General features: G+C 46.5%; 1 protein-coding gene and 1 non-coding gene across 2 annotated transcripts; one reads left to right on the top strand and one right to left on the bottom strand.

Annotated features, from left to right (window-relative positions):
- The first annotated feature begins 3,732 nt into the window (after positions 1-3,732).
- Positions 3,733-14,880, top strand: TWF2 (twinfilin actin binding protein 2). Its single transcript, XM_049776701.1, has 9 exons — positions 3,733-3,832; positions 7,281-7,358; positions 11,639-11,817; positions 12,114-12,209; positions 12,376-12,480; positions 12,575-12,700; positions 13,309-13,459; positions 13,570-13,691; positions 14,360-14,880. The coding sequence occupies exons 1-9, from the start codon at positions 3,808-3,810 to the stop codon at positions 14,525-14,527; spliced, it is 1,050 nt and encodes a 349-aa protein (XP_049632658.1). The 5' UTR covers positions 3,733-3,807; the 3' UTR covers positions 14,528-14,880.
- An 18,353-nt stretch (positions 14,881-33,233) lies between these two features.
- Positions 33,234-33,363, bottom strand: LOC126014652 (small nucleolar RNA SNORA22). The gene has a single exon (XR_007497659.1). It is a non-coding gene; the product is annotated as a small nucleolar RNA SNORA22 (small nucleolar RNA).
- Between the last annotated feature and the right edge of the window lie 30,474 nt (positions 33,364-63,837).

Genomic DNA, 63,837 nt, shown 5'->3' with positions numbered 1-63,837 from the left:
TTGCAGGGGGGCCATATTTGGCAATGTTAAGGATATGACACTGACATAGGATACTCCTAGTGACTGAACCCTGTGGAATGTCAGAAATCAAACCTGGCTTGGTTACATGCAAGGCAAACACCCTACCCACTATTCTATCACTTCGATCCTCATTATTGTTTGTAACTACATTTATTTTATTTGTTTTCTTGAGAGATATTACAGTATGTAGGGAGCTTGTCTTGCACATGGTTGATCCAAGTTCTATCCTCAGCATCCTATAGATTCTTCCTAGCACCACCAGGAGTGATCTCTGAACACAGAGTCAGGAGTAAACATCCCCCCCAAAATAAAAAGGTAACAAAAATCACTATCTTTGGGGCCGGAGAGATAGCATGGAGGTAAGGCATTTGCCTTGCATGCAGAAGGTCGGTGGTTCGAATCCCAGCATCCCATATGGTCCCCCGAGCCTGCCAGGAGTGACTTCTGAGCATAGAGCCAGGAGTAACCCCTGAGCACTGCCGGGCATGACCCAAAAACCAAAAACAAGGGGCCGGGCGGTGGCGCTGGAGGTAAGGTGCCTGCCTTGCCTGCGCTAGCCTAGGACGGACCACGGTTCGATCCCCGGCGTCCCATAAGGTCCCCCAAGAAGCCAGGAGCAACTTCTGAGCGCATAGCCAGGAGTAACCCCTGAGCGTCACAGGGTGTGGCCCAAAAACCGAAAAAAAAAAAAAAAACAACCAAAAACAACAAAAAAAGAGAGAGAGAGATAAATTTTTATTTATTTATTTATTTCTCTCTCTCTCTCTCTCTCTCTCTCTCTCTCTCTCTCTCTCTCTCTCTTTGGTTTTTGGGTCATACCTAGCAGTGCTAAGGGTTTACTCTGCATTCAGAAATTGCTCCTGAGGGGCCGGGCGGTGGCGCTAAAGGTAAGGTGCCTGCCTTGCCTGCGCTAGCCTTGGACGGACCTCGGTTCGATCCCCCGGTGTCCCATATGGTCCCCCAAGCCAGGAGCAACTTCTTTTTTTTTTTTTTTTTTTTTTTTTTTTTGTGGTTTTTGGGTCACACCCGGCAGTGCTCAGGGGTTATTCCTGGCTCCAGGCTCAGAAATTGCTCCTGGCAGGCACGGGAGGACCATATATGGGACGCCGGGATTCGAACCGATGACCTCCTGCATGAGAGGCAAACGCCTTACCTCCATGCTATCTCTCCGGCCCCTGGAGCAACTTCTGAGCGCATAGCCAGGAGTAACCCCTGAGCGTTACTGGGTGTGGCCCAAAAACCAAAAAAAAAAAAAAAAAAAAAAAAGAAATTGCTCCTGGCAATTTGGGGACCATATGGAATGCTGGGGATTGAACCCTGGTCTGTCCTGGGCTGGTCGTGTGTAAGACAAACACTTTACTGCTGTGCTATCTCTCTAGCCCCCTAAAAGAGATCAATCTTATATTCATACAGAGAAGTGGAGTGCAGGTGAGGGAAAATGAATTAAGGTGGTCAAAAGCTTCAAGTCTGCAGGTATAAGAGAAATAAGTCATGGATGTAAATAGAAATGACCCTATTCAAAATAGTTCTGAGCATTTGCCTGTTTTTGTTTGGGGGGTGCACTGGAATTATTCCTGACTCTGCACTCAGGAATCACTCCTGTTGGTCCTCCCGGGGCACCATATGAGATGCCAAGAATCTTACCCAGGCCAGCTGCATGCAAGGCAAGTAAGTACCTAGCTGTTGTACAAGGGCTCTAGCTCCCAATGCTTGACTTTGCAGAGATAACGAAGAAGGAGCAGCCAATCTGCTTCTGGCCTCCACACTCACCCCTGGACTCCTTTGCAGGGCTCTGCATGGCTTTCTCATCTTTCTTCCTGAAACTGGATCTTGGCAGGAGAAGGAGATTGTTTGGGTGCTCTTGCTACCCCTTGGGCTTCTTGCCCATATCCACCTCTAAGTTGATCTAGATGAGGCTCAAAATGGTCTCTCGGGAAGTTTCCTTCTCTAGCTATGCCCCTACACTGAGGTGTTCGATACCAGATGGATGTTTGACCCTCTCGAGCAGAGTAAGCAAAGATTCTTGGGGCCAGAAAGATAGAATGGAGGTAGGATGTTTGCCTTGTATGCAGAAGGATGGTGGTTCGAATCCTGACATTTCATATGGTCCCCCGAGCCTGCCAGGAGCGATTTCTGAGCACACAGCCAGGAGTAACCCCTGAGCGCGTCCGGGTGTGACCCCCAAAACAAAACAAAACAAAACAAAACAAAAAAAAGATTCTTGGAGATGCTCACTGCCACTTGACCTTGGCAAATCACTTGATGGCTCTGAACTTCAGCCTCTGCATCAATGAACTAGAGACAGCACACTTATCTGTAACGGTGCTCATGAGAACGGATTAGATATGTGTAATATGTAATAATTGTGCTAGAAAGACTGTGAGTTTGGGGCTGGAGCTATTATATATATGTCAGGTAAGGTGCTTGCCTCTCATACAGACAAACCGACTTTGATCCTTGGCACCCCATATGGTTCCCTGAGCTAACAGGAGTGATTCCTGAGTACTGCCAAGTGTGGCACCAAAACAACAACAAAATATAGGTTTTATCCAGTGGTGGCACATTTATAGGGATCATGGCAGAGGAGAAACACAGACTCTGAAGCCAACAGAGGATGGGTCAATGCTGCTCAGTCAGGGTAAATGGTGGTAGGGAATGTAAGCTGGCAGCAAACAACAGGCAGACCAGCTACTCCATTATCATCTTTCAGAACCCCTAAACCCTCAATGCATCTTCCCCTTTAATCTTCCCAGCCCATCCCAGGACTGGGTTTGACTCACCCCCAACTCAATCCCAAAGGCCAGAAGTCTTTTTTAGGTTGAAAGCAAGACTGCTGGATAATGGAGACAAAAAACAATTGGGACTCTCCTCACACACACTAATCTCTAGGTCTCCTATCTCCCTCCCTCCCTCCCTCTCTCTCTCTCTCTCTCTCTCTCTCTCTCTCTCTCTCTCTCTCTCTCTATATATATATATATATATATATATATATATATATTTTTTTTTTTTTTTTGCTCTCACTTTTGGCAAAACTTTCCCCCCTCTGCTTTGTTAGGTTTCCACTCAGAATTCCCCCTCATTTGCTTGCTGCCCTGTACATCTGTGTGGAGCCCCAACAGGAGGGCAGAATCTGTGGACCAGGCCCACCTCAAGAAGCCCAGTGCCTCGGAGCTGCTCAGGAAGTCTCTCCTTGGATGCAGAACCAGTCAATCAAATGCAATCTTCCTTCCCATTTAACAAAAGGGAGGACAAAGTGAGTCCCGGTAGGACACCAGAGAGACAGTACAGAGAGCACAGAGACCTCTCCTCGCATGATCCATCCTTGGCATCCCATATAGTCCCTTGAGCACCGCCAGGAATGAATGATTCCTGAGTGCAGAGCCAGCCAGGACTAACCCTTGTGTGGCCCCCAACCCAAACTTTGACTTTGGGATAAGCGCGCACAGACAGATACACATAAGCACGCAAGCCCGGCCGCGCGCGGTCTGGACCACCAAGCTTGGCGCAGGCGCAGTCGCAGGGACGCCTGGACCAGGCGCCCAAAGATGGTCCAAAGATGCTACAAAGATGCTGCGGGATGGAGGCGCGCCGAGTGCGCACGCGCAATCCATCCCGGACGCTCCGGGCCACGCCCACAAGGGGGCGGGACGAGCCGGGGGCGGGTCCTGCGGCACCGCCCGGGAAGCTGCGCGAGGCCGGCAGCCGCCGCCACATCCTCCTCCTCCTCCGGCTGCCAGCGAGCCGCCTTGGGCCTGGGCCGAGCCGAGGTTCCGAGGGCACGGAGCCATGGCGCACCAGACCGGCATCCACGGTGAGGACGGATGGAGAAGAGGGCCTGGGGGGGTGCTGAGGGTCTCCACTTGGGGTGGCACCTCCTCCTCCTCCTTGGGGTCCCAGCCCCTCAATTTCTTTCCTCCTGGCTCTCAACCTGGGAAGCTTCTTTCCTGTTTCCTTAGGGGTGGTGGGTGCATCTGGGATGCCCAAGTGTGCAGAGGTGGGAGTGGGTGTCAGTGCACACCCCCAGTTGGAGTGCAAGGCTCTGTCTGTGTAACCCCAGTGTGTCCCCATCTATGTGTATATCTTGGATGTGGGTGCACCTGGATTGCACAGCTGGGGGGGGTGTGCACGCCCCCATGCGCTTTGGGGTATGGTCCTGCGTGTGCACATCTGGATTTCTGGATTGTGCGTGCCCCCGGGGTCAGTCGTGCATATGCATGCCCTAGGCCAGTGGGTCGGACCCCCTCACATTGCAACCATCTTTAGACTAGTCGTGTTTCATGACCACGTACACACACACACACACACACACACACACACACACACGTCTGTGGGTGTCCGTGCGCACACTCGGGGCGCATGGCAGTGTGCATTTTGTTGCCATGGATGCAGGGACCGGATGTGTCTGTGTTCGACTTATAAGGGTTTGTGGCTGAGTGAGAAATGGGACCTTTGCCTCTGGTTCCTTTCCTCGCTGGGGCCCTCAGCCCAGCTCGGAAGTGGAGAACCCGCAGGATGGGGGTCCACAAAGTGGGGTGAGGGTTGCCCACCTGACCTTGACTTCCCATCCATCCCTGTTGTCCATTCCCACTCTCATCTCCTGAATCAGCTCCAGACAGGGTTCGGAAGTTCCAGCTCTTGGAGAGTGTGCTGAGAAGAGGATCCAGATAGAAAGTGGGGGTCCGGGGTGTTGGTCCTCCAAAACCAGATGGATGCATCTTCCACTCCACCCCAATCCCCAGGCTGGGAGAGAAGCAGTGGCCAGGTACCCCATATCTTGGCCATACCCGGCCTGGAAGGGCTGCTGGCCAGGAGACAGCCCAGAAAGCAAGGCGGTTTGGCCTTCAGCCACTCCTCACACCACACCCGGATCCCCGCCCAGGGCCAGCTCCATCGACCCTGCTGACCGCCTGGAACTCAGCTTGTGGTTGTGGGTGGCATTGTGGCTTGCGAGCTGGATCGCTCTGAGAGGCGCCCTGGGATGTGCACCTGCCCCCCAGGCCATAGAAACCTGGGTGTCTTCTGGGTCTGAATTCACTTGGTCCTAGGAGGATCTGGAGGGGCAGCTTCATGACTCAGCTTGGCCTGCCCCTTCCTTCCCCTTTGTCCAGTCATTGCAGCTGCTTCTAACCAGGGCCTGACAGAAATGGGGCTTCCTCCCCTATTCTGTGCAGACCTTGCCATACTTCCTGTATGGTATGGTGAGGCAGGCCTGCCTTGCACCAAGGAGCCCTGTTTGCATCTCTTCCTGCCTATGAGCAGCCCCTCTTCCCATTTCTGGTCCTGAGGAGGAGGCAGGAGAGCTCACTGGACATCTGGGGGCCACCTTACCCTGACCAGAGAATGAGTTTGTTGATGACCTCGAGCTGGGCAAAGGAGGGACCGGTAATCTGAAGCTCGTGAGGTGGGAGGCATGAATTTTTGATGCTGAAGGCTCAGGTGTCCCAGGCTTGGCCTCTGGATTATTGATGGGGGCTGAGGGAGCTATGGCAGTGGGGGCTTAGGGAGGGCAGCTCTCTCCTGCCAGCGTGTCTCTTTGCCCTGGTAATCCTAGAAGGGGCGTGCCAGCCACTGGGAGATGGTGTCTTCGTCTTTCCCTCCGAAGGGTCTGAGCGGGCCAAAGGGACAGCTCGGTGCAGCTGCCTGTGTCAGCTCAGAGACAGAACCTGAGGTTGAGGCAAGCCAAGAGCACCTTCCTCTTGCCTAGCAATTTCCTCCCACCCTATTTACTCACCCACTTCTGCAGTTGCCCATATAGGTTCCACCTTGTGGAAGAGCTCCCAGTGCAATGAGGTCAAGGGTCACAAGAGGAGAGCCCCAGAGTCTCTAGACTATTTCTTGAGGAACTACTAGGGTCTGTTCACTGACAGGTGCTGTGAGCTCCTGGAGCCGCTGCTTAGAAGTCTTAGGGTTAGTGGGCAGTGTGAAGACTCAGGGTCACCCGGAACAGGGTCCCCTGAGGACATGCTCTCTGCCCCCCCATGGGTTTGACTCACCTCCCTCCCCCCCATCTGTCTGAACCCTATAATTAGTCTCTGACCTCAGCCCTCCAGCTGTGTTCCCACTGGATCCCCCTGATCCCTGGGCTGCTGCAAGGTCATGCTGCCCTAGGCCTTGGGGCACCCAGAGACCCAAGGAGGGCCTTTCTGCACCCAGGTGTGGGTTTCCACCCCCGAATCACCACGGGGTCAGTGACTTCCTGTAGCTGCCCAGCTTTGATCATGAACACTCTCTCTGTATCTGGGTTCTAGGTCATTGGTGTTGCTTTCTAGCTTCTTGACCCAGGAACCTAGACAGGTCTGCTTGGGAAGGGGGGCTTAGTTCCACTTAGACCCACTCCTCCTTCAAGAAGACCTCCAGATTGGGAGACTGGAGATTTGCACCTCCCAGGCACCTCCCAGTTTGTAGACTGGGGCCAGAAGAGCATGCAGATGTGCCAGCAAGGCCAGTGTGGTTCTGCAGAAACCTGTACAACCTCTTGTCTATACACCCTTTACCCCAGCTCTACATTTGCCTATGTGTTTGCTATTCCCCGGGGATTGTGTGTGTGTGTGTGTGTGTGTATGTGTATGTGTATAAACATGTGTGTCCATTTGTCTTTGACCAGCAGCATCATTGTTTTTATTTATTTTGGTTTGTGAAACACATTCAGTGATGCTCAGGCATCAGTGCTGCCTGTACTTGGGGACCAAGTGACATCAGGAAGTCAACCTGGGGTGCCAACAGGCAAAGCCTACACTCCAGCCGACTGCAGCCACAGCTTCTCCTCCAACTTCTGAGTGTCTGTGTTTGCATTTCTGCTTCCTTCACAGTCCCTCATAGATTGGAACTAAGTTGGGACCTGTTGGCCCATCTGCCACGTGGCTTGTGTGTGGTACTTGTTTATGTTTGTGCATGTACCACACAGGAGAGTTTTAGTTCATGTGTTCCTTCGTCTGTGGAAATGATTGTGCTGGGAGTGCTCAGGCCAGCCCAGTCCTGGGTCAGGGGACAATGGTGGAGGGGTTGGGAGCTTTCACTCTGATTGGCCAGTGCAGAGTGCGTTCTCTTTGTGGGGGCTCCCTGTCCCCAGCCACCCGCCTGCCTGCCACTTTTGCTGGCTAAATTTGGGACATGTGTTCATCGGCGTCTCAGGTTCCTGGTCACATGGGAGACTGTATTTAACTTGCCTCCCAGCGTGGCCCCCAGTCCTTGCAGGACGCAGCAGGCCCAAGTGCCTCCTACCATCTGCTCGCTCACCACCATGTTTCTTGTTCTCGTAGCCACTGAGGAGCTGAAGGAGTTCTTTGCCAAGGCCCGGGCTGGCTCCATCCGACTCATCAAAGTCGTCATAGAGGACGGTGAGTGCCTATTGGAAAGGTGGGCTTATTGGTGACCAGCTCCCCAGCTTTTCCCTCTCAGAATTGGGGTGCCTTGTAGAGAGTGTTGGGGTTGGCCTAGTCTTTGCCCTGTTATACAAAACCAGAAAGTAACTTGGTAAAGGTGCCCCACCCCAGGGTCTGCCCCACCTCCCTCTTGGGCTGTTAGATGGGTGTGGAGGGGACAGCACTGCTTAGTGCTAGTGCTTTTCTGTCCCTGTGCTCCGCTTCTGACCTTGCTGCTGACTAAAGGGAGCTTAAGAAATTGGTGTTGGGCCGGGAAGGTGGCGCTAGAGGTAAGGTGTCTGCCTTACAAGCGCTAGCCAAGGAACGGACTGCAGTTCGATCCCCCGGCGTCCCATATGGTCCCCCCAAGCCAGGGGCGATTTCTGAGCACATAGCCAGGAGTAACCCCTGAGCGTCAAACGGGTGTGGCCCAAAAACCAAAAAAAAAAGAAAAAAAAAAAGAAATTGGTGTCAAAATAAATAAATAAATAAATAAAAATTAAAAAAAAAAAGAAATTGGTGTCAGGGACCAGCGAGGTGGCGCTAGAGGTAAGGCGTCTGCCTTGCAAACGCTAGCCAAGGAAAGATCATGACCGCAATTCATCCCTGGAGTCCCATATGGTCCCCCCACGCCAGGGGAAATTTCTGAGCTCTTAGCCAGGAGTAACCCCTGAGCATCAAACGGGTGTGGCCTGAAAAACAGAAAAACAAAACAAAACAAAACAAAACAAAACAAAAAAGAAATTGGTGTCAGGGGCTGGAGAGATAACACGGAGGTAGGGCATTTGCCTTTTATGGTCCCCTGAGCCTGCCAAGAGTGATTTCTTTTTTTTTTTTTTTTTTTTTTTTTTGTGGTTTTTGGGTCACACCTGGCAGTGCTCAGGGGTTACTCCTGGCTCCATGCTCAGAAATTGCTCCTGGCAGGCACGGGGGACCATATGGGACACCGGGATTCGAACTGATGACCTTCTGCATGAAAGGCAAACGCCTTACCTCCATGCTATCTCTCCGGCCCCCAAGAGTGATTTCTGAGCGTAGAGCCAGGATTAACTCCTGAGTGCTGCTGAGTGTGACCCAAAAACCAAAAAAAAAAAAAAAAAAAGAAAGAAAAGAAAATTGGTGTCCCAAAGTGATAGCACACCAGCACAGCATAGGGTGTTTGTCTTGCACGTGGCTGATCCAGAATGGACCTGTATTTGATCCCCGGCATCCCATATGGTCCCCAAGCCTGCCAGGAGCAATTTCTGAGCACAGAGCCAGGAGTTACCCCTGAGCATTGCTGGATGTGGCCCAAAACAACAACAACAACAAAAATTGGTATCATGCCCTGAGGGGTGCCCAAATTGGGAAGGGACTCCTGTCAGCCTTGTTTGAGAGCAGATTGGGAGGAATTCTAGGTGTGAATGGTTTTTGACCTTGTCCTGGGATTAGGTTTCCATGGAGAGAAGTTCTAGAGTGCAAGGCGTGGGATCTGGGTGACCATGAGCAGTGTTGAGGTCTGGGTAGAGGAGAGGAACTGTTCATGGATGCAAAGGGGAGGAGGCTGCCAGACTGGAGATAGGATTGAACCCTCTTAGTCGCCAGGCAGTAGTGGGCCCTTTGGAGGGCTCAAAGCAGAAGTGTGCCTAGACCCAGAATTTCTCCTGAGTCTCAGGACCAACCAGAGCTGCACTGGGCTCTGCCTAGAGTCCCCAAGTTCATATGATTTTGGTGGTTGGGTCAGGGTCACTGTGGGAGGTCATGACTAAGGCTTCTTGGGGTGCAGCCCTCTTCCTCCTGCCCTTAAAAAGACAGACTCATTAGTCTGGTCTCCAGCAGTCCTTGTCGCCTCCCTGACACCTGTCCCTGCAGGTATTGAGCAGGGACCCTCCTGATGGCTTTTCTCCCCTTAGGCATTATGGTTATGCCACGGAGTGCCAAAAGTTCTAACCAACTGTGGCTTGAGCTCTGTATTTTTTTTCTTTTTTAAGCAGTTTATTGATTGATGGATTGGTTTTTGGGCCACACCCGGCAATGCTCAGGGGTTACTTCTAGCTCTGTGCTCAGAAATAGCTCCTGGCAAGCTCGGGGGACCATATGGAATGCCAGGAATTGAACCGGGCCCATCCCGTGTCAGCCGCATGCAAGGCAAGCGCCCTACTGCTGTGCTATATCTCTGGCCCCCTAGTTCTGGATTTTTCATAAATTCTACTCACAGTGTTCAGAGCTTTCTTCTGCCTTTGAACTCAGGAAACACTCCTGGAAGAGTTTTGGAAACCATAGGGGGGTTGGAGGATGGAACCCAGTAAGCCCTCCTAAGACAAGCATCCTACTCTCTATACTATCTCTTCAGCAACCTGAATTCTACTTTTTAAAATCTATTTGATTCAGGGGCCGGAGTGGTAGCACAGTGGTAGGGCATTTGCTTTGCATGTGGCTGACCCAGGACAGATGTGAGTTTGATCCCCAGCATCCCATATGGTCCTCTGGGCCCAGAGCAGTTTCTGAGCTCAGAGCTAGGAGTAACCACTGAGCACAGCTGGGTGTGGCCCAAAACAAACAAACAAAAACCCTAATAAAATCTATTTGATTCATTCATTTATTTTGGGTTTTGGAGTCACACTCAGTGGTACTCAGGGGCTATTCCTAACTCTGCTCTGAGATCATTCCTGATAGTGCCTGGAAGACCATCTGCAGTGCTGGGGACTGAGTTTTCTCTCTTTGGCCTGAAAATTCTGTTTTCTTAGTGATCCCGCCCCCACCCCAGTGGTGCTGGGAGAGGCCCTGGCAGTACTTGGAGTTCACTGTGCTCAGTCCTGGAGGGCTATATCTGGTGGTGCTGGAGGATTTTGCATGTGCTTGGCATATGTCCTCACCCTTGAGCTCTTTTCCTGGCTCCTGAATCCACTCTGTGTAAGAACTCAACCAGCTTGAAAATGTTGGCAGCAAATTCAATAGTGTTGGCAGGATTAGTGGAGTGTTCTCAGATCCGGTCTGCTGATCCCATTGGGCTCTGAACTCGTCAGAATTGAGGCAAGATGGGCCCGAGTCCTGCAGAGAGGTGCTGGGCTTGGGGCTTCCTTGGGCCCCAGACAGCTGAACTTGTTTACTCCAGAAAGCCTAGTAATGCAGGGTGAGGACCCCTTGGCCAGGCAGAGACTTGCCTTTCTTCAGATCTTCCCCAGGTCAAGGCTTCTGCATTTAGAGTGTAGGGGGGTGGTACGTGGTCCAGGTCAATGTTTCTGGGCAGGGGCAAGGGGGCAGTGTGTCTGCCTGAATGCCATGAGCATTGCATATTTGCATAGCCAGGCTGTGGCCTGTGGGCCTCTGCTCCTGCAGGGGGCTACTTTGGTTTTTTGTTTTGTTTTGTTTTGGGGGGTCACTCTCAACAGTGTTCAGGGGTACTTCCTGGCTCTGCGCTCAGAAATCACTCCTGGCAGGCTCTGGGGACCATATGGGATGCTAGAAATCAAACCCAGGTTCGTCCGGGGTCGGCTGTGCAAGGCAAATGCCCTACCACTATGCTATCTCTCAGGCTCCAAGGGGGTCTACTTTGAATTTGTCCCCTTTAGGAGGAACTGCCTGTCAGCACCTACCTCTGTGAGGTCAGGTAGGTGGTGGCTTTCTCCTTTCCCACCTGCTTTTGCTCCTGCAAGAGTAGGTGGCCTGAACCCGGCACTTTCTCCCTCCTGTATGCCCCGAGAAGGCTCTGCTGGGAGTTATGCCAGAGCCTGGCTGAAGAAGGAAGGGAGCAAAAGTCCACATGCTCTGGAATGGGGTGGGTCCGAGTGAGGATCCAGAAATTCGGTGGCCTTGAGAGGGACATGGGAGCTCCTCCAGTGGACAGTCTCAAAGCCCTTTCTATGCGTGTATGTGTGCATTTGTCTGTGATTATGTAGTGTGGGGGGGGTCACCTCTTTTTTTGTTTGTTTTTGGGTCACACCCGACAGTGCTTAGGGGTTACTCCTGACTCTATGCTCAGAAATTGTTCTGGCAGTCTGGGGGGGACCATATGGGATGCCAGGATTCAAACCATCGTCCTTCAGCGTCTAAGGCAAATGCCCTAGTGCTGCTGCGCTATCTCTCTGACCCCAAGGGAACCTCTTAACTGGTGGCTCTATCTCGTTTCTTCACTCATTTGTTGCTTTGCTCATGATACCTCAAACTGGAGAGGAAGGAATTGGGGAGGGGGGCCTGTGGCTGGGATTCAGTAGTCCTGAGTCAGGGGTAGCAATGGGGGACGCCTACAACTCCGCTCACCCGGCCTCTGCCCCCAGAGCAGCTCGTGCTGGGGGCGTCGCGGGAGCCAGTGGGCAGCTGGGACAGAGACTATGACCGCACCGTGCTGCCGCTGCTGGATCCTCAGCAGCCCTGCTACCTTCTCTTCCGCCTGGACTCCAGGAATGCCCAGGGCTTTGAGTGGCTCTTCCTCGCGTGGTCACCTGATAATTCCCCTGTGAGTTCTGAGGACCCTGTCCGTCCCCCCAGCCAAGCTCAGGGAGCAGGGAGGCTGAAGCTGAGCAAAATAACAGGCCCTGCCCCAGACCTGAGTCCCTGAGTGTCCAACAGCTTGTCCAGCTGGCTCAGCCCTGGGCTCTGGGATTTGGGCTGTGGAAGGGTTCCCCCTGCTGTCCTCACTGCCACACTGCATCCACCGCTCAGCGCCGTGCTCCATTCAGATTTGGGGCTCGCCAGGAAGGGGTGACAAGGCTGGAGGGCCCACTGTGCCTCTGGCTCCACCCCACCCCACAGGTGCGACTGAAGATGCTCTACGCGGCCACACGGGCCACAGTGAAGAAGGAGTTTGGGGGTGGCCACATCAAGGATGAGCTCTTTGGGACTGTGAAGGTAGCCCCACCTTACTGACCAACCCCAGGTTGGGCCCCACAGGGTGGGGGTCCCAGAGCCACTGGGTGCCCAGTTGGGGTGAGGGGTGGGTCATCCTGGCCTGGGGAAATCCAGGGGCTCCAAGCTGGGGGGCACCTGCCCATTCACAGCTCTGCCCGCCTGCCAGGACGACCTCTCCTTCGCCGGCTACCAGAAGCACCTGTCATCCTGTGCGGCACCCGCCCCGCTCACCTCCGCTGAGCAAGAGCTGCAGCAGATTCGCATCAATGAGGTGCGCCTGGCAGGGATGGGGGGGGGCAGGCTTTAGGGCAGGCTGGCCATTGGGGGCAGATGAGGGGGTCTTGCTCACTGTCACCCACCCTCAGGTGAAGACGGAGATCAGCGTGGAGAGCAAACACCAGACCCTGCAAGGCCTTGCCTTCCCCCTGCAGCCTGCGGCCCAGCACGCTCTGCAGCAGCTACAGCAGAGGGCTGTCAACTACATCCAGCTGGTGGGCCTGACAGCACACACACAGTCTGTCCTCTGAGTCACCACGTGTGGTCACCGCGGGGGGCTCTGTGCACCCCACGGCCCCCTTCCCGGCCCTGCCTGTGTCTTGTTGGGTGGCCCTGACATGTACTTGCTATGACATGCATAAGCACATGACACAGTGCTCGCCTCTTACCCTGCCCCGCTCGACCCATCGCCAGGCTGTTGGGGCCACGTCCCATCCACGGAATAGGGGTGTTCACTTCGACCCCTGACCCCAAGTCCTGGACTTCCTCTAAGAGGGTCTCTGTGCTGTGGTCTAGGCAAACCCTTTGTAGTAGAGTGATGTCCCCTTTCAAAGCACCTCTCCCTAGAGGCCTCCCCTCTGAAGATGGGCCAGTCCAATGGATGTCCCTCTCTGGGGGTGGGGAGTCACTGCCTTTGCTGTGTAATTCCTCATACAGAACTTCTGGGGGACAGAGTTTATGGCAGGAGGGTCCTGAGAGAGTGGTCCAAGATGGGGGCTTCTTAGTAGGCTCAGCCCTGGCTCCTGTCGCCTCTGCAGGTTTCTACATTGTTTGGCCCCCTGACTTTCCCCTCACTTCTTTCCCTACCCCTATCCCTTTGCAGAAACTGGATCTGGAAAGGGAGACAATTGAGCTAGTGCACACGGAGCCCACAGACGTGGCCCAGTTGCCCTCACGGGTCCCCAAAGATGCCGCCCGCTACCACTTCTTCCTTTACAAGCACACCCATGAGGGGGACCCTCTGGAATCTGTGGGTGAGTGGTCACAGAGGGGCCTCTGATGAGGTCTGCCACATGGAGAACTAGGGCCAGTGGCTCCCCCAGGTTGACTTAGAGGGGGACTCACCCTTCCACATCCCCTACAGTGTTCATCTACTCCATGCCGGGATACAAGTGCAGCATCAGAGAACGAATGCTCTACTCCAGCTGCAAGAGCCGCCTTCTCGACTCTGTGGAGCAGGACTTCCGGCTGGAGATCTCCAAGAAGGTGGGTGCCTGGAGCCCAGGCCTCAGTCTTTCCACCTCCCACAAGGACCTAGGACTTCCTGAAAAGCAATTTTTTGGGGGAGATTTTTGGGTCACACCCAAAAGGGCAGATCCTATTATAACTCTGTTGGACAGAGGCCCGAGGGTTGACACCCGGCAGTGCTCGGGTTATTCCTGGCTCCAGGCTCAGAAATTGCTCCTGGCAGGCACGGGGGACCATATGGAGCAACCAATGACCTCCTGCATGAAAGGCAAATGCCTTACCTCCATGCTATCTCTCCGGCCCAGCCCAACTCTCCTTAACCAGGGTGTGGGAGGCGGGAAGGCCGTCCCATGCATGGTGCATTCCAGAACGGGGATGTCACTGGGACTGGTGTGTGTATGTTTGTGTGTGTGTGTGTGTGTGTGTATCACTGAGACGTGTGTGTGTGTGTGTCTGTGTGTCTGTGTGTCTGTGTGTCTGTGTGTGGCGCTGGAGGGCCGCCCCAGGCATGGTGCATTCCAGGGCGGAGATGTCACTGGGACTGGTGTGTGTGTGTGTGTGTGTGTGTGTGTGTGTGTGTGTGTGTGTGTCACTGAGTCGGCTGAATGCCCTACCCCTGAGCTATCACTCAGTCCCTATGACTGGGACTGGGGATGATCCCCTGTGTGTCCCGCATCCCTGTACAGATTGAGATCGACGATGGGGCAGAGTTGACGGCCGACTTCTTGTACGATGAGGTTCACCCCAAGCAGCAGGCCTTCAAGCAGGCTTTCGCCAAGCCCAAGGGCCCGGGGGGCAAGCGGGGCCACAAGCGCCTCATCCGAGGTCCCGGAGAGAATGGAGACGACAGCTAAGTGGCTGGACTGAGCCATGAGGCGTGTGGACTGTGGGGCCGTGCACCCCCCCCACACACACTCCCACCCACCTCCCTCCTTTGCTCGGATCCCAGGGTAGGGCTGCTTCCAGGTGGGCAGCTTCCAGCAGCCCCTGAACTGGCATATGTGACCTCCTCCTGCAACTCCTCTGTGTCCAGGGCATCTAGGGGCCCTGCCCAGCTGGCTCCCGGGAGTGGGGGAGCCTGGGTTGAGTCTGGCTCCCAGGGGAACAGCTGAGGGGCCCCATCACAGGCCAGAAGCCTTTGGCCACAGGGTGGGGAGGAGACGATTGAATGCTGTATTTTTTAAAGAATAAAATATTTTTAAATCAACACCGGAACTTGACCTTTGACCTCGGGGCCCACCTCTGACTGGCTGTCCATGGAGCTGCCCCTCGCAGTTCAGAAGGGGCTGTCAGACCCTACACTCGGGCTTCCTGTGGATGTCTGGGGGGGCACCAGAGGGGCAACTGTGCACACTGTGGATGCCAACACAGTATCAAAGGTGTGAAGATTTAAAACAGCACAAATTAGGGGATAGGAGAGATAGCATAGAGGTAGGGCATTTGACTTGCATGCAGAAGGATGGTGGTTCAAATCTTGGCATCCCATATGGTCCCCCGAGCCTTCCAGGAGCGATTTCTGAGCGTAGAGCCAGAAGTAACCCCTGAGCACTGCTGGCTGTGACCTAAAAACCAAAAAAAAAAAAATAATAATAATAATAAAAAAACACAAATTAAAATATAAAAATAAAACGATAGGGGCCGGAGAGATAGCATGGAGGTAAGGCATTTGCCTTTCATGCAGGAGGTCATCGGTTCGAATCCCGGTGCCCCATATGGTCCCCTGTGCCTGCCAGGAGCAATTTCTGAGCCTGGAGCCAGAAATAACCCCTGAGCACTGCCGGGTGTGACCCAAAAATCACAAAAAATAAATAAATAAATAAATAAAATGATAGGGGCCGGAGTACTTGCCTTGAACACAGCCAACCTGGGTTCAATTCTTAGTATCCTATATCGACCCCTAAGCACCACCAGGAGTAATTCTTTCTTATTTTTTGGTTTTGGGGCCATATCCAGCAGCACTCGGGTTACTCCTGGCTCTGTGCTCAGAAATCACTCCTGGCATACTTGGGAGACCATATGGGATGCCGGGATTCAAACCGTGTGCAAGGCAAATGCCCTACCATGGTGCTATCTCTCTGGCTCAGGATTCTTTTTTTTTTGGGGGGGGGGCCACACCCAGCGTTGCTCAGGGGTTACTCCTGGCTGTCTGCTCAGAAATAGCTCCTGGCAGGCACAGGGGACCATATGGGACACCAGGATTCAAACCAACCACTTTTGGTCCTGGATCGGCTGCTTGCAAGGCAAACGCCGCTGTGCTATCTCTCCGGGCCCAGGATTAATTCTTTAGTGCAGAGCCAGGAATAATTCCTGAGTACCAGCAAGGTGTGACTCAATAACAACATAAAAATAATTTAAAAAATAAAGTGCGGGCCGGGCGGTGGCGCTGGAGGTAAGGTGCCTGCCTTGCCTGCGCTAGCCTAGGACGGACCGCGGTTCGATCCCCCGGCGTCCCATATGGTCCCCCAAGCCAGGAGCAACTTCTGAGCGCATAGCCAGGAGTAACCCCTGAGCCTCACAGGGTGCTTATTCTTTTTTTTTTTTTTTTTTTTTTTTTTTTTTTGGTTTTTGGATCACACCCGGCAGCGCTCAGGGGTTGCTCCTGGCTCTATGCTCAGAAATTGCTCCTGGCAGGCTCGGGAGACCATATGGGATGCAGGGATTCAAACCAATGACCTTCTGCATGCAAGGCAAACACCCTACCTCCATGCTATCTCTCCAGCCCCCATTCCTTGCTTTTTGCAGCTTCTAGAAGCTGCCTCAACTCAGCTTGCAGCCCTGTCCCCAAATCCCTCATCAGAGGGGTCACTAGAGCCAGCCCTCTGCCCTGAACTGTCTCCCTCTACCCCACAGTGGAAGGGATACAGGATGGTCTGCACAATCTCTTCCTAGAAACTCGGGCTGCTCTTTACCCCACTGCAAATCCATCCATGGGGAAGGGAACTCAGTCACAGGCCCCAGGGATAGGACATGAGCCTCCTTGGGGTGCATCCCTTGGCCTGCTGCCCAGTGAAGTGCTGTCCACTATGAATCCCAGCTCTCTGGGCCTGAGAGGCAAATGCTTGTGAACAGCAGAGCCTGGTTTGTCCAGCTTGGGGAACGTGCACACATTGATGACTGGCCACTCATCAGCCTCAGGCACCTGCATTCCCCTCCTCAAGCACCTGGACCCTTGGTTGCTGAGACTGGGAGTGTCCCTTGGAGCAGAGAATCAGCAGGACCCAGGACTTCAGTTTTTGCCTCTGAACTGTGGTTGAGAGGTTCCTCCCATGACAGGTGGGGCGTGCAGGGGTGGGAGTCAATGTGCACTTGATTGATTGGTTGATTTTTGGGCCACACCCAGCGGCGCTCAGCGGCGCTCAGAAGTTACTCCTGGCTCTGCACTCAGTAACCCTTGAGTGATGCTGGGTGTGACCCCCCAAAAATATGACTGAGTACCATGAACCCAGAGAATCCAGGGCCCAAGGACGTCAGCAGGGCTGGCCACTCAGTAGCAGGTGGGGTGGCAGATTGGGAAGGTTGGGAAGGGGATGAGAGCAATAGAACATCAGGTAGCATGCTTGCCTTGCAAGCAGCCAACCTGGGTTCGATCACCGGTATCCCATATGGTACCCCCAAGCAGCACCAGGAGTGATCCCTGAGTGTAGAGCCATGGGCAACCCCTGAACTTCACTTGGTGCGGCCCAAAAACAAACAAGAAAGATTGAGAAGTCCTCATGGAGAGGGTCTGTCTCAGCAGGGACTTCCAGGGGCCAAAGAAAGGCCCATGTGAGAACAGGAAGGAGATGCAAGGTGGGAGACAATCCCCTTAGAGGCCATGGGTGATGGGGGAGCAGCAAGGCCTGGTGATAGGAAGTGGTTAGGGAAGCCCCAGACCCACATGGGCCATTTTCTCTGTAGGAATCATGGAGATCTGTGCAGATGACCTAATGCAACCAAAGACTGAAGGGCATAAAATGTGGTGGCATATGAGCAGAAACAGGCCACCCCTACAGGCTGAGACAGTGGGGATGGGGGTTCAGTGGTGGAGGTGGTTCTAGTAGTTTTTTGTGTGGTTTGGTTTGGTTTGGTTTTTGGGTCACAACTGGCAGTGCTCAGGGGTTCCTCCTGGCTCTATGCTCAGAAATCGCTCCTGGAAGGCTCGGGATCATATGGGATGCCAGGATTCAAACCACCGACCTTCTACATGAAAGGCAAACGCCTTACCTCCATGCAAAGTCAAACTCCAAGTCCAGTCTGAAGGTCGTAATTCAGAAAATCAGTCCATTTAGATAAACTTTTTCTTCCTGGTTCATTTCCAATCAAGGCCCTCCATCAACCTCTAAGGAGGCTGAGGTCTTTGGAAAAAAGATTTTTTTGCAGCAAAGTCTCAGTCCTGCGCCTCGGATGGGGGTGATCTAAGTTTTCATTTCCCCTGTTTCACTGGCCCTACTGCCCCCAGAAGGGGTCTCAGCCATCTTTGAAAATGGCTCCACGTGGTGGCCCAAGGTTTTGGGCTCACTCCAGCTGAAAAGAGCCAAAATCACACTCTGGAACAAAAATCTCACCATGATCGCTGTCCTCTTGGGACCAGGGTTCAAATCCAAGTTCAGGGCGCCAGCTGTGAGTTTTCTACCCGCTGACTGGAGGGGGTTGCAGAAACACGTGGTCCTGGGTTGCAGGAGAAATACCTCTCATCCCTCCATCACAATCCACCACCATCCAAGCCCATCCAAAGGGCTATTATTCTACACCTATCACTGTGCTATTGCTCCAGCCCCTGGTTCTGGGAAGATCTGACATATCCCACAGGACTGCTGAGAGTCCTGGGTCAGCCTGAGGCTTTTGACCTGAGTCATCTGGTCACAGCACTGGTTGAGAAAATCAGGAAGAGCCCAGTCAAACTCAGCTAGGAGGTTTGGAATGGGGAGAGTAGGGCAGGCCTGCCCTCAGTAGAGGGGGTTAGGCTGGCCTGGAGGCAGATGCTGCCCAGTAAGGGAGGCTCTGCAGAGCTGGGAGACCATCCACTGGGCTGGGAAGCGCCAAACTGAAGATGGCAGTGAGAAGTGAAGATGAAGAGGTCCTCCAGTCCCAGCCCTGCCAGGTTTAGCCCTCATAGACCCAACTGGGCTCTGGGACTTTATTGAACTAAGTCCTCTGGTTCCAAGACCAGGACACTTGGGCTGAGAGATAGCATAGCGGTAGGGTGTTTGCCTTGGACGCTGCTGACCTGGGACGGACCTGGTTTCAATCTCCGGCATCCCATATGATCCCCTGAGCCTACCAGGAGCAATTTCTGAGCGCAGAGCAAGGAGGAGCCCCTGTGTGCCACCGGGTGTGGCTCAAAAACAAAAGCAAACCAATACCAGATCACTGGAGAGACGCAGGTCTGGAATCAGTGGTCTGGAAAATAATTCACACACACAAACATACACACACAGAGAGAAAAAAGTATGTTGAGTTTCCCCATGTACCCTTAGTGTTGCATATCAGCCCTTGAGTGGGCTGACTGATGGAGGGATGGAGGATGAGGTCTTTGGTCTTTCTCCTCCAGCTTGGACCACGCGTCTGCCACCCTATTCAGCCAGCGGTTCTGAGGTGAATGTGGTGGGTAGAAAGCTAACAGGCAGTCAGGCTTCAGAAGATATCAGCTTTATTCAGTGGATAAGGCTGAAGCAAAAAGCCTCAGAAAAAAGCCCCAGCCTTCCACAGATCCTTGCTTTTATACACCAGAATCAGGAACCACCCTAGGGTGGGTGCAGAATGCCAGGTCACACTCTGGGGTAGGGCACAATCATTGATCAGGGCAGGATCAGCAACAGAATAATCTCATGGAAATGTTTACATACATAACAATCCCCCCCCCCGTTTTTTAGTAAACAAGCATTAATAATATACAAAAGTAAGTAATATTGTCTATAATTATTAAATTTGCATAAGCGCATTACAGGGAAATGTAAAGAAAAACCTCTAACCTAAACACAGGGTGTCTAAAACCAGAAACATGTTTCAAGGAATCAACTACGAGCTCCAGAGATGATAGATCTATGACGTACAAGATGAAGAATTCCAAGTAATTTCTTCCTTGGAAAAGCAGATGGAAAATCTGAAATTCAATGATCAAGGATCTAGCAGGCGATGGAGAGCTCCCGGGGCAATCAGAAAGCCCAATTGTAATCCATAGACAGAGATCCTTCGGAGAGACACCAGCAAAGCTATGTAACAGGCGAGAAGAAGCACATTTTCCATATAAGTCCAGGTAGACCAGAAAGCCCATCTTTGAGGTCAGTGAATTAGGCCCTTATTTTGGAGGAAGAGGCACCCCTCCTGCACAGTGGGGGGCCACTACAATGATGATCAATAGGCATCTGAATTTAGTCCAAGTTCTTAGTCCAGGCAGAAGTCCATATGAGGTCCAAAATTGATGTACCAAGTACGGCCGATTATTTATAGATGGGAGCTTAAGTCACAAACCAAAACAAAATGTTTATGGCAGAGATCCTCCCTGTGTAAATAAACAACTTGAGGGTCCATCCAAATTGGATAGAACCTCCTTTTAAACCTAGTATTTTTGCCTATAATGTGCCCACGCAAAAAACAGAACAGACAAAAATATCATTTAGGAAATTATAGACAACAAGATCTAACCCACTAACCTAAAGTCAAGAAAGTAAAACCCTAATGTAATACAACATAATTCCTAAGATTAAAAACTAAAATAGAAAAACATTAATTACAATAGTCAAAAGAAGTGTAGTATCAGGGCCCGGAGAGATAGCACAGCGGTGTTTGCCTTGCAAGCAGCCGATCCAGGACCAAAGGTGGTTGGTTCGAATCCCAGTGTCCCATATGGTCCCCTGTGTCTGCCAGGAGTTATTTCTGAGCAGACAGCCAGGAGTAACCGCTGAGCACTGCCGGGTGTGGCACAAAAACAAAAACAAAAAAAAGTGTAGTATCAAATTCAAAGGATTACAATTATAAGAAAATTACAAAAGGTGAAATTTCTACAGAGTCCAATACCAATCTGTAAAGATGAGGGGTCTGGAACTCCGAAAAGACTGGTGAAAGACACTTGATGGGTCTGGAAAAGTGGGTTGCAGCCTGGTACAGGGTACAAAACTCCAACAGTCAAGGATTTCTTCCTGAGGCCGAGATCAGGAGGCTTGCAGTTGTGGGTGAAAGAGATGATTTGCACATGTGAAGGGATTCCTGAAAGTTAAATGTTAAAGGCTAGGAAGAGAGAGGGAAAGATAAGGAAGACTAAATTGGGGAAGATAAAGTTAGGAAAAAAGGAACTATATACAAAATATGCAAAACAGACAGACCACAGAACAAGACATGCACATACTGACTTCACAAAAAAATATGGCCATAACACTCATTTATACTTTCCAAAAAATATTTGTTGGAAAGGATCCAAAATAGAGCAAAAGAAAAAATTCAGCTAAATCAACAAAACGCGCTTTAAAATGTAATAGCCTGCAAATTGTTTAGATGAATGATTTCAAATTCAAAAAAAATTTTTTTATGGCAGAACAGAGCAGATCTGAAAGAGAATTTTATGCACAATACAAACAGAAAACTCTACTGCACGTGTATAACAGTATATATAGAGTTACTATAGTAACTCTATGATATTAAATCATAGGTGAGGAGCACTGTGAAGAGAGTCCACCTAAAAAGTATCATTATGTCAGCATTATGGATTTATTTCCGTCTTAAAACCTAAATTGAGGGAAATAAAGCAATGATGTTAGAATAAAAAGAGTGATAGTCGGGCCCGGAGAGATAGCACAGAGGTGTTTGCCTTGCAAGCAGCCGATCTAGGACCAATGGTGATTGGTTCGAATCCCGGTGTCCCACATGGTTCCCCGTGCCTGCCAGGAGCTATTTCTGAGCAGACAGCCAGGAGTAACCCCTGAGCACCACCGGGTGTGGCCCAAAAACCAAAAAAAAAAAAGAGTGATAGTCATTAAATGAGTATACCTACAAAAGAAAAACAACATTAATATGATGAGAAATTTTTCTTTGAGTAAATTAAATTGTAAGATTTCATGATTAACTGTGACCTAGAGCAATAATGAAGTTAAGCCATAAATCCACCATACAAGGAAACGCATTGGGGGTCCATCATTTTCAATCCTATTCATTGATCATGCCTGTAGAAAGAATCCTAGAGCATTAATAGTAACTGATAAGAAAGTGAAATGATTATCTGGTGTTCATTGTAGATCTTTAAGAAGTATAAAACAGGATGTATGCTGCTGTGTATTTCACCAATGTATTAGGGACATTTTAGATCTTCTTGTCATTGAAATTGATCCAGTGTTGTCTTGCAGCAATTTTACAGTATGAAGTACAGTGTCCATAGTAAACTTTACCATAATGGTTTGACACTGATGATAAGTTGTATTTCTTAATCTTGCTTTTATTCTCTGAAGTGAATTCTACTAAATTGAGGTCTTCTAAAGGAAAATCCACATATGTGTGCGCCATCAAAAGTAAACGTTTCAAGTGTATTATTAGTACTGGTGGCTTTCCATAAATACGTTTTCTTAGAAAAATCCTTTCTAGTGTTGCAGCTGTTGCACTGAACTTTGTTGTCATCTCTTCTTTAAAAAATTCAAAAAGGCGTTCCTGTAATGTACATTTAACTGTAGACTTGACAGCCAGAGATAAAATGAACAAATATCTCCTAAATCTCAGACTTTTGATGGCATGTGAGACACTGTAGTATAGATTTGAATTGTCCTTGAAAGAGATCACAAATAATAGATTTGTGAGCCTTTTGGTATTCTGGACTAGATTGTTCATAATTTTCATTTTCTATAAGATATATAGTTTTATCTGTCATTCGATTTACAGTAAGCAAATCCTGATGTAGTCCATTTATTAGAAACATCAGTAGTTCGTGTGGATCCTGCTGATTGTGTCCAGCAAACTGGTCATTAAGTAAACCAATTGTTACTTTGAAGCTTTCAGTATTAATATATCTATGATATCCATTTCCCATGGTTTTGATGAGCCGACCAAATTCTTTGGCTAATTTACTTTCATGACCCATTGGGTTTTTCCTGTTAATATCCTTTTTATAATGATCTTGATGAACATACTGAGTCAAGTCTAAAATATTATACAGGCATTGCAATATTGAGTTCATGTAGCAAGAGTTTCCTATATTTTGGAGCCCAGTTAAGACAGGTTCCTACACAAATCTTGTAGTGCAATGGGACCTCACACCCTGAACATTGATAAAATGACTACTTGGCACAGGCCTCAGAAGAATGGGCATCCTCTATTCACCCCTGAACCAGGGAAGCTATCTACGAAACATCCAAGGTTTTTTATAACAACACCTGGAAGCAATCCTCTACCAGGGAAGACCCTACCACTGCTCTGACATCGACCTGCTCAAAAAAGACTTCCCTTAATACTAAGAAGACTTTTTTTTTTTTTTTTTTGGTTTTTGGGCCACACCCAGTGGTGCTCAGGGATTACTCCTGGCTGTCTGCTCAGAAATAGCTCCTGGCAGGCACGGGGGACCATATGGGACACCGGGATTCGAACCAACCACCTTTGGTCCTGGATCGGCTGCTTGCAAGGCAAACACCGCTGTGCTATCTCCCGGCCCTGTATACTAAGAAGACTTGACAACAACGAACTGCTTACAGGACAGGGTTCTCTGCATTGCCCTTTAATTGTGAGGTGAAACGAGAGGACGCCCTGCACCATCCTGACTGCAATGTAGGATATGCAGATTCCAGGATCTTTAATACAGAAACATGATACCAACAACAGAGACTGTGTGAAAAATAAAAGTGTATTGGCACTACAGACAGTGACCTGGATTGGACAAACTAGTTTACCTGGAGCCTAGAGTTGGTCTTATGCCAGGAAACTTCAGGGGTAGGGTCTCCTTGTATTTAGGCCAAGGCTTTTTCTTTCCATGACCCTCATATTTTGGTGGGCCTATGCAAACAATAATTGCCACTCTAAGACCGGTTTTACTGTGCTCCTTTGACTCTAATCCTTAAGAAAAACAACCCACTTAAACTTTTGAGGTTAACTTAAACTAATATGCATGTACATGGAAATGTAAAAAAGTACTTTGCCTTCAATGTATAAGGAGTTACATAACTTTTATGGTTTTAGATTGCTTTGTGTGCTGCTAAGAAATATTATGTATTACAATTTGGGGACTTGTCAGGGACCTGACAGCCACACACCCTTGGTCTGCTTCTGCTGCTGCTTTGCAGAACTTCCTGGTATAGCTGCCCTGGAGGCCCCCCACCCCGGGGGCTTAGGAAATGAGTAAAAAATCAAGAAAAAGTTAGCACAAATTGTGCTACCTAACAGGATGCCTGAGGAGGTTTGCTAAACTCTGTTACCAGCCTTGTTCCTGCTGACCTTTCAAGCATGAGTTAAGAGCTAGGTTTAACTTTATGTTTAGTAAAAACATTGGGTAATTGTAAATGTTTTAATGGTAAATGCCTTCATGTTACACATTTCTTTCCGCAGGCCCACCCCCTGCCTCTTTGTGGCTTGGTATATAAGCTCTGTGAACTTTGCAATAAATGACTCTTGATCAGATTCTTGACTTGAGTCCTGTCTGTCCCCCTCCCCAATTCTTTAACAGGTTAAGTCCTCTTCGTGACCCACGAATAACTGGCGACCCCCATCCCTGCGAGCAGGTTTGGGTGGTCGCAGGGACTTGAGGGACAAAGTAATTGTCCATGAGTTCTGTTTTATTTTTTTCTTAATGTTCTTTAGCTGAAAGTTCAAAGTTAAGATATCAGCAATGGGACTACTGAGAATTCTGTTTATGGGTGATTGTCCTTCCATTGTAACTTTACCTTGTCCTCTTTCTTTGCATCTTTGTTCTCATAATTAAAAATTAAAAAAAAGAGACAGGTTCCTGTCTTTTCTTTTGCATCCCAGAATGTAAGTGTTTATCACTACTGTCAGTCTCACTCAATGTATGGTGTGTGAAAGCTAAATCCTTGTTCCCTGCCCTGGAGACCTCAGAAATGTTATTGTTGTTAGTGTCTGGAGTATTCTGTATTTGATCTGAAGGGGAGTTTATAGTCTGAACCTGATCATTTCTGATAGCCCGATTTCTTTTTTTTTTTAAACATTTTGCATGTTTTATTTCACATGTACAAATAGAAATACAGACACAAATAGAAATATAGACACAAATAGAGATGCCTTAGTTTCTCTTTGAAGATTGCAGTTCTATTAATTTTTCTCTCCTTTCTTTTTTTTTTAATTTTAATTATGACAACAAAGATGCAAAGAAAGAGGACAGGGTAAAGTTACAGTGGAAGCACAATCACCCATAAACAGAATTCTCAGTAGTCCCATCGATGATATCCCAGCCTTGAACTTTCAGCCAAAGAACATTAAGAAAAACAAAACTGAACCCATGTACAATACAATTACTTTGTCCCTCAAATCCCCAGTTGTAGTACATACTATTTCTTAGCAGCACACAATATAATCTAAAGACATTAGACTTATGTAACTCCTTAAACATTGAGGGCAAAGTACATTTATCTAGTTCCATGCACATGCTTACCAGTTTAAGTTAACCTCAAAAGTTTTAGTGGGTTGTTTTTCTTAAGGATTGGAGTCAAGGGAACATAGTAAAAAACAGTGTTATGGCATTTATTTGCATAGGCCCACCAAAATATAAGGGACATGGAAAGAAAAATTATGGCCTAAATACAAGGAGACCCTACCCCTGAAGTTTCCTGGCACAGGACCGACTCTGGGCTCCAGAAAAACTAGTTTGTCCAATCCAAGTCATCATCTGTAGTGGCAATACATCTCCATTCCTCACATAGTCTCTGTTGTTGGTATCATGCTTCTGTATTAAAGATCCTGGAGTCTGCATATCCCATATTGCAGTCAGGATGATGCAGAGCATCCTCTCGTTTCACCTCACACTTAAGGGGCAATAGAGAGAACCATGTCCTGTAGAGCAGGTCATTGTTGTTGTCAAGTCTTCTCAGTGTAAACGGAAGTCTCTTTTTAGGAGGTCGATGTCAGACCCTTGGTAGTGTCTTTCCTGGTAGAGGATTGCTTCCAGTTGTTGCTATAAAAGACCTTGGATGTTTCGTAGATAGCTTGCCTGGTTCCGGTGTGAATGGGGGGTGCCCATTCTTCTGAGACCTGTGCCAGGTCATTCTATCAATGTTCAGGGTGTAAGGTACATTGAACTGAGATTTCTGTGTTCCTACCTCTATTAGATAAGAACTTATCTGTATGTATAGTGTTTTCCCATTTTAATGTATCTATGCAAACAAAGATCAATGCCATGAAGCGTTATCGGCCCATTTGGAGGCAATAGGAACAAGACCAGCAATTTCCATGACATAGTTCAATCATAGGCATTAAACTGAGGGACAGTTCCACCAATAATCCTTACTGAACAGCTTACAAAGGAAAGACAAGATGAAAAGTGAATAGAAACATCATGGTAGAAGAATATATATAGAGAGTTATAGCTGTTAAAGAAAATACACATAAAATATTCAAAAGATATATGTGTTCAATTTATGTCCTTCTAAATAGTTCTGGGATTGTTAGATCCACTGTATGTCTTTGGTCTGAGATTAGAACTGTGTGTTTCTGAAGTTAAGAAGGGAAAATCTGGGGTACTGATGGTTGGGAAGAGTATGTGTTCACGTGGGGGCACTAGCCCCCGCATGGTTTGCAACATGTAGACTGGTATGAAATTGCCAGTGACAACCTGAGTATAGCTGAGCAGCTATCTGCCACCCCCCAGATCAAATTCCACCCCCTAAGCCAATCTCTGGAGCTGGCCTGGAAGTGGGGAAAACCCAGGGTGCCCCATCAGGTCCTCCCAGGAACCCACCTGGGGATCCGGAGGAAAGAGGGAGAGGGGGGTCGGGTGACCCAGGTCCGGGTCCCCCTACCCTAGGCCGGGCCAAGAGGTCTCTGGCACATACGGAGGTCTGCCAGAGGCCAGCCCATGCCGGCTGAAAATCCTGCTCCAGGAAGGGAGGAAGACCCTCCCAGGCCCAAAGGACAGGAGTTCAAGCCCCACCCTAGGCCAATCTCTGGAGCCGGCCTGGAAGTGGGGAAATCCCAGGGTGCCCCATCAGGTCTTCCCAGGAACCCACCTGGGGATCCGGAGGAAAGAGGGAGAGGGGGGTCGGGTGACCCAGGTCCGGGCCCCCCTACCCTAGGCCGGGCCAAGAGACCTCTGGCACATATGGAGGTCTGCCAGAGGCCAGCCCATGCCAGCTGAAAATCCTGCTCCAGGAAGGGAGCTGATAGCCCGATTTCTAACAAGGCAAAATTCCCTGGGAGTGTTGTCATTTGTAGAAACATAGGCATAAACCCTTTCTCTCAGGAGAAGATATCCAGCTATCCATTTTTTTTGTTTGTTTTGTTTTTTGTTTTTTTGTTTTGTTTTTGGGCCACACCCAGCGACGCTCAGGGGTTACTTCTGGCTGTCTGCTCAGAAATAGCTCCTGGCAGGCACGGGGGACCATATGGGACACCGGGATTCGAACCAACCACTTTTGGTCCTGGATCAGCTGCTTGCAAGGCAAACATTGCTGTGCTATCTCTCCGGGCCCAGCTATCCATTTTTCATCCTCCTTGATCCATATAGGTTTATGGGTTGTTTCTTGTCTCTGAATATCTTCTTTAAAATATCTTTCCGCTGCTGTGTAACATCCCCTTGGGTAAATTTAAGTAATTTAGTGTGATAAGTGTCAAAGACAACAAATTTGTTGGTTATAAGCCTCTTTTTCTATTTTTTGTAATTGAGGTTTTTGGTTTTTTTGTTTTGTTTTGTTTTTGTTTTGGTTTTGGTTTTTGGGTCACACCCAGCAGTGCTCAGGGGTTACTCCTGGCTCTATGCTCAGAAATCGCTCCTGGCAGGCTCAGGGGATCATATGGGACACTGGGATTTGAACCACTGACCTTCTGCATGAGAGGCAAATGCCTTACCTCCATGATATATCTCCAGCTCCGTAATTGAGTTTTTAAGGTTCTGTGAATCCATTCTACAATGGTCTGTCCCCTACAATTGTAAGGAATACCCTTCAGATGTTTTATCTGCCATTCTTTTTTTTTTTTTTTTTTTTTTTTTTTTTTTTTTTTTTGGTTTTTGGGCCACACCCGGTAACGCTCAGGGGTTACTCCTGGCTATGCGCTCAGAAGTCGCTCCTGGCTTGGGGGACCATATGGGACGCCGGGGGATCGAACCGCGGTCCGTCTCCTAGGCTAGCGCAGGTAAGGCAGGCACCTTACCTCCAGCGCCACCGCCCGGCCCCTTATCTGCCATTCTTCACAAAAAAATCCAAAAGTTTTGCTAATATAGGCTGGCCCATTGTCAGTTTTTATAGAATATGGAATACCCTTCACAGGAAAACATTGTAAAAGAAAACTACAAGCAGTTTAGACTTTTGAGAAGAGATAGGGATTGCCCACATAAACCGAGAATATGTGTCCACTACAACATGGAGATAAAGTTTTCTTGGAAATAAATTTGTTTGAGTTATATCCATATGCCAAAGTTTGTTAGACTGTAAGCCTCTTGGGTTTGCTCCTGCTGTGTGAGTTTCTTGTTAATGGTGCACAAATATTGCAGTTTTCTATAATTTCTCTAGCTTGCCTCCATGGAATTTGGAAATTTACATGTAAATGGCGAGCATTTGTGTGTAGGGCTGAATGTTCCTCTACAAGTGATTTAAATATAGGCATTGCTAACAAGTCAGCAGTTTTATTTCCTTGTACCATCGGTCCGGGAAGACCTGAGTGGGCTCTAATATGCGTGATGAAGATGGGTTCAGTTTGTTTTTGAAGAAGCTGTTGTAATCGTTTAAGTAAATTTTGTATGATCGGGTTATTAGCATTAAGGGAGGCAGTGGCTATTACATGACATAAATTTAACACATACAAAGAATCAGAAACTATATTCATGGCTTCAGATACATTTTCTAATAGGTAAATTAACGTTGCTAATTCAACTTTCTGTGCAGATTTGTATTTGGTATATATGGTCATATTAATGTTGTCTCTGGTTATTCCTCCATTTCCATTTTGGGATCCATCGATGTAAAAAAAGTTGGCATTGGGAATAGGGGAATCCCGAACAATTGAAGAAATAACAAACTGAATTTTCTTTAAAAAGTCGCAAATTTGGAGCTGGCGAGGTGGCGCTAGAGGTAAGGTGTCTGCCTTGCAAGTGCTAGCCAAGGAAAGGACCACGGTTCGATCCCCCGGCGTCCCATATGGTCCCCCCAAGCCAGGGGCAATTTCTGAGCGCGTAGCCAGGAGTAACCCCTGAGCATCTAACAGGTGTGGCCCGAAAAACAAAAAAACAAACAAAAAAAAAAACAAAAAAGTCGCAAATTTTCCTACTGGATAATGGGAGGATATTTCTCCTGTGAAATCTGAGAGGGCTCTGTGAAGAGATTCATTAAGAGGCAATATTGACTCAATTTCCTTGTTTGGTATTGGCAAAACTATTATATCTGGGTTGAAACCTAGTAAAGATCTGAGTCTTGCCTTGATAATAATCTCTGAAATCAGTTGCAAGTAGGGGACAACTGAGTGAGGCTGTTTGTTATGTAAATACACCCATTCCAAAGGTCCTGACTGTTGCATCAAGGTCCCTGTGGGGGTTTCTATAGTAGGGAAGATTAACAGAAATACCTTTTCTCCTGGGATGAATCTTAAGAGAAACGATTTTTGTAATCTGCTCAAGAAGATGTCCAATTCATTTTTGGCAGCTGTTGTTAAGTTTCTCGGGCTATCTAAAGCAGGGTTACCCTCCAAAGTTTTAAACAGATTAGACAACTCTGCATTCGGGATTCCTAGTGCAAGGCGGAGCCAATTTATGTCACCTAAAAGTCTCTGAAAATCATTAAGCGTTCTGAGGTTTTCTTTTTTGATAGAAATTTTTGTGGACATATTGACGTCTGGTCCAAAATAAAACCAAAATATTGATACAGTGGCATTGTTTGTATTTTTTCTAAAGCTATTTTCAATTCTGATGTTTGTAAACAGTCAATAACATAAGATTATAAGTCCTGTAATGCAGGGTCCAGAAGCCCCCCAGGGGGGCCCGGCCAGCAGGAATTAGCTGGGAAGGCTTCTCAGACGACCGCACTTCTATTTTGCTGAGTAGAAGCACAACCACACTGTAAGAAATTTAAGAGAGGTTAATAATAAATGGCCTAAGACAATATTTCACTGCTCAAAGGCGTTTATTGAAATACAACTCCTTCTTTTATAGTGAAGGAGAAGGGGGCAGTACAAAGGTGCTGTCAATCATACTTTTGGCGCGAAGTGGACAGTGGGCTAGGGGGCTGGATGACCTTCAAGCTATGCTGAACGTGCTGTTTCAATGGAAACTTTTAGTGTCCTTCTAGCTGCATTCCTAATTGCTTGACTATCAGGAAATGGTGCAAGATGTGCTTGTCTCAGTGATCTTGAACAGACAATGTAGCATATACTTATTGAAAACAGCCTAATTCACTCCGGAATGTGGTCTTAAGGAATGGGGCCTAGTTTCTGATAACTGTACCAGGCAGTTTTTACTCTCCTCCGGGCTTAGAGCTAAATTATGTCCTGCAGCTGCACATTCTTTTCTCTTAGCTCAAAAATTTGCAGCAAGACTGCATATTGCTTTTAGGTGAAAAGCTGGGCTATGGCAGAAAGAACCGCAAAATGTCCTCAAACAAGTCAGTTCCCAACATCTCCCCCTTTCTCTTCTAATAAAAGAAGGAAAGTCGTGAGCGGGTGGAAGAACCGTGTCTTAGGCATACAAGGTTTGACCAGGTCGGACACGGCCAAAGCCGCATTTAAAAGGTGGCTACAAATGCCGTGGGTGTGCGCAGAGATCCGAATTATGCGTTGTAGCCTTTTAGGGCCGTGCCCTAACTGGGACCTTGCTAATCCCGTCGTAGGTGTCTCCACAGCCGAGAGCACAAGTGCCGGAGCAAGCTCCGTCTGTTAGCTATGCGCTCTATCTCCTGGAAACTTAGTGGCTGGAAAGGCGGCTTGGTGACTAAAGCCAAGTTTTCACAGGAGTCACGCGGGGTTAGACGCTGGTAGTTAACCTGAATAGAGGTTTTTGCCTTTTCATCTACCTGGTTCTTAATAAAGGCAGTGATTTTGCGGAAAATCCATGGGCCAAGAGAAAAGAGCAGCATGAGGCTAATAAGAGGGCCCAAAATAGTGGACAAGATTGTGTGGAGCCAAGGGGAAGAGAAAAACCAATCCTGGTACCAACCTTGTTCTTCATCGAAATGTTTTTGAAAATCTTTTATACCATCACCAATATGTTGAACGCTGTCTCTAACTAATCCAGTTTTGTCTTTGAAAATACAACATTGTTCCTTAAGAGCTACACAGACTCCCCCCTCTATCATAAGGGCAAAATATAGAGCACGACGCTTTTGAAGAACTATATCAGCAAGGGAACTAACAGTATCGTAGGGGTTGAGGAGAGAAGCTAAGCTAACAGCGTTCATAATATGGGTCTGTGAGGGCTAGAGCAGAGGCATATATAAGATTTAAAATAACTTGAGAGGAGGAGGATGGGCTAGAAGGCAGAGTTTGTAGCTCACAACCTGCACAACAGTGAGTTAATGACGCTGAGGCTGAATTTTCCAGAGAAGAAGTTCAGAGTCAGTGGTGTAGATAGGAGGTTCAAACGTTGTGATGCTTTCATAAAACGGCGAAACTGGTGAATTGCAGATTCAACAGTGTTTATAGCTGGTGTTGGAGAGTGCCTGGGCAGATGCATTGACCATTTGCAGGATGAGGATAAAGGTGGAAACCGGACCAACAGGTTTGATGGTTATTCTAGGCATTAACAAAGCTAAAACATAACAATCATGATAAGCAAGAAACATTTCAGTAACAATATGGGGAGAAAATCCAGTGGAACAAACAAAATAAGTGGAGTTGGGGGCTTCAATGAAGATGGAAGAGTTGTTAACAATAATGGTTTGATTGCAAATGTCTGATTGTTGAACAGGGGGGCACATATATGGTTTGAGTAAGCAAAGTTCCACGACCGTGACTTGTTTGCAATGGAGGTTGTTGGTGGCAATGGTGGGCAACCAAGGCAGCTAGGCAGAGTGTCTAATTCAGCATTGTCAAAGGTGGAGTCAGTAGAAACAGGTTTGCAGGAATGGCGGCTAGCAGGAGGTTTATAAGAAAACAGCTTGGCAGGAGGCAAAATGGTTACTTCATATAAAAATTAAGAATTTACTTAGTTTTTTGGCTTGGGTTTACAGGCAGAAAACATTAGTAATTTACATTACACTAGTTATTTTTGAATACCACGGGAATGTTATTTGACCTCTGTTAGACTTTGGCATAAAAGAAATTTTATAATTAACAATTGCTAATTAAAAAAATTTTTTTAAACTGAATATAAAGGATTTTTGTTAAACTTTTAGTTATTATGTTAAAGCTGGATGCTATTTTTTAGCCATAAATACATATTCTATAGGCCTGAACTTACACATAACAGGAAAGCCGGGTGACTGCAAAGTCCAGAAATTCTCCAGGGAAAAGTTATCCCCGATGGCCATTGAGAAATCTGGGGTTTGCCATCTCCCACACCCTCTGCCATGTTCTTAGAAGGACAAAGCTAGCTTAATATATAATTTTTAACACATGATTTTTAGTTGCAAGATGCCAGTCTGTGAACTGACCAGACTGAACCAGGTTGAAAAAAATTAATTGAAATTTGAAAAATGGATAAGGCTTTAAAAATTGTATTATTATAAAATGTAGAGATAACAAATAAATAGACAAAACAAAACAACACTAAACACAACATTTTACACTTGTGGCCACTTTCATTCATCACAACAGACACATAAACAGACAAAAGGATTGATTTAAGACTTAATTATAAAAAATTGACAAGCGCTTTTAAATATTTAGCTAGCATGTTTTTGAGAAGGAAAAAAAAATTTTTGTAGAAAAACTTTTTTAGTTTTGAGAAGTACTTAATGTAGATGGAGTGGAACTTTGCTGAAAATAAATTTTAAGGTTTAGATTTAACACAAAACATTTTTAAAACAACTTTAATTTGAAGTTTAAAACATTAAGTAAAATGGTTAATGAGCACTGTAGAAGGAGTCTTCACTTTGAAGTATGAAATTATTTGCTGTAAATGAATAGGTTTTCTTTAAATTGGTTTTGCAGTAGAACAGTAAGACAGCTGCAATAAAGTGTTAAAATTTTTATGATTAAACACAATAGCATGAACTATGATTATTAAAGATATAAAAAACTGATTTTAAAAAACAAACAACTGTTTTTACTATGAAGACTTTAAGTGAATAATTTGTAAAAAATATTATATACCAAATTAACTAAATGCTTAGATTATTATAAAATATAGTTAAAGACATCTGATGCATTTACACACCTAGAACTTAAGACTAAAATTATATTTAATACTAGTTAATTCGCTTATAAAGTTTAGTTACTTTTATATATTACTTATAAAATTATATATAATATATTTTTCATTTATATTATTTTTTCACTGCGACACAAATATACAGATTTGTATAATGTGCTGATATTTTGAATGCACTTAAAATAATAGTTCTTTCAATGCAGAAATAAAGAACAACCATTGCTGTAGCACAAAGTTAAAACTAAGGGTACTATAAAGCACACCTAGGTGTTCACTGTGCATTAAATTAACTATATTGTTTAAAAAGGCTAACCACATTATTTTTCACATAATTTTGTAAATACTTTAAAAATTAAAATAAAACTTTTTTTTTTTTTTTTTTTTTTTTGGTTTTTGGGCCACACCCGTTTGACGCTCAGGGGTTACTCCTGGCTATGTGCTCAGAAATCGCCCCTGGCTTGGGGGGACCATATGGGACGCCGGGGGATCGAACTGCGGTCCTTCCTTGGCTAGCGCTTGCAAGGCAGACACCTTACCTCCAGCGCCACCTACCCGGCCCCAAAATAAAACTTTTAATAGAAATATAAGACTTAAATTTAACACTTTTGTGTTCGTTTGGATTTTAAAACACAAAGAAGTTTTTCTTTTACCAACATTTTGTTATCTGTAAAGTGACAGAATCATGACCTTGCTCCAAAATTTTCTGAGAGGCAAAAAAAAAAAAAAAAAGTTTATTGCCCTTATCTTCATGTTGCTTTTTAATGTTTTAATAATTACTTTACACCACTTAATGCACTAAACCTAATAACACATATCTGACGAAGTGTAGGGCTGACAAGGTGAAGCAGAGTCTTTCACTGATAACTCGGGGAGGGGCCAGCACAGTTAACAGCAGGAAGGCTAGAGGCAAATTATTTACAGTTCGCAGGGTGTAATGATATAGAGAAGAAAAAAGCAATCTTTTAAGATTAATTACTAATTTATTGGAATTAGAGGGAATGGCAACCGAAGAGGGGAGTCTGGGTTGCAAAAGCACCATGGGGATCATGGTTTTATTAATTGATTTGAGAATATGCAAGAAATGCCACTTTTCAGATTTATTTTGAATAACAAAGATTGGGTATTTCAAGGTGAAATGGAAGGCTTAAAGTGGGAGTGGCAGGGCCTGAGCTGGCTGTTTCCCAAGGCTGGCAGGAAAGAGGCTGAAGGAGGCTGAGGGCTGGTTTGAGCAAAATGTACTGAGTAAAAGGTACATTAGGCTCAGAAATTTTAACAGCAAAGTGTAGATATCGCAAGGTTTTATGGCTTAGCAGCTGATACTTTGTAATTATCCTGCTCACTGTGCCCTTAGAATTTTTTGTAGGCACTGCAGCAGTTTCTGTTTTATGGCACTCAGCCTGACTTTTATTAGTTTGTTCCTTTGAATTCTCAAGAGGGGGGGCTTGGCCGTGGAATTCAGTGGGCAGAGGACAGACAGCTATAGATTTAGGAGGGCGGGGGAAAGCCTGAAGGGCAGAAACTTGTGAATTAAGAGAAGCAGCCTGTTTTTGAAGGCTTAAGATTTGTTTAAGATTTTCAATTTGGCCAAGTAGTTTCATTTCTATAGCTTTAAGAGGGGGAGCGGTGAGAGGAGGGAATCTGCCATGGTTAGGGACTGAACGTTCTCCGCGGTGGAGGCTGCTGAGCAGGGGGGGGGGGGAAGCAGCAACAGTTTGTTGCCGCGTGTGGGGGAGCTGCTGGAATGCTGGCTCTGGGGAGCGACTTCCAGGCACAGAGGGCAGCAAGAGCCATGTTGGCAAGCTGGGACCTGGAAAGTGTGTGCTGTACCTTTAAGGTATGAAAAGAGGCGAGGCCAGCTATAAGAGCTTAGAGATCAGGATTCCTGCCTATTTGTAAGGGCTTTGCAGCGGAAAAAAAGAAAAAAAATTAACTTCCCAAGAGACAAAGAGTTCAGCTTTTAGATTCTAAGCAGGAGAGCGTGTAAGGGGCTTGGGGGCCATAGGAGGTTACGGCTTGAAACGGCTCTTTGAGGCTTTTCCAATTAAAGGCTTTGTATTGTTGCAATTGCTGGCTAAGGAGGGGAGGGTGGTGAGGGGAGTAAAGGTTTTGGTGGAACAGGGACGGAGCTGAGACTAGGGAAGTGAAGGGCTGTTTAGGATTTTGCACAGAGGGTGCAGCGGCAGAAGTAAAGATGAAGGGTCAGAAGAGGAAGGAAACTGAGAGACAGAGTCAGAGCGAGAGGGAGCCCAGGAACACTAGATTTCTGGCAAACATCATGAACAAACATTAAAAAATTACAAATATCTTTTTTGGTAACCTCTATATGTCTGGCTTTCAACTCAGACTGTATATATTTAATGAATTTAAGTTCAGTACTCAACGAAAACACCCATGGTAGCGTATCCTATGGGTGAAGCCCCAAAAGCCAATCAGGGGCGGCGATCAGAACGACTGAAAAAACTGCAGTTTAAATATTTGATTAAGGCTAACTCGTTTCAACGCTTACCCTGATGAGGTAATTCCCGCGATTTACGAAAGAGCTCCAGACTCGCCGACCTGTAGTCGTTCGGAGTGTGGCGGTGATCTTCGAGCCCAGCGTTGGGCGCCAAAATGCAGGGTCCAGAAGCCCCCCACGGGGGCCCGGCCAGCAGGAATTAGCTGGGAAGGCTTCTCAGACGACCGCACTTCTATTTTGCTGAGTAGAAGCACAACCATACTGTAAGAAATTTAAGAGAGGTTAATAATAAATGGCCTAAGACAATATTTCACTGCTCAAAGGCGTTTATTGAAATACAACTCCTTCTTTTATAGTGAAGGAGAAGGGGGCAGTACAAAGGTGCTGTCAATCATACTTTTGGCGCGAAGTGGACAGTGGGCTAGGGGGCTGGATGACCTTCAAGCTATGCTGAACGTGCTGTTTCAATGGAAACTTTTAGTGTCCTTCTAGCTGCATTCCTAATTGCTTGACTATCAGGAAATGGTGCAAGATGTGCTTGTCTCAGTGATCTTGAACAGACAATGTAGCATATACTTATTGAAAACAGCCTAATTCACTCCGGAATGTGGTCTTAAGGAATGGGGCCTAGTTTCTGATAACTGTACCAGGCAGTTTTTACTCTCCTCCGGGCTTAGAGCTAAATTATGTCCTGCAGCTGCACATTCTTTTCTCTTAGCTCAAAAATTTGCAGCAAGACTGCATATTGCTTTTAGGTGAAAAGCTGGGCTATGGCAGAAAGAACCGCAAAATGTCCTCAAACAAGTCAGTTCCCAACACTGTAAATCTGTTTTATTGTTTATTGTGAGCAAGATATTATCTGTATAATAAAATATCATGGCTTGAGGAAATTTTTCATGAGCAGGGCTCAAAACCTTATCTACAAAAAACTGGCACATTGTTGGGGAATTCAGCATGCCTTGGGGGAGAACAATCCATTGGAAACGTCTGCAGGGATGAGTGTTATTGAAAGAAAGAACTGAGAATGCAAAACGTTTTTTATCATCTCGGTGGACCAGAATATGATAGAAGCAGTCTTTCAGATCAATTATAATTAGTGGCCATTCCTTTGGAATAACTACAGGTGATGGGAAATCAGTCTGCAATTCGCCCATAGGTATCATGGATAAATTTACAGCTCTAAGATCCATCAAAAGTCTTCATTTACCGGATTTCTTTTTTATAGTGAATATAGTTGAATTCCATTGAGAAAAAGATGGTTCAATATGTCCTAAACTTAGCTGTTCCTCCACTAATTCTGTCAGCACCTTTAATTTATCAGTTTTAAGGGGCCACTGACCTGTCCAAATTGGTTCATCAGATTTCCATTTTATTTTATTTTATTTTTTTTTTTGTGGTTTTTGGGTCACACCCAGCAGTGCTCAGGGGTTATTTCTGGCTCCAGGCTCAGAAATTGCTCCTGGCAGGCACAGGGGACCATATGGGGTGCCGGGATTTGAACCGATGACCTCCTGCATGAAAGGCAAACGCCTTACCTCCATGCTATCTCTCCGGCCCCTCCATTTTATTTTTATTGGTGCTGGTGTTTTTATGGTAGAGGCCCCTACTAAAATTTTTGTGTTTTTAAATCAAAAGAAGGTTTGGGCTCTTCTGGAACTAATGGGATGTGGAATTCTGCTTTCCACTATTTGTGTAGGTCACGGCTCCACAGGAATGGTGAAAATGGGCCCACATGAGGTCTGATTATCACTTTTTGATTTTCTGGGCCGTAAAATATCATAGTCTTCGTACTCAACAGACAGGAGCTCAGGCCTCCTACTCCTTCTAGCGAATACGGGATTTCCTGAAGAGGCCAATTTTCTGGCCATTCTTTATCAAAAATTACGGTAACCTGAGCACCTGTACCTATCATTCTGTCAAAGGGTTGCCCTTCCAAGTGAAGTTTGATCATTGGGTGTTCATCTTTACATTTAGTAACCAGAGCCACGATTGGGTTTTGAGCAGCACCTGGATCTGTGCTTCCAAAACCTCCAATTCTAGTCTTATCTGAAGTCCCAAATTTGACATAAGGCACTATTACTATCTGGGCAATCACTTCTCCTTTTTTAAAGGTCCATGTAACTGGTACTATAATAACTACAATGATTTCTCCCATAGAATCTGAGTCAATGACACCAGTGATTACTGATATACCCTTTATGTTGAGGGAACTTCTGCCAAGAATCAAACCCATAGTATCTGGGGGTGGCAGGCCCACAATGCCAGTTTCTAATATGTAAGGGCATGCTCCTGGGTAAATTGTAATGTCCTCTGGGCATAATATGTCTAATCCGGCACTCCCTGATGTGGAGTGAATTAATTCCCTTATCATGATGAATTTTCTTTGGCTGGGCTTGGAAGGATTATTGTCTGTGAACTTTGCCCCTGATTTGAAAGGGCCTGGGTGGAGGCCCTGTGGGCGTTTCCCTACATCTTGTATGTGTGCCCTTGAGGAGCTGAATTTATAAGGAAACAGCAATTTCTTTTGATATGCCCCTGTTTTCCACAATGGTAGCAGGCGATTTGCCTTCTGGGGATTGTGTTGAAACCTCTACTTAGGTTATTATCAATGAGGTTTCCAGATCTGCAATCTTTTGCCCAGTGGCAACCCTTTTTGAATTTCAGGCAAAGACCTGGTTTACAGAAAGTGCCCTGACCTCGAGGAGAGTAAGTCATCATTCCCTTGGTAACTGGGAAGGTTTGTACCGAGTCTAAGTGAGGTGGGGGTTGGGGTTCCCCATAGACATTCCAACAGGCATAAAGGAAATTATTCACATCTGCCTTTTCATTTAATGTATTCAATACTAATCTACAGGCCGAATTTATATTATGATAAGCCAAAGATTTTACTAGGAAATTTCTCATCTCATCTTCAACTTGTAACTTCAGAGCATCTTTAATCTTACCTACAAACTCTGCATATGACTCATAAGGGCCTTGGGTAATTTTTAAAAAGTTTCCTCTACCAATGCTGTTAGAATCAATTTTTTCTCATGATGACAATGCAATATTCCTAATTAAATTTAAGATTTCTTTAGGTAAAGCTGCATGTATCTGAATATTTGCAAATTGATTTTCTGCCATCAATAATTCATACTATAGAGTAACACCTGCCACTTGTTTTTTTCGTACCATCCGGGCTATATAATTTGGCTTTTACGCCTTCTGAATAGTACATTTCCCATTCAGTTTGCTGTTTAGATGACAGGCATATTTCAGAGATTCTTTTAAAATCATACAAAGTCCAAGATGAGTTATGACTCCAAAGTCTTAGTAACTCCAAACTGTATGGTGATTTTAGGCCATACTCTTACATGCTTTTTTAAACTGATCTAATTCTTCCATCTGATAGGGTACATAGTTAGAAACATTTACCCCGTGCAAGGGGATGAGGCCGGATTAGCAAAATCTGCACTGTTGTGTGATTCAATTTTGTGAATAGAATCAGGCCTCACTTGTGGAGTTAACACCAGAGGTTGATCATTGTCTGAGTCACTAGTGTCATGCAATTTGCTAGAATCAGGCTTAACTTTCCGAGTTGTTTTTCTTCTAGCAAAAATTCCTATATTGTTGATGGTGGGGCTGGATTCGTCAGCTTGATGTTGGTCTGAATTTTCGTCGGAAAGATTTCCTTATTATCCATACTGGTTTTAGCCTCACCATTTCTACACTTTCTATTTCCTAAACACCAGCCAATAACTATGCTCATAGTAACAATGTGAGCCAACACAGAAATTCTACAAACTATGACAGCCAGAGACAATGCAATTTTCACTTGAAATATAGACCACAACCATCCAACTGCAGTGATTGTCCTTAGATCAAAACCAATTAGTTTTAAACAAAATGAAATAATCCAGTTGTATAATAGAGAACCAATGCGTAAGCAAAAAGGTGGCAGAATCCACATGACTAATCACAGAAAACATTTAATGGTCAGCAGAGGAAATTTCCAATGAAGTATTTCACTTACAGTTATTGAGGGTCCAGGTTCAGCCTGTCCGGGTGCCATTATGTTGCAAGTCAGCCCCTGAAGAGGTTGACTGATGGAGGGATGGAGGATGAGGTCTTTCCCCTCCAGCTCGGAGCACACGTCTGCCACCCTGTTCAACCGGCTGTCCTGAGGTGAAGCGGCGGGTAAAAGGCTAGCAGACAGTCAGGCTTGTGGAAATATTAGCTTTATTCGGTGGACAAGACTGAAGTCCAAAGACTCAGCCTCAGTTCCAGCAAAAAGCCCCTTGCCTTCCACAGACCCTTGTTTTTATCCCCCAGAATCAGGTACCACCCAATGGTGGGATCAGATACCAACCAATGGTGGAAGCAGAATCAGGTTCTACCCTAGGGTGGGGGCAGAATGCCAGGTCACATCCTAGGATAGGGCACAATCACCAATCAGGTTAGGGTCAGTAACATAATAATCCCCTAAAATAGGATAAGATGAGGGTCCGGGAGGTGTGGCTGGGCTTCAAGCGGCCCAGTAGCTGCTGTGCCTTCTCCTGTATGAAGAGCTGGTCCTTGGTGCCACAGCAGGCCACTGTCTTCCAGGTGCTGGTCATAGGCGCAGGGGTGGAAAGGCAACTTCAGGGCTTCAAGGTAGTCACAGGCTTCTTGGATTTGGCCTGCAGGAAGCCCTGGTTAAGTAGGCTGGTGTCCTCCTGGACGCCTGGCAGGGACATCTGAAGCCCGAAAAACTAAAGGGGCCACCTGAAGGCAGGGAGTACACCTTGGGCAGTGGGGACACCAAGAGCTTCATGTCCTTGTCCACAATGTCCAGGGCCAGAGACAGGCTGTTGAGGGGGTTACACACTGGCAACTTCAGGATATCACTCCTGGCTGGCTTGGGGGACCTGAATTCGAACCACTGTCTGTCCTGGGTCGGCTGCGTGCAAGACAAACGCCTTACCTCCATGCTGTCTCTCCGGCCCCATTTTTATTCAAGTCCAGGTAGACCAGAAAGCCCATCTTTGAGGGCATTGAACTAGGCCTTTATTTCGGAGGAAGAGGCACATACACCCCCTGCTCAGTGGGGAGCCACTGCAATGATGCTCAATAGGTATCTGAACTTAATCCAAGTTCTTAATCCAGGCTGAAGTCCATATGATGTCTGAAATTGACGTCGATTATTTATAGATGGGAGCTTAAGTCACAAACCAAAACAAAATGTTTAAGGCAGAGACCCTCCCTGTGTAAATAAACAACTTGAGGGCCCATCCAAAATGGATGGAACCTCCTATAAACCTAGTATTTTGCCTATGATGCGCCCACGCAAAAAACCCTGAGAACAGACAAAAATATAATTTAGGAAATTATAGACAACAATATCTAACTCAGAAACCTAAAGTCAAGAAAGCAAAACCCTGGGCCCGGAGAGATAGCACAGCGGTGTTTGCCTTGCAAGCAGCCGATCCAGGACCAAACGTGGTTCGTTTGAATCCTGGTGTCCCATATGGTCCCCTGTGCCTGCCAGGAGCTATTTCTGAGCAGACAGCCAGGAGTAACCCCTGAGCATCGCCGGGTGTGGCCCAAAAACCAAAAAAAAAAAAAAAGAAAAAAAAAAAAGAAATCAAAACCCTAATGTAATACAACATCAATTCCTAAGATTAAAAACTAAAATAGAAAAACATTAATTACAATCGTCAAAAGAAGTGTAGTGCCAAATAAAACTCCAAAGGATTACAATTATAAGAAAAATACAAAAGGTAAAATTTCTACAGAGTCCAATACCAATCTAAAGATGAGGGGTCTGGAACGCAGACCGGCAAAAGCCCGGCAAAAGACACTTGATGGGTCTGGAAAAGCGGGTTGAAGCCTTGTACAGGAGATAACATCAAGCTGAATGAAGAAGGAAGACCAGTACAGTCATCCATGTGTTGGGGCATCTCCAAGCGTTACATCAGCCCTGACCAGGGACAACCGCCAATTCTACAACAAGAACTTCTGTCGGGGTCCCATCCCTGCCTGATGTCACAGGGTTCGACACGTGTCATTCTCCCATCCTCATCCCCAATCTGTTTTCTGCCCTGTCTCCCTCCCAGGCAGTCACTGCATACACTCAAAATAAATACCTTCTAGGGCCACACAGATGACCACAGCCCCTTTGGGACTTGTTCATGCCTTTTGGTGTTGTTTTGTTTTTGTTTGTTTATGTTTTGTGAACCAGAGGGATTGAACCTACTCCTGTATGTGTGAGCCATGCCATTTACCACTGAACAACACCTCTCTGTTCTTTTATTTTGTTTCTTTTAAAATAGAAGATGGGGGCCAGAGTGATAGCACAGCAGTAGGGCGTTTGCCTTGCATGTGGCTGACCTGGGACAAACCAGAGTTCAATTACCAGCATCCCATATGGTCCCCTGGAGCCTGCATGAAGTGATTTCTTAGTGCAGAGCCAGGAGGAACCCCTGAGCCCCACTGGGTGTGGCCCTATAGAATAACAAGCCTTGGATGGGGCTGGATGGTGATGGGATGGAAGGGCCCCTCTCCTCCAGCCAAGCCACGTGTCTCCAAACCTCTCTGCTGGTGGGTCTGCAGGTTCAGGATAGCGGCGGAGAGAAAACTCACAGGCAGGTTTCAGGAGACATCAGCTTTATTCACGGCCCTAGCCTCCACATGTGTGTCCTATCATAACCTTTCAAGCCATTTCCATTATTGGCCCTGTCATCTTAACATGTTTCAGGCATCTCCTCCGCTGCTCCTCCTTCCATCTCCCTGCTGAATCCTCAATCTATCCTCCCAATCCTCCCACCTGTCTCTGAGGCAAAACTTTTTGTTACCCACCAAAGACAAATGGGCAGGTCTTACTAGCAGGTAAGGTCACACAGGAAGAATGGGGGATGGGGTAACATGGCCCCATCCTCCTAAAAAATAAAATAGGAGATGAATGGGACTGGAACAATAGCATGTGGGACTCTGTGCTTTGCACACTGTTGACCCGGGTTTGATCCCCAGCATCTATATGGTCCCCGGAGTCAACCAGGATTGAATTCTGAGCCCAGAGCCCAGAGTAGTCTCTGAGCACTGCTGGTTGTGCCCCCCAAATAAAACAATAACAATAACAACAAGTAGAAGTTGGGGGGCCAGAGTGATAGTAAAAAATTAAGTTACGTGAGGATGGCTATCATAACCCTAGCTCAGTTTTCAGCTCCACATATGGTCGGTCTCTTAAACCTTGCTAGAAGTAATCACTGAGCAGTGCCAGGAGTAGGCCCTGAGCATAGCAGATGTGACCCCAAAACAAACAAACAAAAAAAATAGAGGTCATCCCTGTTTTGGGGGTGCAGAGTTCACTCCAGTGACACTCAGCCTGGTAGTGTCGAGGGCCACTTATGCTCAGGGGTCTGTGATGTCTGGCATATTTTCCATTCCTTTGACTAGCACCCAATCCTTCTTCCCCTCTCCAGGCCTTTTCTTTTCAGGGATAAAGGCATGCAAGGCTACCGTTGAGCCAATCCCTCCAAGTTTTTTTTTTTTCCCATTTGGTTTTTTTGTCACACCCAGTGGCACTCAGGGATTACTCCTGGCCACTCAGAGGTTCCTCCTGGCTCTGCGCTCAAAAATCGCTCCTGGCCGGCATGGGGGACCATATGGGATGCTGCGATTCGAACCACCTGGAAAGTAATCTTTCCAGGGAATCTGAGCAAGGTGGTGAGTGAGAGCTTGGACTTTATTCCTAAAGAGCAGACTGCCTGGGGCTGGAGTGAGAGCACAGAGGATAGGGTGTTTGCCCTTGTACACAGCAGACCTGCCAGGTGTGACTCCAAAACAAAAGCAAAACAAAACAAAAAGTAGAATTTTAGTTTTTCTAGGAAAGATAGGAATTTTGTCCTTTCCCTAAGTAAAAAAGGCAGAAGGATCAGATAAATAGTATGATTCAACTCAAAAGACCTCTCTCAGAAGTCCATCTCAGGGAGCAATAGGTAAGATGCTTGCCTTGGACGAGGTAGACCCAGATTTATTTCCTGGCACTCCAGCTCCTCTCCTGAGCACTTCCGGGAGTAATCCCTGAGCATAGGACCTGGAGTAAGTCCTGAACATTACCAGCTGTACCCTCCTTGCAAAAAGTAAATCAAAACAAGAAGAGCAAAGACAAAGAAAGACACTGTTAGAGCAAGACACCGGCTAAGACTTGGCTGCATTCGCTTCTGACAAAACACAGAGCTTTTGGCTGGGATTTGTTGTGGGGTCTGGAAAAGGGCAGAGTGCAATCCGGATGGATGGCAGCTTTCCAAACTGCAAAGCAGGGGAAGAAAAGCACCTCGTGCCCCAGAGCGCTCATTCCCCTGCTGTTCTTGCTTCTTGCACAGGCTAGACAGGCTGATGTGGGTTCCTCTTTGAAGATAACTAAAAGATAACAAGGAGAGTGCTGAAGACATGTCCTGGATAGTCGAGAAGGGAATCCACTCAGAAAGAGACCATTTGGGGGCAGATAAACCTGCAAAAGCAACCACAGAAAGGCATAATTTACTGAGGTTGTCAGTCAAAAGCAATGTTTTACACGAGGGGCTGGAGTGGTGGCACAGCGGTAGGGCATTTGCCTTGCATGTGGCTGGTCTAGAAAGGACTGTGGTTCGATTTCTGAGCGCATAGCCAGGAGTAACCCCTGAGAATCACAGGGTGGTGGATACAAAGAAAAACAAACAAACAAACAAACAAACAAACAAACAATTCCTGGCTTGCTGTACTGAAAATGCCCAGAGGCCAAGAAGGCTGAATTCTGAACAATCCTGTCTTGCATCAGACAGCTGGCTGTGCCCTCTGGTGGCCATGCCTGGGGCATACCAAGGAAGCTGACCCAAGTCAGGGAGGAAGCCTATATGGGTATAATTCAGCAGCAGAGAAATTGGAGCCACAGAAGTTTCTAGAGGAAATGCACAACTCATTTCAGCTGTTTCTACCTTGAGTTTGTTTATACTGGGTCTCTCTCTTTTTTTGAGGGGGGGCGGGTCACACCTGGCAGCGCTTGGGGGTTACTCCTGGCTCTACGCTCAGAAATTGCTCCTGGCAGGCTCAGGGGACCATATGGGATGCTGAGATTTGAACCACAGTCCTTTTGCATGCAAGGCAAACGCCCTACTTCCATGCTATCTCTCCAGCCCTACGGTCTCTCTCTTCTGACACCAAAAGAACACAAAGTGAGGTGGCACTGGGTGCAAAGGTGGTTATCCCCTTCAGCCCCCCTTCAGCCCCCATCCTTGCCTTGCCTAGGTGGGGAGCCCCTTAGACTTTGCCCTGAGCCTGCAACCTCCTCCGTCACTTCATTTCCCCATCCTGAGAAGAGCAGGAGAAACACGAACAGCTGGGCCCTGTGGCAGCAGGAGAGCACGGGTCTCGGTGGCCAGGCCTGCTCAGAAACCGTGCAGGGAAGGCAGGGACTGACCACAGCGGTGGCTAATCTTGCAGCCTGACTGTGGGGAGCCCTGGGGCCTCCTTCTGGAACACAGCTGGGAAAGAAGCATGGCTGCCTTCCTCTTTCTGATGGGTATGGAGGCTCCTACTACAAGCTAAAAGAAGCCTAGAAGAAGCATCTATTTTTTTTGGGGGGGTCACACCCAGCGGTGCTCTGGGGTTACTCCTGGCTTTGTACTCACAAGTCACTCCTGGTAGGCTCAGAGGACCAGGATTCAAACTGGGGTCCATCCTGTGTTGGCTACGTGCAAAGCAAATACCTTACCGCTGTGCTATCATTCCGGCCCCTAGAAAGAGCATCTTTAGGCCCCCCTCACAAGGCTGCGTGCTCCCTTGGCTGCTGGGAGAGGCCCATCTACCTTTGGGAGGAACAAGTAAGACCTAGCTCTGCTGCTTCCTCGGCCAAGGAGGCTGGAGAAGAAAAACCAAGAACTGATCTTCAGAGGGCCAGAGCTATAGCGCAGTGATAGGAGGTTTGCCTTGCATGTGGCTGACCCAGGACGGACCTGGGTTTGATCCCCGGCATCCCATATGGTCCCCCATCCAGGAGAGATTTCTGGGCGCAGAGCCAGGAGTAACCCCTGGGTGTCACTGGGTTTGACCCCAAACCCAAAACCCAAGGGGAAAAAAAAAAAAGAACTCTTCACTTGCCCTGCAACCGCTTTACCAGCAGGAGACTTGGAGAGGCCCCTTCTGAGCTATTCTGAGATGGTTCTGGCATGGCAGGCACTAGAGCAGGAAGCAGGGCCCTGTCTGGGGTGTCTGGTTTGTCTGTGGGAAGCAGTTTTCCTGTATATCAGAACAGCTGAGTTGGCTCTAGGCCTTCCCCATGTCTCACCACAACTGCACCTCCCACAGTGCTCAGAGCCCTGTTCACCAGGGCCTGAAGTCAGGAGAGTGTGTGGGGAGGGAGGTTGGTTCAGCTTGAGCGAATCTAGGGGCCAGACACAACATTTAGCTGTGGTGTCTAGAGGACGGGGAGAGGCAGAACATTGCAGACTGGGCTGGAGCAATAGCACAGAGGTAGGGCATTTACTTTGCACACGGCTGACTCAGGACAGATCTGGGTTCAATTCTCAGCATCCCATATGGTTCCCCGAGCCTGCCAGGAGCAATTTTTTAAATTAATATGTTTATTTAAACACCTTGATTACAAATATGATTGTACTTGGGTTTCAGTCATGTAAAGAACACCCCCCTTCACCAGTGCAACATTCCTATCACCAATGTCCCGAGTCTCCCTCCTCCCCATTCCACCCCCGCCTGTTCTCTAGACAGGTTTTCTACTTCCCTCATTCATTCTTTTTAACATTTTCTAATGGTGGTGTACCTTGTGATTTTTTTTTTTTCATGAAAAAAGTGTGCCTTTGCACAAAAAGGTTAAAAAACACTCTCCTAGGGGTATCCCTAGGAGAGGTATAGCTGGATCATATGGGAGCTCAATTTCTAGTTTTTTGGAGGAATTTCCATATTGTTTTCCGTAAAGGCTGGACAAGACAGCATTCCCACCAATAGTGAATGAGTGTTCCTTTATTCCCATATCCCTGCTAGCACTGATTGTTCTTGTTCTTTGTTTTTTTTTTTTTAAGTAGAATTTCTGATGTTTATTTTTGAATTTTCTCATGATTTTCTAAGAATCTGTGCTAAAACTATTGCAGATTAGTTTTTGTTTTAAATAACAGGATAATATCTGTTGGAGGCCCTTTAACTAGAGAGTAATATGGAGTCTCTGATGCCTGAGAAGACAAAAAGTCTGTGTACGTGACAGGTTACTGGTGGCACTTCCCCCATGAACCTAAAAAGAAAAAGCTGACCATAAAAAAAGCTTTTGCCAGAGGTAAATGGATAAAGAACAAACATGCTATGTAAAGGCTACAAATTGAGATTAGATCTGTAGCATTGTTAACAGAACAGAGCACCCCAGGATCACTTATAGTTAATGTATAACAGGATCACTTATAGTAAAAGTAGGATCACTGCTCGTAAATGTATAACTCACTAAAAACCCCCTGACATATGTGATGTATGGGAATGTTATGGTGGAAAAGTACTGAACCACCCCTTCCCCTCTTTTGTCTGAAAACGTGCTCATGCTTGCTATAAAAACTAGCCCCCTTTCAATAAATTTGGACTCTTGATCGGATTTTCGTCTTGAGTCCATCAATTTTCCCAGCCCTCTTTTATTTTCCAGGTCGACTCCTCTTCGTGACTCACGAAAACTTCGTGACCCCGGGGGTCGCAAATATCACCTTCCTTTGAAGATCATCACCTTCCTAGGAATCTCACCAGGATGACCTGGGTTTGTGCTAGCCCATTGTCTGTCTGCTTTGGCGCCCCCACATTCCCCTTGACCAAGTTCTATGATGATGATCCAAGGATTCCTGAGGCTATTTATCATGGCTTTTATATTCTTTTTTTCAGTTTTGAAATATGCAAAAATTCCTTTCCTGGAGCTTTATTAAAGTCAGATTTTCATACATATGTTGTCCTTGATAGCTGCTGTTCTGCTACTAATTGCATTTCTCTTGTATCCATTTCACATTTGGCATTGCTGAATTGGAGATACTGTATTGTATCTGGTCAGACAACTTGTGTATGTGTATGCTTATTATTTGTTTCTAATGCAAATCATCTGTGCAAAGTTCAGGCTTACTTTGTGATAATTTGAGTGGAACTAGTCAAGGTTTACAACTGTGCTTTACATTCTCTTTTAAAAGCTTTTCTTGGGGCCGGAGAGATAGCATGGAGGTAAGGCGTTTGCCTTTCATGCAGGAGGTCATCGGTTCGAATCCGGAGTCCCATATGGTCCCCCATGCCTGCCAGGAGCAATTTCTGAGCCTGGAGCCAGGAATAACCCCTGAGCACTGCCAGGTGTGACCCAAAAACCACACACACACACACACACACACACACACACACACACAAAAAGAAGTGGGACAATTGATCTACACAGAACAAGTCATCTCACTGTTATGTCTTATTATTATATTCTTTTTTTAAATTATCTTTATTTAAACACCATGACTACAAATATGATTGTAGTTGTATGATTACAGGCATGTAAAGAACACTCCCCTTCACCAGTGCAAGATTCCCACCACCAATTTCCCAGATCTATCTAATCCCCACCCCGCCCACACCTGTATTCAAGACAGGCTTTCTTTTTCCCTCATTCATTCACATTGTTATGATAGTTTTCAGTGTAGTTATTTCTCTAACTGCACTCATCACTCTATGTGGTGAGCTTCATGTCATGAGCTGCACCTACATGGGAAGATGGGGGGAAATAAGGGTTGGGACTGAGGGAGTAAAAGATTAGAAATGAGCTTTGTAGGGCAGTATCAAGGTCACAATACAAGATGGATTTTATGCATATATAAACTATATGCATGCAATACTATCAATAGGAAAACAAGGAGAAAAAATTTCCAGTGACTGTCCCAACATAAACCAGTACTAGAATGGCCCGCCCTCCTCCCAAAGCACATTCCCATTAGTGTAGGAAGAGGTAGGGGGAAAGCCTCATGAAACCTAGAGTCCACCTGGACCAGCACACAGGGAAGGCCTGGAGTCCAGGGGAGAAAGAGGGGGACAGCTGGGGGCCTGCCAAGCATTCAAGAACTCCCCAGACTAGGGAGAAGGCCTCCGGCATGGGGACTCCCAAAACCCCATACTTGGCAAGAGCTGGCCTCCAGAATCAAAGGGGAAACAGGAAGCCGGAAATCTGCCTGCCCTCCTCCCCATGCACCTCCCCCCCTGGAGTACGGAGGGAGGTGGGAAGCCTGAGTACCACTAAGAGTCCACCTGAACCCACTTCTGGCCATCTAAGCTGGCACCCAGGGAAGGCCTGGAGTCAGGGGAGAAAGAGAGGGACGGCTGGGGGCCTGCCAAGCCTCGCAGCACTCCCCAACTAGGAAGAAGGCCTCTGGCATGGGGCCTCCCCAAACCCCATATCTGGCAAGAGCTGGTCTCCAGAATCAAAGAGGAAACCAGAAGCCAGATATCTGCCCGTTCTGCCAGGAGCAATTTCTGAGAGCAGAGTCAGGAGTAACCCCTAAGTGCTGCCGCCTGGTGTGCCCCCCCACAAATAAAATAAAGAACACTGCAGACTCTGGCCTAGCTGGGAGGGCCAGAAGCAAGGCCCGGTGCTGGTGGGTAAGAGGCAGCTTCTGCTGTGCAAGGGTCAGGAGATGTCCTCAGGGGTCGAGAGAGAGAGAGAGAGAGAGAGAGAGAGACAGAGAGACAGAGACAGAGAGACAGAGAGAGACAGACAGACAGAGACAGACAGACAGACAGAGAGACAGAGAGAGACAGAGAGACAGAGAGAGACAGAGAGAGACAGAGAGACAGAGAGAGACAGAGAGACAGACAGAGAGAGAAAGTACAGATAGCAAGGCATTTTCTGGACACAACAGAGGTGCTCCCTGGAACCAAAATGGTAGTACAGTGGGCAGGGCTCTTACCTCAAGCATGGCCAACTGAGGTTTGTTCCCTAGCACCCAGACAGCTGCTTGGATCCTGTCAGTTGCTTGATCCCAGAGCACAAATTAGGAGTAAGCCCCAGGCATGGAAATAAAAAAATTTGCTGGAGATCAGAACTGGGTCTGGGCTCCCCAGTTTAATGTTTTAGGAAGATAATATCATTATCCCACACCCACCAGCAGAGTGCTAACATCCTTCCCCTTAAGTATTTCTCTAATGACCTCAGTGCTGAGGTCAACTCTTAGCTCAGTCTTTGTGGGAATTGCAGAACTTCTGAGGTTTTCTGGGGACCAGAGCAGTGGCGCAAGCAGTAAGGTGTCTGCCTTGCAATTGCTAGCCTAGGACGGACCTTGGTTCTATCCCCCACTATCCCATATGGTTCCCCAAGCCAGGAGCAATTTATGAGTGCAGAGCCAGGAGCAACCTCTGAGCGTCAACGGCTGTGACCCTAAAACCAAAAAAAAAAAAAAAGAATGTCTGGGTTTTTTTTACAGCAACTGGGAGTTCCTTCCAATAATACTTGGGACCACGGGGCCAGAGAGATAGCATGGAGGTAGGGCCTTTGCCTATCATGCAGAAGGATGGTGGCTCGAATCCCGGCATCCCATATGGCCCCCGAGCCTGCCTGAGCGATTTCTGAGCGTAGAGCCAGGAGCAACCCCTGAGTGTTGCCGGGTGTGACCCAAAAACCAAAACCAAAACAAACGAACAAAAATTACTTGGGACCATACAGTACTGGGGCTCATATCCAGGGTCAGCCATGAGCAAAACAAGCACCTTACCCGCTGTATTATCTCTACAGTCTGACATGTTGGTCTTTAGACTGAGTGTCAATGGCCAAAGTAATAAGCTGAATGCAGATTTTAGTGTGACTTGGATTGGTTCCTTCTCTTCAGTGGTTCGTTCGCATATAACCTTGTTTGTTTCTGTTCATATGAACTTTGGGAGGGGAACATATTCACTGATTCGAGATGAAGAACATAAACATACCTCAAAGGTCCATTCTATTATAAAAGTGTGTGTTCCGCAGGGCCTTTCTTCCACACCTTTTCCTCTATTCCCTCCCAATGTGGTAGGAACTCAAGGCCATTACTTTCCTATTTTTGTTTTGGGGCCACACCGGTGGCACTTAGGGGTTACTCCTGGCAAGCTTGAGGGACCATATGGGATACTGGGGATCAAACCCAGGTCGGTCACATGCAAGGCAAATGCCATGCCCACTCTGCTATTGCTTCCACCCAACTCTTTCCTTCTCTTGTTCTGCTTTTGGGTCATGCCTAAATGTGCTCAAGGTTACTTCTGTGCTCAAGGATCATTCCTGGCAGTGCTGGAGGACCACATGGGATGCCAGGGACCAAATCCAGATCAGCTGAGTGCAAGACAAGAGCCTTCCTGCTGTACTATCTCTCTGGCCCCTACTATGTTTCTTTATACTCCACGAATGAGATTATCCATGAACTTTATGATCACTGGAGACCCAATCACATAACTCACTTGCGATTCATCTATCTCCAGACTCTTTCTAAGATGTGCCTATATATTTAGATCAGTTTGTTAGGGGTGTGTGTGTGTGTGTGTGTGTGTGTGTGTGTGTGTGCGTGTGCGTGTCATAATGTGACTTGTGGCCTTATCAATAGAGAGACAGAGACAGAAAGATGTGTCTGCACATGCTGAATACACAGGACTTGGCCTCTAGGACCTGACCTCTGGCCTGTGAGAAGAGAATGTGCCATTTTAGTTCATCTGTGGTATTTCATTACAGCTGCCCGTTTCCGACAGATAGTCCCTCACTCAGGGCATGTTTGCTTGGTGCCTGCCATGTCTTGAGGGCTGTGCTGGGCACCATGGTAAGGACAGAGATGAGAGGACAGGCAGATCATCAGTAGGTGAGTTCTGGAGAGCAGCACAAATCCTGGAACTGCTGCCACTCTTTTTTGGCAGGGGAGTCACACCCAGCGGTGCTCAGGGGTTAGTCCTGCCTCTGCATACTCAGAAATCGCTCCTGGTAGGCATGGGGGACCATATGGGATGCGGGGGATTGAACCGGGGTCTGCCCTGGGTTGGCTGCCTGCAAGGTAAAAGTCCTGCCGCTGTGCTATCACTCTGGCCCAAGTGCTGCCACCTTAATGCAGGACAAGCGGCCTTCTGCAGGAAGGGAGTCAATCAAACCATAATTGAGGGAAAGTCAGGCAGAAACAGCCAACATTAAGGCTTGAGAACTGGAGAGAAGCTGGGGTATCCAAGGAATGAAGTGTTTGCTAACTGAGTGAGCAAGTAGAGTGAATGGGGTTTGGAGCTAGAAAGATGCACGGCTTCGTGGTCTCAGATCCTGTCATCAGTGCAATCTGCCTGTGTGAGTCTTGGATCAAGTCCACCTTAGTCCTATATAATACAATGGAAGACTTGAGTGAGTTTTGTAGAGTCATGATTTAATTTCCATGTATACACTGTACATGTACACTACAGTAGCAGGCTGTACAGAGGAAGCTGATTCCATTTCCTAGTCCCCAAAACTCATGTACCATATTGTCCTCAGAAAGAGGACACTCAAATCTAGCCAGAGAGGTAGTAGAGTGGGTAGGTTGCTTGTATTCCACATAGCTGACCTAGGTTCGATCCCTGGCACCCTAGAAGGTCTTCAAGTTCTCCTAGAAGAATCCTTGAGCACAAAAGTAAGCCCTGATCAGGGCCCGGCGAGATAGCACGGCGGTGTTTGCCTTGCAATCAGCCGATCCAGGACCTAAGGTGGTTGGTTCGAATCCCGGTGTCCCATATGGTCCCCCGTGCCTGCCAAGAGCTATTTCTGAGCAGACAGCCAGGAGTAACCCCTGAGCAACGCCGGGTGTGGCCCAAAAACAAAACAAAAACAAAAACAAAAAAAGTAATCCCTGATCACCATTGAGTGTGGCCTTCCCCCCCCCCCAAAATCTAATGTCTTTTTTATGTTTTTGGGGCACACTCTGAAAGGATCCGTGCTGACCTACCACTCAATTAGAGACCACGAGAAGTCCAAGAATGCAATTAGCAAAGGCAGGTTTATTGACTGACTAGCCAGGGCTGCGGATCATGTCAAAAGACAAAGGACCGGAGCCCCAAACAGCAAAGCAAGAGGGTTTTTATAGGGTTTGGGCTATAGGGTAGGGGGAAGGCAATGTCCAATCAAGAGTTCAATTTAGCTTTCTTCTTCCAAATATGGCTCAGGGTTTGGGGGGGGGGGTTTCCCAAGGGGATTTTTGTGTATTGTAGCTTTCTTCTCTAAACACGGCTCAGGGTTCCGGGGGTGTTTCCAAGGGGATTTTGAGTAACTTCGCTATCACATTCTTCTTGCGTTGCTGACACAAGGTCTCATTTGGCCAAAGGTTTGATTAATTGGTTTGGTTATCTTTTGTCATGAATATTTTGCCAGAAACATTGTGTTGGCTCCTCTCTCCTCTCGCACCCTGTGCCTCCGTAACATTTCCCTGACCTGTGCCAAGTTGTCTCCGGCTACTCCCGTGTAGTCAGCGTAGTAACAGCATTCTTCTCCAAGGGCAACACAAATGTTGTTTATTCAACATTATGGATTTAGCATTACAAATTAAGCATTACAAGCATCACAGTGGATTAAGCTATACAAGTTATTGCTAGGCCTTAATTGCTATATTCTAAACATGCTTTTACCTAACTTTATATATATTCCAAATTCTATTACCACAGCCTGGCATCACTCAGAGGTTACTCCTGGCTGTGTTCAGAAATTGTCCCTGGGCCCAGAGAGATAGCACAGCGGCGTTTGCCTTGCAAGCAGCCGATCCAGGACCTAAGGTGGTTGGTTCAAATCCCGGTGTCCCATATAGTTCCCCCGTGCCTGTCAGGAGCTGTTTCTGAGCAGACAGCCAGGAGGAACCCCTGAGCACTGCCGGGTGTGGCCCCCCCCCCAAAAAAAAAAGAAATTGTCCCTGCCAAGCTCGGGGGACCATATAGGATGCTGGGAATCAAACCTGGGTCCTTCCTAGGTCAGGCACATGCAAGGTGAATGCCCTATCACTGTGCTATGGTTTTGGCCCCTAAGAAGTGTCTTTTTTGTTTTGTTTAGTTTTAGGATCAAAACCAAGGCAGTGCTTGGGGGTTATTATTGGCTCTGCACTCATGAATCACTCCTGGTGGTGCTCAGACAATATGGGATACCAGGGATCAAACCTGGTTTGGCCATGTGCAAGGCAAGAGTCCCACCCCTTTGTTGTTGTTATTGTTGGTTTTTGGGTCACGCCCAGCATCTCTCAGGGGTTACTCCTGGCACGCTCGGGGGACCATATGGGATGCCGGGATTCGAATCACCATACTTCTGCATACAAGGCAAATGCCTCCATACTATCTCTCTGGCTCCTCCCCTTTGTTGTTTTTGGGCCATACCTCGAGGGGTTCAGGAGACCGACCTTATGGGGTACCAGGGATCAGACCTAAATAGGTTGTAGTACTCAGATAGTAAACTCTTAGAAACAGAGAGAACATTTGTCTTAGCCAAGATGAAGAAACAACTTTATTTTTGAACCCTTGTGTGGGCTACTGTGGGACAAAGACTGAGGTAGAGGCCACAGATAATGGTGGTGTGACAAGGATGGAGCAGTGATACATAGCCTGACCTGAAATGAAATCGAGGTAATGATAAGGTTGGGAATTAATTCCACACGCACCCCTCTGATGACTCCAAGAGGCAGAGACCATGCAAAAGCAAGGGGTTTTATTTATTTACAAGCATGCAAGGGCTCCCCCAGAGGATGAGAGACAGCCTCGAGCCAGATCTAACAAACCTTTATATAGCTTACAATAGGATGGTTCATTTCAGGGAGTATAGACACTGGACATTTGCTCAATTACATTTTTGCAAGATTTAGATAACCACAAGTCATAAGGTTTGCAACAGTTAAAATGTCAAGGGCAAGTCCTTGGGATTTAGGAAGGGATGGGGTCCTCGTGAAGCTCAACAGTTAAGATGTATTTTTTGGTCAAGGGCAAGGTTTTTAGGATTTAGGAAGGGGTGGGTTCTAGGGTGTTAAGGGCGAGTCTTTGGGAGGCGGCAGAGAAAAGGTCGGCCTTGCCCGACCTTTCTTCCTGCTGAGAAAGGCCCTTCTTCCTAGGGCCCCTCACTTCTTTGGAGGGGACCCTCGGCCGAAAAACTGAGCTCAAAAAAATAGAAGAATGGTGAACTGGCTGCAGCCAGAGCCCACCTCCTTCCCGGTCACAGCCTATATCTGGGTGGAGGCCTGCATATGTTAGTGAGTAAACCGTTTCATGACCAAGGAAATACCAGGAGCTCACAGGCTCATGCAAGCAGACTTTATTTCTTTTTTTTTGGGGGGGGGGGTCACACCTGGCAGCACTCAGGGGTTCCTCCTGGCTCTACGCTCAGAAATCGCTCCTGGCAGAATCAGGGGACTATATGGGATGCCGGGATTCAAACCACCATCCTTCTGCATGCAAGGCAAACACCTTACCTCCATGTATCTCTCTGGCCCCACAAGCAGACTTTATTTCTGACGCGCCAGGGCCGTCTCCTTAGAGAGATCGATCCCTGCCCAAACTTTTAAGCAGCTTATATACTCTTCAGATCATTCCATTCCATTTCTCAGTTACACACTACTACAAAAGGTGATATTTCAAACATTCCACAGGTCTGCATAAATTTTGGTTCACACCATACAGTCCCCTTTCCTGGTGCCGCTTATCTCAGTTCACATTCGGTGGTGGTCCGTTTGTTTCTTCTCCTTGAGTGTTGTGTATGTAAATATTTTATGGGATTATTATATTACTGACCCTACCCTGATCAGTGATTGTGTCCTACCCTAGGGTGTGACCTGGCAATCTGCCCCCACCGTAGGGTGGTACCTGATTCTGCTTCCACCATTGGGTGGTACCTGATTCTGGGGGATAAAAACAAGGGTCTGGGGCCGGGTAGGTGGCGCTGGAGGTAAGGTGTTTGCCTTGCAAGCGCTAGCCAAGGAAGGACCGCGGTTCGATCCCCCGGCGTCCCATATGGTCCCCCCAAGCCAGGGGCGATTTCTGAGCACATAGCCAGGAGTAACCCCTGAGCGTCAAACGGGTGTGGCCCAAAAACAAAAAAAAAACAAAACCAAAAAAAACAAAACAACAACAACAACAACAACAACAAAAACAAGGGTCTGTGGAAAGCGAGAGGCTTTTGGCTGGAACTAAGGCTGAGGCTTTGGACTTCATTCTTGTCCACCGAATAAAGCTAATATTTCCACAAGCCTGACTGTCTGCGAGCTGTTTACCTGCCGTTTCACCTCAGAACCGTTGGCTGGACGGGGTGGCAGACGCATGCTTCGAGCTGGAGGGGAAAGACCTCATCCTCCATCCCACCATCAGTCAACATCTTCAGGGGCTGACTTGCAACACTTGAGAATGTCTTTTTTTTTTGGTTTTTGGGCCACACCCAGTGACGCTCAGGGGTTACTCCTGGCTATGCGCTCAGAAGTCGCTCCTGGCTTTGGGGGACCATATGGGACACCGGGGGATCGAACCGCGGTCCGTCCTAGGCTAGCGCTGGCAAGGCAGACACCTTGCCTTTAGCGCCACCGCCCGGCCCCCTCTTGAGAATGTCTTAACCCACCAGGATGGGGGTCTTTGGGAGAAGTCTGACCCGTCAGGGTCTCAAAGCTATTTTATAGCCTTGAGCCAGCAAATAATGACAGAGCCAAAAGCAATATTAACCTTTACCTGATTATGTCCTATATTTCACAAGCACATACAGCTGTCTCATCTTTTTGGGCCAGTCTGTAGCTCACTGGCATCAGTGACTTGTTTTACTGCCTCACGGCTGGGGTCATTAGGCAGAGGGGCCTGGGAACCTGGGAACTGCAGGACAGTGAATTTAGAAATCTGAAGCTAACAGTGTGGTTATAAAACTATGAACTTACTATTACTTGTTAGGAAGCATCCTAAACCATTTTAGTTCACATTATTTTCACAGTTCACTTTCAGAGTCTGGATTTGTATGTCCTTGACATTTCATATAGATGGACCCCTCCAATCAGTGCCCCTTTAAACTTTTTTGTTTATTTGTTTGTTTTTGTTTTTGGGTCAGACCCAGCAGTACTCAGGGGTTACTCCTGGCTCTATGCTCAGAAATCGCTCCTGGCATGCTGGGGGGGGGGGGCATTATGGGATGCTGGGATTTGAACCACCAAGGCAAACATACTACCTCCATGCTATCTCTCCAGCCCCAAACTTGGCTTCTTTTGAACATGTTTTTAAGGCTTACCATGTTGATGCTTGGTATCAGCACTTCATTTCTGTATGTTTTGTTTGTTTTGTTTTGGGGCCACTCTCAGCTCACACCTTGCCTTGAGTTCAGGGATCCCTCCTGGCACTGCTGGGAAACCAAAATCTGTTCTAGGGATTGAACTGGGGTCGGCCATGTGCAAGGCAAACACCTTACCCGCTGTTCTGTATCTCTTGCCCTTTATTTCCTGTTACTACCAGATAATTTTCCTTTGTTGGGCATACCACATTTTGTTTATTTACCTGTTGGTGAATCACTTGGTTTTCACATACTGATTATTATGAAAACACAATGCTATAAATGTCGTGTTCATACTCTTCTTGTGGGCATGTCTTCTCATTTCTCTTACTTTCAATTTCATTTCTCCTTAATTTCAAAAACTCTCTCCTCGCAGACAATTTGCTGGCCACGTGGAAGCGAGTGGGGCTGGACCTCAAGCCGCATTCCTCCGCCGAGTGCAACTTCTGCATGAGACCTCTGCATTTTGAAGTGATGAGTGAAAGAGAGAAGTCTTACTTCTCAGGCATGAGCAAGTTGGTATCTGCTCAGGCTTGAGCATGCCTGATCCCGTGCACTCCACCTGCCCCCAGCCATAGCCACATAGACTCCAGAACTGTCTTTATATGTGAATTAAATTATATCAAATTTAGTCTATAAGGAAAATATAATCCTGAAAATAAATTCTTGTTTACGTGATGAATGTTTCTTTTTCTGGGTTCTGAGTGGAAAAAATGTTTTTCTTGGGACCAGAGAAATAGAAATAGTCAAAGCACTTGTCTTATATTCAGCTGACCCCAGTCTGATCCCTGGTACCACATGTGGCCCCCCAGAACCAAAAACTAAAAACCATTATTTTTACCCCCTTTAAGTTTAGACTTCATCGGTTTAAAATGCTTAGAAATTGGAACCGGGGAGGGGCTGGAGAGAGGCTGGAGAGATAACACAGAGGTAGGACGTTCGCCTTGTATGCAGAAGGATGGTGGTTCGAATCCCTGCATTCCATATGGTTCCCTGAGCCTGCCAGGAGCGATTTCTGAGCATAGAGCCAGGAGGGGCCCCTGAGCGCTGCTGGATGTAACCAAAAAAAAAAAAAAAAAAATTTGGAGCCAAAGAAATAGCACAGTGGTAGGGTGTTTGCCTAGCACACAGAAGGATAGTGGTTCAAATCCTGACATCCCATATGGTCCCCTGAGCCTGCTAGGAGTGATTTCTGAGCATAGAGCCAGGAGTAACCCCTGAGCATTGCCAGGTGTGACCCAAAAACAAAACAAAATTCTTAGAAATTGGGGCTGGAGAGAGCTTATACAGCATATAGGGCACTTTCCGTGCACATGGCCAACTCACGTTCAATCCTCAGCATCCTTGAGTACCATCAGGAGTAATTCCTGAATGCAGAGGCGGGAGTAACCTCTGAGCACCAGTGGGTGTGGCTCAAAAATCACTTCCCGGCTCCAAAAAGGGGGAGGAAATCAAATGTCCAAGCACTCTAATAATGAGATCAGGCCTTTCATGAATCAGAAATTTTGTTGATAATTGCAGCTTTCTACACTTTCATGCCTCAGACCTTTTATTTCATCCTTTTTTTAGGAACTGGCTCCAATCACCAAGCCCTTTCCCTGTCCCCTTCTTAAGTCACTGGTTCTGGTTCCAATCTAAGGGCACTGGCTGCCCTCAGACAAACTGAAAACCACACAGTTTCAGAGGGCACTAAGAGCTAAGAGACCACTCCCCTCCTTGTTCTTAGCTTGTTACCCAGTTCCTTTGCCTCTCAATCATCTGTCTTCCCTCCCATGAGACTTGGCAAGCTAATAAGTTCTGCCTCGATTACATTTCAGGTCAGGCTACGTATCACTGCTCCATCCTTGTCACACCGCCATCATCTGTGGCCTCTACCTCAGTCTTCATCCCACAGTAGTCCACACAAGGTTTCAAAAAAGACTTGCTTCTTAGTCTTGGCTAGGACAATGTTCTCTCTGTTCCTAAGATTTTACTATCTGGGGGCCGGAGAGATAGCATGAAGGTAGTGCGTTTGCTTTGCATGCAGAAGGATGGTGATTTGAATCCCTGGCATCCTATTCCATAGGACTAAGATGGACTTGATCCAAGACTCACACAGCAGATGGCACTGTGACAGGATCTGAGACCACGAAGTCGTGCATCTTTCTAGCCGTAAGCCCCAGATTTCTCAATGGCCATCAGGGATAAATATACCCTGGAGAATACCTGGATTTTGCGAACACCCAGCTTTCCTGCCATGTTTTAGTTAAGGCCAGAGGAAAATGAATTTATCTCCACATGGATAAAGAGAGGGGGAGGGCAGAATTAAAACATGGAAGCTTGCGCCGGCCACTTTTTGGCTGGAGAGAAAAAAATGGTCCCTTTAATTCTTGCCACTTTAGGCTAGAGAACGGCAGAAGAGGAAAACAGCTGGAGAGTAAAGAAAAGAAAAGGTACCTGTTTGAGCTTCTGGAAAAAAGAAAACTCACCCAGCCTCCTTCCACCCAGTTTATTGTCTTTCTAATCCCAGGTTCCCCTGGCTGGGATTGGGTTTAGGCAGAGGGAGCCAGGCAAATCCTTTACATATCAAAGGAGAAAAAGCAAACTGCCTTTTGTTTTGATAGTGGCTGGGAGCCCAGAGGAAAAATTGTTTGTTTGTTTTTTATATTTCGACTTAGAAATTTCTTAGAATGAAAAATTGGATGGGCAATGTTGCAAATTATTATGATTAAGCTTTCTGATTGGGTTCTAATACAGACAGTGGAATCTCAGGGAAGGGAGGAGGATTATGAGAAACTTTTGCGGGAGGATTCTCCGAAACTTTTACAAGTTAAAACAGGTTCCCACAGCCTTGTAATTTAGCTATAATGTGAATCTTTATGTTTCTATTAAAAATCCATATTACTTTTTAAAAGTTGAAACTGTAGAAAATGTTGTGGTTAGCATTTTAATAATGTTGTTAATCTTGTGAAAGCTTAATATTGTTTAAATAACTAAATCTAGATAACAATATCAAATTTAATGTGGTTTAAGATCTCAATGTGAAAATGCCTAAATTGTCTTTACTAAGTGTAATAGGGGAGAACTTGGTCCTGTCAGATGTTTCTAGTAATTTTTTAATTGAAATAAAAATATAAGAGTTTAAGTATTTGGGGGCCGGAGAGATAGCACAGCGGTGTTTGCCTTGCAAGCAGCCGATCCAGGACCTAAGGTGGTTAGTTTGAATCCCGGTGGGTGTCCCATGTGGTCCCCCGTGCCTGCCAGGAGCTATTTCTGAGCAGATAGCCAGGAGTAACCCCTGAGCACCCCCGGGTGTGGCCCAAAAACAAAAAACAAAAAAACAAAAACCGAAGAGTTTAAGTATTTGTATAAAGTGCAGACCTTTTAAAATTGGAGTAAAATCGGTCTTATTCTATATTTCTAAGACTTTACAACTTAAGTTACTATAGTGCTTGGATTCAAAAAGTAATAGTTATCCTTGAATACACTTCGCCTATTTCTCATTCGCTAAAATCATATGGTCTTCCAAAGCCTAAAATCACTTGGTAATTTGGACTTAAGATAAATGTTAGGGGCACTGTCATAAATTTGGCATTTGGATTAATAAAAAAAAAATCACTGGGGCTGGTGAGGTGGCGCTAGAGGTAAGGTGTCTGCCTTGCAAGCGCTAGCCAAGGAAGGACTGAGGTTCGATCCCCTGGCGTCCCATATGGTCCCCCCAAGCCAGGGGCAATTTCTGAGTGCTTAGCCAGGAGTAACCCCTGAGCATCAAATGGGTGTGGCCCTGCCCCCCCAAAACCAAAAAACAGAAAGAAAATCACCAGGGTTGTTTTGTAGTAAATCTATGACTAGTAATAAAGCAGTAAGAGATGCTAACTGGTATGCCTGAAATAGTTACAGAAAATGAACTATCATAGATGGTGTTCTAAGTTATTAAGGAGAAAAAAGTAATTAAAATTGTGAGGAAAGGTCATGTCTTAAAATGTATAATTCCTTAATATTGCAACTTGAAAATCTCTTAAGAGAATTTATGTTGATCTAAGAATTTTGTCAATCTGGCACCTAGGAATTTCAACATGGAATACTTATAAGTTTGATGAGACTATAAGCTATTATTTACTTTTGCTTAAATGTTTAAAAATTGTCTAAAATATTTATGAAGAAGGACATGTGGGTATGCAGAAAATAATATGCATTATCAAAAGAGAAAAAGTAGTACAGGCAGAAAATTTGAGAATGTGCAAAAGGGACTGAGGATTTATATTAGGAAGGAAACTGTCAGATCAAACTATATAATTAAACCTTAGCTAATGTGTTGCATTAAAAAAGGTTTGAATGTTTCAAAACATGTTATAGTATTTTTAGGCTATTGGGTGAAGATGAGGTCATAAGAAGCTCTATAAACATCTAAAACATAAAAGTTTTAGCTTTGGGCCCGGAGAGATAGCACAGTGGGGTTTGCCTTGCAAACAGCCGACCCAGGACCAAAGGTGGTCGGTTCAAATCCCAGTGTCCCATATGGTCCCCCGTGCCTGCCAGGAGCTATTTCTGAGCAGACAGCCAGGAGTCACCCCTGAGCAACGCCGGGTGTGACCCAAATACTAAAAAAAAATAAAAAAAAAATAAAAAGTTTTAGCTTTAAGCAGAATAATCAAGAATTTGAAAAGAATCATTGAGGTTCAGTTTAAAGGTTTTTGAAAAATTCGTGAATGTTAATTGGAACTCTTTTAAAAGTCTAAAGTCTGCCAAAAAATAGTGGGCATTCTTCCTGGGATTCAAAATTAATTTGTGTAATGTGAATTGCTGGTGTCTTCTGCCTGTAAACCGAGGCCAGAAAACTAAGTAGACTTCTATTTTCTATATGTAGAATTAAGCATGATTAAAGTGTTTTTTGCAATTCTTCATTATTTGCTGCCAAGGATATTAATAAGTGCAACACAAGGAACTTTGTAAATATGGCCATGGTTTAAAGAATCAAAATATGGAAAATCTTATTGTAAAAGTCTCTAGACAATAATATAATAATTTTAGGAGTTTCTGTGCAAATTTAAGTAACATTTGTTTTTTTCTCTCTCTCCTAGTACCGTTTAAGTGTCACAGCATCATGTTGCTTTGCATAAGATATAGGCGGGTGGTTTTTCCACTCTGCATGAGGAGTAATTCCCATGCAGACAGGAAATCCTAAAATTAGTGAGGGGACCCCAGAGCCCTCTTTTAGGGGAATAATCAGGTTTGAGGTGGAGTGACAAGCAGGCACCCTTAAATCTGCTGTGTCCCCAACCCTATCTTCGGAAATTCTCTGTAAGTAACGGGGGTGCCCCAGATTAAAATTTTCCCAGCATTGCTGTATCTGTGCAAAGGAAAGAGCTAAAAGTTATTCAAATATCTGGCAAGGTTCAAGGTGAAAGTGGAGAGAAAACCTATTTTGTAACTGATTAAAATTAAACGCATTCTAGTGGGCCTAACTTAAAACCCACTATTTTGAAGTAACTTATGTGGAAATGTTCTTAATGTAAGCTGAGATAAGCAGTGCCAGGGAAGAGGGCTGTATGGAAATGTTCTTATTGGTTGTATTAGACTGGATCATAAATTGTAAATGCAAGCATTATTCTGGCTGAAGTAACTCAGAGCTGTGTTTATTGATAATGCTATGCTGTGATTTCTGTTGTTTAACTTGAGTCATCATTACAGATAATCAGGACAGCTGTACCATTCAAGTTGTACCATTTACTGCTCCAGGGCCTGATTGGGTTAAGTAATATTCCCCTGTCTAATTGATCTGATCCTTTTCAGGTGTTGAGTCTAAATAGGGAGCAAAAGGATCATAAGGAAAAGCTTCCAAGGGCAATAAGAGCCAAGAAGGGCCATAGGAATCTAGTGAGCTATGGTCATTGAATAATTGAAGACTATATTGTGTCTATTTACCCTGGAGGTTAGAACAAGTAGCAAGGATTAATTGTTCATTAATATTCAAACAGTATAAATAGTAAAGAAGCAAAGACGGAGGTTTCTCCTAAAATTGTTACACACCAGGTGTAAGAGACAGTTCTCTTAGATGCAGAGCAGTGAGACCCCCCCAACCCCCCACCCCGGAATCTCTTCATAAGTCTTTTTTTTAGATACCTCTCAGAAGCCCACAGCCCAGGTGGTCAGTGGCCCGGATGGACCTCAAAGGACCCCCCTGCATATTCATCTGACTCAACTTCCAGGACCAGGGCAGAATGAAGATCACCTAATGTACCAGACCTATTTGTGGACTATGCTTGGACTAATTTTTCTAATTTCGAGTTAATAGTCACATTTTCTGTATAAGGATTTAAAGTTAATTATAAATTAACAAAAATCACGATGAGCCTATGGATCCTAAACAGACTTGTCATCTTTGTGAAGGACCAAATCAATACTGTACAACTCACAGTCATGAGGCAACAGTACTATACTCTGCCACAGGAGGAGTCTGAAGTTTCTTTAATCATAAGAATGCTTTCTTATGTCAAAACAGAAAACGGGGGAATAAAGAATAATGTGAGGGACCGGGAAGGTGGCGCTAGAGGTAAGGTGTCTGCCTTGCAAGCGCTAGCATAGGACGGACCACGGTTCGATCCCCTGGTGTCCCATATGGTCCCCCTAAGCCAGGGGCGATTTCTGAGCACATAGCCAGGAGTAACCCCTGAGCGTCAAACGGGTGTGGCCCAAAAACCAAAAAAAAAAAAAAAAAAAAAAAAAAGAATAATGTGAACTAAAATGGTTTATAGCGATGATTCCTAACAAGTAATAGTAGGCTCATAGTTTTATAACCACGCTATTAGCTTCAGATTTCTAAATCCACTGTCTTGCAGTACCCAGGTTCTCAGGCCCCTCTGCCTAACAGCTAGGCAGTAAAACAATTCACTGATGTCAGTGAGCTACAGACTGGCCCAAAAAGATAAGAGACAGCGTATGTACTTGTGAAATATAGGACATAGGTAAAGACTAATGTTGCTTTTAGCTTGTTTGCTGGTTCAAGGCTATAAAATAGCTTTGAGACCCTGATGGGCCAGACTTCTGCCAAAGACCCCCATCCTGGTGGGTTAAGACATTCTCAAGGAGGGCCCGG

This window comes from Suncus etruscus, chromosome 7, assembly GCF_024139225.1.
Source record: "Suncus etruscus isolate mSunEtr1 chromosome 7, mSunEtr1.pri.cur, whole genome shotgun sequence".
NCBI classification, from domain to species: Eukaryota; Metazoa; Chordata; class Mammalia; order Eulipotyphla; family Soricidae; genus Suncus; species Suncus etruscus.
Note: the sequence above shows the minus strand (reverse complement) of the source record. Positions and strands in the feature narration are given on the sequence as shown.

What these genes read in the sequence shown, in the direction of transcription:
- TWF2 (XM_049776701.1), top strand. Translation starts at nt 3,808, where the DNA reads ATGGCGCACCAGACCGGCATCCACG. An exon ending in AGCAGATTCGCATCAATGAG is followed by an intron (nt 12,481 to 12,574) that starts GTGCGCCTGGCA and finishes ACCCACCCTCAG; the next exon opens with GTGAAGACGGAGATCAGCGT. An exon ending in GGCTGGAGATCTCCAAGAAG is followed by an intron (nt 13,692 to 14,359) that starts GTGGGTGCCTGG and finishes ATCCCTGTACAG; the next exon opens with ATTGAGATCGACGATGGGGC.